Source organism: Oncorhynchus masou, unplaced genomic scaffold, assembly GCF_036934945.1.
Source record: "Oncorhynchus masou masou isolate Uvic2021 unplaced genomic scaffold, UVic_Omas_1.1 unplaced_scaffold_982, whole genome shotgun sequence".
Taxonomy (NCBI): Eukaryota; Metazoa; Chordata; class Actinopteri; order Salmoniformes; family Salmonidae; genus Oncorhynchus; species Oncorhynchus masou.
In genome coordinates this window covers 31,105-103,193 of record NW_027016335.1, presented here as the reverse complement: position 1 = coordinate 103,193, position 72,089 = coordinate 31,105, and the positions used below count along the sequence as shown (strand labels likewise).

General features: G+C 43.3%; 2 protein-coding genes, 1 long non-coding RNA gene and 1 pseudogene across 7 annotated transcripts; all 4 read left to right on the top strand.

Moving 5' to 3' along the window:
* Nucleotides 1–16,758: 16,758 nt before the first annotated feature.
* Nucleotides 16,759–30,658, top strand: LOC135538555 (C-type lectin domain family 4 member F-like). 5 transcript variants are annotated; one of them, XM_064964444.1, is made up of 7 exons: nucleotides 16,771–16,806; nucleotides 18,651–18,726; nucleotides 18,844–18,945; nucleotides 19,032–20,075; nucleotides 22,353–22,492; nucleotides 22,569–22,678; nucleotides 29,974–30,658. In XM_064964444.1, exons 1-7 carry the CDS (start codon nucleotides 16,786–16,788, stop codon nucleotides 30,104–30,106), a joined length of 1,626 nt encoding a protein of 541 aa, XP_064820516.1. In that variant the 5' UTR covers nucleotides 16,771–16,785; the 3' UTR covers nucleotides 30,107–30,658. The 5 variants fall into 5 exon arrangements, with proteins under 5 accessions (XP_064820520.1, XP_064820516.1, XP_064820518.1 ...); XM_064964445.1 differs by lacking the exon at nucleotides 16,771–16,806 and adding an exon at nucleotides 16,822–16,910; XM_064964448.1 differs by lacking the exon at nucleotides 22,569–22,678 and having other exon boundaries at nucleotides 16,759–16,806; nucleotides 29,974–30,073.
* A 7,209-nt stretch (nucleotides 30,659–37,867) lies between these two features.
* On the top strand, nucleotides 37,868–41,946 carry LOC135538557 (CD209 antigen-like; annotated as a pseudogene).
* An 8,121-nt stretch (nucleotides 41,947–50,067) lies between these two features.
* On the top strand, nucleotides 50,068–54,666 carry LOC135538559 (uncharacterized). The gene is made up of 3 exons (XR_010455441.1): nucleotides 50,068–50,262; nucleotides 54,224–54,266; nucleotides 54,450–54,666. It is a non-coding gene; the product is annotated as an uncharacterized LOC135538559 (long non-coding RNA).
* Nucleotides 54,667–55,204: 538 nt separating this feature from the next.
* On the top strand, nucleotides 55,205–71,499 carry LOC135538556 (fibronectin-like). The gene is made up of 6 exons (XM_064964449.1): nucleotides 55,205–55,220; nucleotides 55,334–55,600; nucleotides 59,039–59,308; nucleotides 65,814–66,074; nucleotides 68,177–68,446; nucleotides 70,749–71,499. Exons 2-6 carry the CDS (start codon nucleotides 55,411–55,413, stop codon nucleotides 71,036–71,038), a joined length of 1,281 nt encoding a protein of 426 aa, XP_064820521.1. The 5' UTR covers nucleotides 55,205–55,220; nucleotides 55,334–55,410; the 3' UTR covers nucleotides 71,039–71,499.
* The last annotated feature ends 590 nt before the right edge of the window (nucleotides 71,500–72,089 follow it).

Genomic DNA, 72,089 nt, shown 5'->3' with positions numbered 1-72,089 from the left:
CTAACCTCATGGTAACACCTACCTAACCTCATGGTAACACCTACCTAACCTCATGGTAACACCTACCTAACCTCATGGTAACACCTACCTAACCTCATGGTAACACCTACCTAACCTCATGGTAACACCTATCTAACCTCATGGTAACACCTACCTAACCTCATGGTAACACCTACCTAACCTCATGTTAACACCTACCTAACCTCATGGTAACACCTACCTAACCTCATGGTAACACCTATCTAACCTCATGGTAACACCTACCTAACCTCATGGTAACACCTTCCTAACCTGATGGTAACACCTACCTAACCTCATGGTAACACCTACCTAACCTCATGGTAACACGTACCTAACCTCATGGTAACACCTACCTAACCTCATGGTAACACCTAGGTGTCACACCCTGATCTGTTTCACCTGTCTTTGTGCTTGTCTCCACCCCCCTCCAGGTGTTGCCCAGCATCCTCATTATCCCCAGTGTATTTATACCTGTGTTCTCTGTTGCCAGTTCGTTTTGTTTCGTCAAGCCTAACTGCGGTTTTTCCCCATGCTCTTTTCTGGCTCTAGTTCCTGTTTTCTATCTTTCCCAGGTTGTGACCATTCTGCCTGCCCTGACAAGGAGCAGCATGTTGTTCTGCACCTTTGGGACACTGCTCTACACTCTGCTCTGCTCCACTTTTATGGAATGGTCTGCCTACCCATGTGGGAGACGCAAACTCGGTCTCAACTTTTAAGTCTTTACTGAAGACACATCTCTTCAGTGGATCACATGATTGATTGTAGTCTGGCCCAGTCTGGCCCACGAACCGCCCTTGCTGTCTCTGCCTGGCCGGTTCCCCTCTTTCCACTGTGATTCTCTGCCTCTAACCCTATTACAGGGGCTGAGTCACTGGCTTACTAGGGCTCTTTCATACCGTCCCTAGGATGGGTGCGTCACTTGAGTGGGTTGAGTCACTGATGTGATCTTCCTGTCTGGGTTGGCGCCCCCTTGGGTTGTGCCATGGCGGAGATCTTTGTGGGCTATACTCGGCCTTGTCTCAGGATGGTAAGTTGGTGGTTGAGGATATCCCTCTAGTGGTGTGGGGGCTGTGCTTTGGCAAAGTGGGTGAGGTTATATCCTTCCTGTTTGGCCCTGTCCGGGGGTGTCCTCGGATGGGGCCACAGTGTCTCCTGACCCCTCCTGTCTCAGCCTCCAGTATTTATGCTGCAGTAGTTTATGTGTCGGGGGGTTAGGGTCAGTTTGTTATATCTGGAGTTCTTATTCTGTCCTATCCGGTGTCCTGTGTGAATTTAAGTATGCTCTCTCTAATTTTCTTTTTCTCTCTTTCTCTCTCTCGGAGGACCTGAGCCCTCGGACCATGCCTCAGGACTACCTGACATTATGACTACTTGCTGTCCCCAGTCCACCTGGCCGTGCTGCTGCTCCAGTTTCAACTGTTCTGCATGTGATTATTATTATTTGACCATGCTGGTCATTTATGAACATTTGAGCATCTTGGCCATGTTCTGTTATAATCTCCACCCGGCACAGCCAGAAGAGGACTGGCCACCCCACATAGCCTGGTTCCTCTCTAGGTTTCTTCCTAGGTTTTGGCCTTTCTAGAGAGTTTTTCCTAGCCACCGTGCTTCTACACCTGCATTGCTTGCTGTTTGGGGTTTTAGGCTGGGTTTCTGTACAGCTGATGTACGAAGGGCTATATGAATTTGATTTGACTACTGACCTCTGCCGACCCTTGACCTGTCGTTTGCCTGCCCCCCTGTTTCTGTAATACATTTTTGTTACTTCGAAACTGCATCTGAGTCTTCTCCTGAGGCTTGACAATAGTGCCATTTTGGATTAAACCGATTCCCTATATAGCCCAGCAAACCAAAATTGATTCTGTGATCATTCCCAGAGTATTCGTTAAGTTGCGGCAAATGTTCTCATAAAACAAAAACTGTCACGTCGTGATGATGAGTCGAGAATGTTTGTATAAAACATTCACCTGATGTTGTAAGAACATTCCTAGAAAATGTTGTGTCTGTCCTTTAAAAGGTTCCCAGAATGTTTCATTACGTTGTGGGAACAGTCTAGTGGGAACATTGTGAGGACATCACAAAATATATAGTATGTTCCCAAAACACAAACACTGTCCAGTTGTGAAGATAATTCTATATTCTGTTCCTTTTTAGGGTGCATTCCTAGAACACATCTAGTCAGTTCTTAAAAGGTTCCAATAATGTTTATTTAGGTTGTGGGAACATCGTGGGGATATGACAAAAGATAGGTTCCCAAAACAACTGTCCAGTTGTGCTGAAATCCAGATAATGTTTGTATCAGGGTGCACAAAACATTCCTTTGATGTTGCCAAAACAGCCTTTCTGATTTCTTTAAAGGTTCCCAGAACATTTAATTTGGTTGTGGGAACAGTGTTGGTACATTACAAGAGAATGTAGGTGATACAGAGACAAACAGCATTTTAATTTCATTCATAGGACATTTGAACAGCATTTTATCAAACAATCATAGTATATATTCCATATGTTAACAATCTGCACATGTGGAGTTTGAACCTGCAACGTCTGGTTCATATTTAAGCCAGGTCTTCTATCCTCTGTGGCACAAGGGAAGCTCTTTTACATCTTCCATATGTTTTCAGTTTGTTCTTGGACATTACTAACGAAGGGAAATACTGGTCACTGGGTTATTCACCATCATTTCACCCGTCCTCTTTAAGGCTGCGTACTGCTGGACCATATTTAGATGATGAAGAATAAGCATTTCTGACATTTCTACATCTGGACCAAATAAAGAAACACAGTTGAATAATACGTGGGCTTGAACCACACATGTTCAGCTTTGCTGCCAGACCATTACCCATCTGTACCACTAGGGGACAACAGCTATTGGACTATAGGTTTCTTCACTGTAATTATGTCAATCAGGAAACAGAACACAATTTCTGAATTGATCAAACGTTCCCATCCTCTTCATCAGCTGTGTTCTGGTAACACTGTATTAAATGTTCCCATCCTCTTCATCAGCTGTGTTCTGGTAACACTGTATTAAATGTTCCCACCCTCTTCATTAGCTGTGTTCTTGTAACACTGTATTAAATGTTTCCATCCTCTTCATCAGCTGTGTTCTGGTAACACTGTATTAAATGTTCCCACCCTCTTCATTAGCTGTGTTCTTGTAACACTGTATTAAATGTTCCCACCCTCTTCATTAGCTGTGTTCTTGTAACACTGTATTAAATGTTCCCACCCTCTTCATTAGCTGTGTTCTGGTAACACTGTATTAAATGTTCCCACCCTCTTCATTAGCTGTGTTCTGGTAACACTGTATTAAATGTTCCCACCCTCTTCATTAGCTGTGTTCTGGTAACACTGTATTAAATGTTCCCATCCTCTTCATTAGCTGTGTTCTGATAACACTGTATTAAATGTTCCCACCCTCTTCATTAGCTGTGTTCTGGTAACACTGTATTAAATGTTCCCACCCTCTTCATTAGCTGTGTTCTGATAACACTGTATTAAATGTTCCCATCCTCTTCATTAGCTGTGTTCTGGTAACACTGTATTAAATGTTCCCACCCTCTTCATTAGCTGTGTTCTTGTAACACTGTATTAAATGTTCCCACCCTCTTCATTAGCTGTGTTCTTGTAACACTGTATTAAATGTTCCCACCCTCTTCATTAGCTGTGTTCTGGTAACACTGTATTAAATGTTCCCACCCTCTTCATTAGCTGTGTTCTGATAACACTGTATTAAATGTTCCCACCCTCTTCATTAGCTGTGTTCTGGTAACACTGTATTAAATGTTCCCACCCTCTTCATTAGCTGTGTTCTGGTAACACTGTATTAAATGTTCCCATCCTCTTCATTAGCTGTGTTCTGATAACACTGTATTAAATGTTCCCATCCTCTTCATTAGCTGTGTTCTGGTAACACTGTATTAAATGTTCCCATCCTCTTCATCAGCTGTGTACTGGTAACACTGTATTAAATGTTCCCACCCTCTTCATTAGCTGTGTTCTGATAACACTGTGTTTTATGATTTTCTTTCTTCATCACACATGTTGAATGTCTTATGAAATGTGATTGTAGTTGAGCTTCCTTTCAATAACTTGTATTTTCGGTGTATTACTGCGCTTCTTAAATACAGGCTCAGAACCTTCAAACTAAAATCAGAAATGTTGACAATTTCTCAATTTCAATCAAAACAGAGAAATGCATTCAATGCATTCTGAAACACTATGATACAGAATACATATACAACAATACATTCAGGATCAATTAAATAATATTGTCTTGATTTAAAGGACCAACACAGCCGTTTTTATCTCAATATCAAATCATTAAGGACTTGACTGATTGTTTTCAAGTAAAACGGTCAAGGAAAATCACAATTGCAAAAGGCTAAATCATAACTGTGACAAGTACACAGCACATTTTAATAACTAATTGTCACACTCTGACCATAGAGAGTGTTTTATTTCTCTATTTTGGTTTGGTCAGGGTGTGATTTGGGTTGGCAGTCTATGTTCTATGATTTTCTATTTCTATGTGTTTGGCCGTGTGTGGTTCTCAATCAGAGGCAGCTGTCTATCATCGTCTCTGATTGAGAACCATACTTAGGTACCCTTTTCCCCCACCTGTTTTGCGGGAAGTTAACTTTGTCTTTGTTCAGGGCACATAGCCCAAAGCGTCACGGTTTGGTTTTGTTCTGTTCTTTGTTTTGTCGGCGTCATTTTAAATAAAGAGAGAATGCACCTTGGTCCAGTCCTTCAGCCAGCCGTGACACATTGTGTTCCAAGTCCTGATTGACCATATTAAACTGGAAAACCCTGGCAAGGCCTCTGCTATCCACTGGTGGGTCAGAGTGTTAATGATCTGGCTGCACATCTGAAGATTACAGGTTCATATATTTTAACCATGTTTCTTTCAAAAACAAAGAACTAGAAAAACAGTACAGCTGGACAGCCGCAACCTAACGAATGTTCTGGGAACTTTCACAGAACCAATTTTGGTTTGCTGGGAAAACATTACTGGTACATTGTGTGACTACATTAATGGGAAACCTAATGAGAATGTTTGGGGAATGTTTCTGTGGTGGTTGTTTCAGATGCTGTGCACAACATTTTAGTGAACGTCAGAACATTCCAAGGATATTTCATTTGAAAAATGTTCTAATGTTAGATAAAACACTAACTAAAACTTAAATTGGAATCTTGGCTAATGTTGTGGGAATGTCCCTGGTTTGCTGGGAGTGCACTTGCCCTGGTCAAAAGAAGGGCACTTTGTAGGGAATAGAGCGCCATTTCATCATCTCTCTAGTTTCTGTAACATATTTAGACATATGTAAAACCTACAGAAAGTGATGCATCAGCAGACTCAAGTCAGGGCCCATGTTTATCAAACGTGTCAGTGTAGGAGTGCTGATCTAGGATCAGTGTATCCTTTTTGATCATAATGAATAAGGTCATGTGGACAAGGAGGACTTGATCCCAGGTCAGTGGTGGTTGTGGGCCTTTAGATGTTGACATCTGTGTTTCAAGACTATACTGTGGTGTGGATATAGAAACATACTGTACACTGAACCCAAATGACACACAAACACACAACCTTATCCTGTGGTTGTGTTGTCCTGTATGTTAGAGCATGTTTGCAGAGAGACAGCCTTAGGCATGGTGTTTATGTGTGTGTGTGTGTGTGTGTGTGTGTGTGACAGAGAATGCATGAGATGTATGTGTGATACATGTAAAAGCCTATATATCCATTCTGTGTGACTGCTCAGTGACCATGCATGATAACCATGCTCACCACATCTGGCCCAGAAGCTCTACATCCTGTGCAGGCTTCAGTTCCAGTCCAGCGGAGTAATAACACAACACGAACCCCGTACACTTGGGCTGTCTCTCAGTCACCTACAACTCTGTCCTCTCCTGCACTGATCTGAAAGAAGTGACCAGGTGAAACCTAAGCCAGTCTAAGCTTCCCTTCACTGTCATTTTTTTCAGCTGTGAAGCCAAGCAGTGCAGATGAAGAAGAGGAGACAATTGAGAAATAGCCTCTGGCCACGTTTAGTAGCCAAACGTGGTCGAACGTTGCAGAAATGCCATGAATTAAGCAGACTTGATTACTTATTCTACACATCCGATGGGCAAGTTTTTTTCTACACAGCATATTTCTATCTGAACGTTTCTAAACGTTGCATCCTGCTGAACAGGCCCCTTGGTCTGGTCACATGTCCACAGATGACGGACCAAGACCACCATCTACTGGTCAATTATTGTACTGTTATAACCTTCCTTATAAAAACGAGTTTCTATCAATGATGTGTAATAACGCAAGATGACTAACAGGGAGCACTGTTTTGAAGCGACGGCACAGTCCTATTGGTACTACTCCTCCATTGAAACCCTTACCCTTACCCTTACCCTAACCCTTATCTAATCCTTACCCTTACCCTAACCCTTACCCTAACCCTTACCCTTACCATTACCCTAACCCTAACCATAACCCTTATCTAATCCTTACCAATTTTACGTTTCAACCTCAATGGGTTAGGGAGATCCCAAGGTTCCAGAAGATCACAGAACATTTATTAACGTCTATATTTGTTTTTGACAAGTATATTCTACTACAAAAACCTTAATGTGTCCCTAAAAAAATATATTAAGTGACCTGAACATAAACATCATATTTAAAAAATATATAAAAACATATTCCTTAAAATATATTTTAGAGAGTACTAATGTTACTGTCCCTACTACAACAAAAATACTTAAATACATTATTGAAATAATATAGTTTTAAATTCATTCCTATGGAGGACGGCTCCTTCTGGGGAGTGTCAAATATGGAGGCCGGTGGCTTCAAAGTCTCTCATTGGCCAATACATAGCATCAGCAATCTAGGGTTTATATACATCATTGGTTTCTATCTGTTCAATCTGACCTTTTTTTTCAAACTGTGCTTTGTCAACGTATAACTGACACAATTCAGAGGTGAAACACTGGTGTTACTATAGTATCGGTACATAACACCACTTAGTAGTACAGTATACATACATCTTTAATCAAATTATATATTGTGGAAGGACCACCAGAGGGCAGGCTGGGCTCATGGATAGTAGCCCAACAAGGCATGGGAGACAAGGTAACCAGAGGCAATTAAGCACAGCTGATGGTACTAATGACATACTCTCCTTCCCCTATAAGAGAGAGAATGGAACCAGCAGAGAGGGGACACTATCTCTGGAAGATGGCCACCGAGAGAGAGGAGCTATCCAGGAAGAACCACTAAGACGGTGACAATCCCGTGACTTTTTGTTGTAGTTTAAAGATAATCCTATTGTGTTCCTGTTTCATCTGGAGAAGAAGATGTATGTTTTTCCTTGGAAGATTTTCATTGATTATGTTGGAGTGTTTTTGTTGACCAAATGCCCTCAATAGAGAACTGTGTTCAATCAAGAAAACCTACTCCTGACTCGTTTATTCCACCTTCCCGCTTTAGAGTGACGCCCAATTACTTGGTCCGCTCATAATATCTTAGTTGTACAGTATACATACATCTTTAATCAAATTATATATATACCTTAGTAGTACAGTATACATACATCTTTAATCACATTATGTATGTCTTAGTAGTACAGCATACTCTACATACATCTTTAATCACATGACATATATCTTAGTAATACAGTATACATACATCTTTAATCACGTTATATATATCTTAGTAGTACAACATACATCTTTCATCACATTACATATATCTTAGTAATACAGTGTACATCTATAATCACAGTTTTTATATATATCTTAGTAGTACAGTTTATATACATCTTTAATTCCAACGTTGTAGGATCCCTAGCTGGCCTATAGTAGGGTCCCTAGTTGGCCTATAGTAGGATCCCTAGCTGGCCTATAGTAGGGTCACTAGCTGGTCTATTGTAAGGTCACTAGCTGGCCTATTGTAGGGTCACTAGCTGGCCTATAGTAGGATCCCTAGCTGGCCTATAGTAGGATCCCTAGCTGGCCTATAGTAGGATCCCTAGCTGGCCTATAGTAGGATCCCTAGTTGGCCTATAGTAGGGTCACTAGCTGGCCTATAGTAGGGTCACTAGCTGGTCTATTGTAGGGTCACTAGCTGGCCTATAGTAGGGTCACTAGCTGGTCTACTGTAGGGTCACTAGCTGGCCTATAGTAGGATCCCTAGCTGGCCTATAGTAGGATCCCTAGCTGGCCTATAGTAGGATCCCTAGCTGGCCTATAGTAGGGTCACTAGCTGGTCTATTGTAGGGTCACTAGCTGGCCTATTGTAGGGTCACTAGCTGGCCTATTGTAAGGGTCACTAGCAGGTCTATAGTAGGATCACTAGCTGGCCTATAGTAGGTTCTCTACCCACCAGGGGGTGAGCAGAGTTTCGCACTAATGAAGTGATTTGGATCTCTGGTGGGTGGATTTGTATCTGGCAGGAGGATTTGCATCTTAAAGTGGGCACCGTGCCAGTAGGGTGAGCAAGTCTGCTGTCTCACCATCCAAAACATGTTGGAGAGCCACCTGCCTGCTGAGTCCTTGATGTTAACTGGGTAGCTAGTCTGTTGTAGAGGCACCTGCCTGCTGAGTGCTTGTTGCTATCTGGGTAACTAGCCTGTTGTAGAGCCACCTGCCTGTTCAGTGCTTGTTGCTAACTACGTAGCTAGCCTGTTGTAGAGCCACCTGCCTGTTCAGTGCTTGTTGCTAACTAGGTAGCTATCCTGTTGTAGAGCCACCTGCCTGTTCAGTGCTTGTTGCTAACTGGGTAGGTAGCCTGTTGTAGAGCCACCTGCCTGCTGTGTGCTTGTTGTTAAAAATCTAATTTTATTTGTCACATACACATGGTTAGCAGATGTTCATGCGAGTGTAGCGAAATGCTTGTGCTTGTACATAAAGATATATGAATGAGTGATGGTACAGAGCGGTATAGGCAAGATGCAGTAGATGGTATCGAGTGCAGTATATACATATGAGATGAGTATGTGAACAACGTGGCATAGTTTAAAGTGGCTAGTGATACATGTATTACATAAAGATGCAGTAGATGATATAGAGTACAGTATATACGTATACATATGAGATAAATAATGTAGGGTATGTAAGCATTATATTAAGTAGCATTATTTAAAGTGGCTAGTGATATATTTTACATCAATTCCCATCAATTCCCATTATTAAAGTGGCTGGAGTTGAGTCAGTGGCTGGGGATGCCGTCTGGGCCTGCAGCCTTGCGAGGGTTAACACGTTTAAATGTTTTACTCACCTCGGCTGCAGTGAAGGAGAGTCCGCATGTTTTGGTTTGCGGGCAGCGTCAGTGGCACTGTATTGTCCTCAAAGCGGGCAAAAAAGATATTTAGTCTGCCTGGGAGCAAGGCATCCTGGTCCGTGACTGGGCTGGTTTTCTTTTTGTAATCCCTCATTGACTGTAGACCCTGCCACATACCTCTTGTGTCTGAGCCGTTGAATTGCGATTCTACTTTGTCTCTATACTGACACTTAGCTTGTTTGATTGCCTTGCGGAGGGAATAGCTACACTGTTTGTATTCGGTCATGTTTCCGGTCACCTTGCCCTGATTGAAAGCAGTGGTTCGCGCTTTCAGTTTCACGTGAATGCTGCCATCAATCCACGGTTTCTGATTTGGGAATGTTTTAATCGTTGCTATGGGAACGACATCTTCAACGCACGTTCTAATGAACTCGCTCACCGAATCAGCGTATTCGTCAATGTTGTTGTTTGACGCAATACGAAACATATCCCAGTCCACGTGATGGAAGCAGTCTTGGAGCGTGGAATCAGATTGGTCGGACCAGTGTTGAACAGACCTCAGCGTGGGAGCTTCTTGTTTTAGCTTTTGTCTGTAGGCAGGGAGCAACCAAATGGAGTCGTGGTCAGCTTTTCCGAAAGGAGGGCGGGGCAGGGCCTTATATGCATCGCGGAAGTTAGAATAGCAATGATCCAAGGTTTTACCAGCCCTGGTTGCGCAATCGATATGTTGATACAATTTAGGGAGTCTTGTTTTCAGATTAGCCTTGTTAAAATCCCCAGCTACAATGAATGCAGCCTCAGGATATGTGGATTTGAGTTTGCAAAGAGTCAAATAAAGTTTGTTCAGAGCCATCAATGTGTCTGCTTGGGGGGGAATATATACGGCTGTGATTATAATCGAAGAGAATTCCCTTGGTAGATAATGCGGTCGACATTTGATTGTGAGGAATTCTAAATCAGGTGAACAGAAGGACTTGAGTTCCTGTATGTTGTTGTGACCACACCACATCTGGTTAACCATAAAGCATATGCCCCCGCCCCTCTTCTTACCAGAAAGATGTTTGTTTCTGTCGGCGAGATGCGTGGAGAAACCAGCTGGCTGCACCGACTCCGATAGCGTCTCTCTAGTGAGCCATGTTTCCGTGAAGCAAAGAACGTTACAGTCCCTGATGTCCCTCTGGAATGCTACCCTTGCTCGGATTTCATCAACCTTGTTGTCAAGAGACTGGACATTGGCAAGTAGAATGCTAGGGAGTGGCGCGCGATGTGCCCGTCTCCGGAGCCTGACCAGAAGACCGCTTCGTTTGCCTCTTTTACGACGTTGTTGTTTTGGGTCGCAGGCTGGGATCCATTCCGTTGTCCTGGGTGGAAGGTAGAACACAGGATCCGCTTCGCGAAAGTCATATTCCTGGTCGTACTGATGGTGAGTTGACGCTGATCTTATATTCAGTAGTTCTTCTCGACTGTATGTAATGAAACCTAAGATGACCTGGGGTACTAATGTAAGAAATAACATGTAAAAAAAAACTGCAGAGTTTCCTAGGAACGCGAAGCGAGGCGGCCATCTCTGTCGGCGCCGGAAGTATTAATGAGTAGCTAGCCTGTTGTAGCGGCACCTGCCTGTTCAGTGCTTGTTGATAACTAGGTAGCCTGTTGTAGAGGCACCTGCCTGTTCAGTGCTTGTTGCTATCTGGGTAGCTAGCCTGTTGTAGAGCCACCTGCCTGCAGAGTGCTTGTTGCTATCTGGGTAGCTAGCCTGTGGTAGAGCCACCTGCCTGTTCAGTGCTTGTTGATAACGAGGTAGCTAGCCTGTTGTAGAGCCACCTGCCTGTTCAGTGCTTGTTGATAACTAGGTAGCGAGCCTGTTGTAGAGGCACCTGCCTGCTGAGTGCTTGTTGCTATCTGGGTAGCTAGCCTGTTGTAGAGCCACCTGCCTGTTCAGTGCTTGTTGATAACGAGGTAGCTAGCCTGTTGTAGAGCCACCTGCCTGTTCAGTGCTTGTTGATAACTAGGTAGCGAGCCTGTTGTAGAGGCACCTGCCTGCTGAGTGCTTGTTGCTATCTGGGTAGCTCGCCTGTTGTAGAGCCACCTGCCTGTTCAGTGCTTGTTGATAACGAGGTAGCTAGCCTGTTGTAGAGCCACCTGCCTGTTCAGTGCTTGTTGATAACGAGGTAGCTAGCCTGTTGTAGAGCCACCTGCCTGTTCAGTGCTTGTTGATAACTAGGTAGCGAGCCTGTTGTAGAGCCACCTGCCTGTACAGTGCTTGTTGATAACTAGGTAGCGAGCCTGTTGTAGAGCCACCTGCCTGTTCAGTGCTTGTTGATAATTAGGTAGCGAGCCTTTTGTAGAGCCACCTGCCTGTTCAGTGCTTGTTGATAACTAGGTAGCGAGCCTGTTGTAGAGCCACCTGCCTGTTCAGTGCTTGTTGATAACTAGGTAGCGAGCCTGTTGTAGAGCCACCTGCCTGTTCAGTGCTTGTTGATAACTAGGTAGCTAGCCTGTTGTAGAGGCACCTGCTTGCTGAGTGCTTATTGCTATCTGGGTAGCTAGCCTTTTGTAGAGCCACCTGCCTGTTCAGTGCTTGTTGATAACTAGGTAGCGAGCCTTTTGTAGAGCCACCTGCCTGTTCAGTGCTTGTTGATAACTAGGTAGCGAGCCTGTTGTAGAGCCACCTGCCTGTTCAGTGCTTGTTGATAACTAGGTAGCGAGCCTGTTGTAGAGGCACCTGCCTGTTCAGTGCTTGTTGATAACTAGGTAGCGAGCCTGTTGTAGAGGCACCTGCCTGCTTAGTGCTTGTTGCTATCTGGGTAGCTAGCCTGTTGTAGAGCCACCTGCCTGCTGAGTGCTTGTTGCTATCTGGGTAGCTAGCCTGTTGTAGAGCCACCTGCCTGTTCAGTGCTTGTTGATAACTAGGTAGCTAGCCTGTTGTAGAGCCACCTGCCTGCTGAGTGCTTGTTGCTAACTAGGTAGCTAGCCTGTTGTAGAGCCACCTGCCTGCTGAGTGCTTCTTGCTAACTAGGTAGCGAGCCTGTTGTAGAGGCACCTGCCTGTTCAGTGCTTGTTGATAACTAGGTAGCTAGCCTGTTGTAGAGCCACCTGCCTGCTGAGTGCTTGTTGATAACTAGGTAGCTAGCCTGTTGTAGAGCCACCTGCCTGCTGATTGCTTCTTGCTAACTAGGTAGCTAGCCTGTTGTAGAGCCACCTGCCTGCTGAGTGCTTGTTTGTTAACTGGGAAGCTAGCCTGTTGTAGAGCCACCTGCCTGCTGAGTGCTTCTTGCTAACTAGGTAGCTAGCCTGTTGTAGAGCCACCTGCCTGTGGAGTGCTTGTTGCTAACTAGGTAGTTAGCCTGTTGTAGAGCCACCTGCCTGCTGAGTGCTTGTTTTTAACTGGGTAGCTCGCCTGTTGTAAGGCCTTGTAGGGCCTACTGTAGGTAAACCAAGATCATGTGGTTTACAAGAAACTGTATAGGACTATAAGAAGTCACATGGTACCACCGTGGAGTATTAGGTGGATTCCTTCTCATAACCCTGACACAGCTCCTCCACTTCTCCTTTTCTCACACCAAACTTTCATATTTTCATCTTTCACTTTCCTCTCTTTTCTCTCTGTAGTTTTTGTAACATATTTAGACGTATGTAAAACCTAAAGAAAGTGATGCATCAGCAGACTAAATTCAGGGCCCATGTTAATCAAACGTGTCAGTGTAGGTGTGCTGAGCTAGGATCTGTTTATCATTTTTTATCATAATGAATAAGGTCTTGTGGACAGGGATGAGTTGATCTCAGGTCAGTTTTCCTGAGATGGTTCATCTCTAGATCTGCATTTGCTTTGCATTGAGTCCAGGTTTAGATTCATTTCACCAAAGAAGATTCTCTGCACTGTCATTCACACAGACCACATTATTTCACAAAATATTTACTTGAAAGTACGGTATAGACACATCTTGGTATTGAGTCTTTCAAGTTTTCTAACGTTAGGGGATTTTGGAGTAGCAGCATTTTCAACCATTCATAACCCCAGGATTTGTGCTTGAAAGAGGGGGTTGTGTAACACTTCTGTGCAGCAGTCTGAAAATTAAACTTTCAGTTGGACTTGAGCTTGACTGAACTTTAGTTACATTTCCTTCCTGTTTCCAACCAACCACACATTCTGTTGTTGTCACATGATGTATCTGAACCTATCAGACAGTGGTACATCAGTTCATTATTGTTTGGCCTGTCTTAATAATGCTTTATCATTACTATTGTGTTATCAATCAAATGTATTTATTAAGCCCGTCTTACATCAGCTGATGTCACAAATTGCTGTACAGAAACCCAGCCTAAAACCTCAAACAGCAAGCAACGCAGGTGTAGAAGCACGGCGGCTAGGAAAAACTCCCTAGAAATGCAAGAACCTATAATAGACCAGCTAGGGATCCTACAATGACTAGCTAGGGATCCTATAATAGACCAGCTAGGGATCCTACAATAGACCAGCTAGGGATCCTACAATAGACCAGCTAGGGATCTTACTATAGACCAGCCAGGGATCTAACTATAGGCCAGCTAGGGATCTAACTATAGGCCTGCTAGGGATCTAACTATAGGCCTGCTAGGGATCTAACTATAGACCAGCTAGGGATCTTACTATAGGCCTGCTAGGGATCTAACTATAGGCCTGCTAGGGATCTAACTATAGGCCTGCTAGGGATCTAACTATAGACCAGCTAGGGATCTTACTATAGGCCTGCTAGGGATCTAACTATAGGCCTGCTAGGGATCTAACTATAGACCAGCTAGGGATCTTACTATAGGCCTGCTAGGGATCTTACTATAGGCCTGCTAGGGATCTTACAATAGGCCAGCTAGGGATGTTACTATAGGCCTGCTAGGGATCCTACAATAGGCCAGCTAGGGATCTTACTATAGGCCAGCTAGGGATCTTACTATAGGCCAGCTAGGGATCCTACAATAGACCAGCTAGGGATGTTACTATAGGCCTGCTAGGGATCCTACAATAGACCAGCTAGGGATGTTACTATAGGCCTGCTAGGGATCCTACAATAGGCCAGCTAGGGATCTTACTATAGGCCAGCTAGGGATCTTACTATAGGCCAGCTAGGGATCCTACTATAGGCCAGCTAGGGATCTTACTATAGGCTTGCTAGGGATCTTACTATAGGCCAGCTAGGGATCCTACTATAGACCAGCTAGGGATCTTACTATAGGCCTGCTAGGGATCCTACAATATGCCTGTTAGGGGTCTTACTGTAGGCCTGCTAGGGATCCTACTATAGGTTTTCAAAGGATCCTACTATAGGCCAGCTAGGGATCCTACTATAGGCCTGCTAGGGATCCTACTATAGGCCAGCTAGGGATCTTACTATAGGCCTGCTAGGGATCCTACAATAGGCCTGCTAGGGATCCTACAATAGGCCTGCTAGGGATCCTACTATAGGCCTGCTAGGGATCCTACAATAGGTCTGCTAGGGATCCTACAATAGACCAGCTAGGGATGTTACTATAGGCCTGCTAGGGATCCTACAATAGGCCAGCTAGGGATCCTACTATAGGCCTGCTAGGGATCCTACAATAGGCCAGCTAGGGATCTTACTATAGGCCTGCTAGGGATCCTACTATAGGCCTGCTAGGGATCCTACAATAGACCAGCTAGGGATGTTACTATAGGCCTGCTAGGGATCCTACAATAGGCCAGCTAGGGATCCTACTATAGGCCAGCTAGGGATCCTACAATAGGCCAGCTAGGGATCTTACTATAGGCCAGCTAGGGATCTTACTATAGGCCAGCTAGGGATCCTACTATAGGCCAGCTAGGGATCTTACTATAGGCTTGCTAGGGATCTTACTATAGGCCAGCTAGGGATCCTACTATAGGCCTGCTAGGGATCTTACTATAGGCCAGCTAGGGATCTTACTATAGGCCAGCTAGGGATCTTACTATAGGCTTGCTAGGGATCCTACTATAGGCCAGCTAGGGATCTTACTATAGGCCTGCTAGGGATCTTACTATAGGCCTGCTAGGGATCTTACTATAGGCCTGCTAGGGATCTAACTATAGGCCTGCTAGGGATCCTACTATAGGCCTGCTAGGGATCTTACTATAGGCTTGCTAGAGATCCTACTATAGGCCTGCTAGGGATCTAACTATAGGCCTGCTAGGGATCCTACTATAGGCCTGCTAGGGATCTTACTATAGGCCAGCTAGGGATCCTACTATAGGCTTGTTAGGGATCCTACTATAGGCCAGCTAGGGATCTTACTATAGGCCTGCTAGGGATCTTACTATAGACCAGCTAGGGATCTTACTATAGACCAGCTAGGGATCTTACTATAGACCAGCTAGGGATCTTACTATAGACCAGCTAGGGATCCTACTATAGGCCAGCTAGGGATCTTACTATAGGCTTGCAAGGGATCTTACTATAGGCCAGCTAGGGATCCTACAATAGGCCTGCTAGGGATCTTACTATAGGCCTGCTAGGGATCCTACAATATGCCTGTTAGGGGTCTTACTATAGGCCTGCTAGGGATCCTACTATAGGCCTGCTAGGGATCCTACTATAGGCCTGCTAGGGATCCTACTATAGGCCTGCTAGGGATCCTACTATAGGCCAGCTAGGGATCTTACTATAGGCCTGCTAGGGATCCTACTATAGGCCTGCTAGGGATCTTACTATAGGCCAGCTAGTGATCCTACTATAGGCCTGCTAGGGATCCTACTATAGGCCTGCTAGGGATCTTACTATAGGCCAGCTAGTGATCTTACTATAGGCCTGCTAGGGATCCTACTATAGGCCTGCTAGGGATCCTACTATAGGCCAGCTAGGGATCCTACTATAGGCCTGCTAGGGATCCTACTATAGGCCTGCTAGGGATCCTACTATAGGCCTGCAAAGGATCCTACTATAGGCCTGCTAGGGATCTTACTATAGGCCTGCTTGTTAGTCTATAATAGGCCAGCTGACTGCAGAATGCCAAATCCTTTAAAGTGAAGGGGGATTGTTTAACGTTGCCAGCTAGGCCTGTCATGGACAGTTTGGTGAATCTGTTGTTGACTAAAACCATTCTAGCACCTTCCTCCTGAACAGGGTGCAACAACCAGTGACTGAGTTACTGAAGGTCGGGACTCAAACAGGGTTAGACTGTTCAGAACCCAGTTTGAACACTGAACATTTTTATAAAACGGCAGTTGACAGGGCTTTAAATAAGATATAGACACATTCAGCCTTCCAAGTTTTCTAAGCTTTAGAATGTTGGAGTAGCTGAATATTCAACCATTAATTTGAACCTAGAAGCTTTGACCCCAAAAGCTCATGTGCTTGAGAGAGAGGGGAAATGAAACACTTCCATGCAGCATTCTGTAGCTTGAACTTTCAGTTTGACATGAGCTTCACTTACTGCCTGTTAACCACATGTTACCTTGTATCTGAACCTACCACCTAGTGGTATATTAGTTCATAATTGTTTGGACAAATAATTTAAAGGATATGCTGATGTTGACACGAAAGGTGGGGTCTCTCAGACTATAAAAAACACGTTATTCCAATCTTACATTGATGCTCATTCATTTAACATATTTGTATGCATCTGTTTTCAACTCTCAAAGACTGTGGTAAGATTGTATTTCTCTATTTCACCAGATATGATCATTTTATGAGGTGTGTTTATTGTCTGATTCTTATGTAATATGTTAGTGTCTCTGGGAGACTAAGCAGGCGAACAGTAAACAGGACAAAGTACATATCTACAATACATTCGGAAAGTATTCAGACCCCTTGACTTTTTCCACGTTTTGTTACATTACAGCCTTATTCTGAAATGCATTAAATTGTTTTTTTCCTCTCATCAATCTACACAAAGAAAAACATAATGAAAAAAAAAACGTAAATATTACATTGACGTAAGTATTCAGACCTTTCACTCAGTACTTTGTTGAAGCTCCTATTGCAGCGATTACAGCATTGAGTCTTCTTGGGAATGTTGCTACGAGCTTGGCACACCTGCTCTGATTGGGCAACTCAAGGACATTCAGAGACTTGTCCCGAAGCCACTCCTAAGTTGTCTTGGCTGTGTGCTTAGGGTCATTGTCCTGTTGGAAGGTTCTCAGTGCTCTGTACTTTGCTCCGTTCATCTTTCCCTCGATCCTGACTGATCTCCCAGTCCCTGCTGCTGAAAAACATCCCCATAGTATGATGCTGCCACCACCATGATTCACCGTAGGGATGGTGCCAGGTTTCCTTCAAACTTGACACTTGGCATTCAGGCCAAAGTGTTCAATCTTGCTTTCTTCAGACCAGAGCCTCTTGTTTCTCATTGTCTGAGAGTCCTTTAGGTGCCTCTTGGCAACCTCCAAGTGGGCTGTTATGTGCCTTTTTCTACCATCTGTCTGGCCACTCCACCATAAAGTCCTAATTGGTGTAGTGCTGCAGAGTTGGTTGTCCTTCTGGAAGGTTCTCCCATCTCCACAGAGGAACTCTGTCCGACTGACCATTGGGTTCTTGGTCACCTCCCTGACCAAGGGCCTTCTCCTCCGATTGCTCAGTTTGGCCGGGCGGCCATCTTTAGGAAGAGTCTTGGTGGATCCAAACTATTTCAATTTAAGAATGATGGAGGCCACTGTGTTCTTGGGGACCTTCCTTTTTGGTACCCTTCCCCAGATATGTACCTCGACACAATCCTGTCTCGGAGCTTTACGGACAATTCCTTTGACATCGTGGCTTGGTTTTCACTCTGACATGCAATGTCAACTGTGGGACCTTGTATAGACAGACCTTATAATGGTCTGAATACTTATGCATATAATATATTTCTGTTTTTTAATACATTTGCAAAAAAAATCCCAAAACTTGTTTATACTTGTTATTATTGTGTATTTTTTTCTAGATCGATGAGGATTTAAAGAAAATACAAATCATTATACAATAAGAAATTATGTATTTGTTTTTATTTTTAAAACATTTGCAAAAAAATCAAAAACATGTTTATACTTGTCATTATGGGGTATTTTATGTAGATCGATGAGGATTTTCTTTTATAAAACCATTATACGATTATAGGCAGTAACGTAACAAAATGTGGAAAAAGTCAAGGGGTCTGAATACTTTCTGAATGCACTGTATGTCAAGTACTGAAGTGTGCTTGTTTGAGCTCGACCAACGTGTATGTGTCACTAGTTGGGTAGAGATTGGGACTATCCTACTGTTTCCTTTGTACTGTTTAAGTCAGGTGACCTCAAGTATTTGCCTTGACGACACTTAAGGCACAGTTACAAACCTATACTAGAGCAGAAGTAACAGAGGAAAATATAGCATTTAACTTCTAGAAATGTAAGAGTCAATCTATACAAACACAGGTGGAGAATCCAACAATGCAGACCATGGATATTGATGATGACACGTCTCCCAACAAGCCCAGTGTTACATTTTCAGGTATCAATTCAAGTACAAGCACACAGCCTTTGTACCTTCAAATGCTGGATGATATAAGTATTTTAACATTACCAGAGAGAGTGCAAAGATCTTACATGCTACATCGCTGTGATTCAGCTAATTTTCCATGGTGGAAGAGACCCTCTGGAATTGGTGCAGTGTGTCTCGGGCTGCTGTGTGTTCTCCTATTGACTGGGATCATAGGCCTGTTTGTCTACTGTAAGTTTAGAATGTTTTGACATAAATATTTGTAACCTTCAGTGGTGTAATAGTTAAACATATGTATATAATTTTCCATTTTAAAGATGGTGTCATTGATCATCACTACTCAACAGAGAGAGACCAACAGACCAGTTACAGCCTTCTGACTAAAGAAGGAGATCAGCAACCAACCAGTTATAATAACTTGACTAAAGAGAGAGACCAGCTACAGAGCAGTTACAACAACCTGACTGAAGAGAGAGACGAGCTACAGACCAGTTACAACACCCTGACTAAAGAGAGAGACCAGCTACAGACCAGTTACAACACCCTGACTAAAGAGAGAGACCAGCTACAGACCAGTCACAACACCCTGACTAAAGAGAGAGACCAGCTACAGACCAGTTACAACACCCTGACTAAAAAGAGAGACCAGCTACAGAATAGTCTCGCAACCAAAACTAAGGAGAAAGACCAGTTGCAGAATACTCTCAACACAATAACTCAGGAAAGAGATCAACTGCAGAATAGTCTTAATACAAAAACAAAGGAGAGAAACCAGCTACAGAGTAGCCTAAATACCAGGACCACAGAGAGAGACCAGCTACAGAATAGCCTAAATACCAGGACCACAGAGAGAGACCAGCTACAGAATAGCCTAAATACCAGGACCACAGAGAGAGACCAGCTACAGAATAGCCTAAATACCAGGACCACCGAGAGAGACCAGCTACAGAGTAGCCTAAATACCAGGACCACAGAGAGAGACCAGCTACAGAGTAGCCTAAATACCAGGACCACAGAGAGAGACCAGCTACAGAATAGCCTAAATACCAGGACCACAGAGAGAGACCAGATACAGAATAGTCTAAATACCAGGACCACTGAGAGAGACCAGCTACAGAATAGTCTTAATACCAAAACTAAGGACAGAGACCAGTTGCGGAATACTCTTACCACAATAACTCAGGAGAGAGACCAGTTGCAGAATAGTCTAAATAACAGGACCATGGAGAGAGACCAGTTACAGAATCATCTAAATACAACAACCACTGAAATGGACAAGTTGAAGAAGAGTGTGGAGAATAGAACTATGGAGCGTGACCAGCTACAGAAGCAGAGGGACAGGCTGAACTGTAATATCACAGGTAAGGACAGTCATTTGCAGTAGAGCCCTGTTTTCAATACAACAAAATAAAAACATGTGCACAACTACACAGACAAGATGCCTGAAGAAAACAATCACAATTAACATTTAAAAGATCCGAAATCTATTTTTTTTCATTGTGCAGGGAGCAGCAAACATCCATTCTAATAGTTTTTTGTAAATTGTTCCACATGTAAGGTGCATCACCACTGAAGGGGCATGTTCTGATCTGTGTAGAAACTGTGGGGATCTGAAGTGTAATGTAATACATTGACCCAGTTTTCTAATTAGTAATTCTAGAAGAGACTAGAGATGTCAGATACATTGGAAGTTTTGACTTGTACACCAAGCTGCCTCTACAGAAAGAGGAGACTAGATCCTATAAGATGTTCTGACCTCTCACAAGCTCTCTCATCAAGCTGCCTCTACAGAAACAGGAGCATAGATCCTATGAGATGTTCTGACCTCTCACAAGCTCTCTCATCAAGCTGCCTCTACAGAAACAGGAGCATAGATCCTATGAGCTGTTCTGACCTCTCACAAGCTCTCTCATCAAGCTGCCTCTACAGAAACAGGAGCATAGATCCTATAAGATGTTCTGACCTCTCACAAGCTCTCTCATCAAGCTGCCTCTACAGAAACAGGAGCATAGATCATATGAGCTGTTCTGACCTCTCACAAGCTCTCTCATCAAGCTGCCTCTACAGAAAGAGGAGCATAGATCCTATGAGCTGTTCTGACCTCTCACAAGCTCTCTCATCAAGCTGCCTCTACAGAAACAGGAGCATAGATCCTATAAGATGTTCTGACCTCTCACAAGCTCTCTCATCAAGCTGCCTCTACAGAAACAGGAGCATAGATCATATGAGCTGTTCTGACCTCTCACAAGCTCTCTCATCAAGCTGCCTCTACAGAAACAGGAGCATAGATCCTATGAGCTGTTCTGACCTCTCACAAGCTCTCTCATCAAGCTGCCTCTACAGAAACAGGAGCATAGATCATATGAGCTGTTCTGACCTCTCACAAGACAAGGCTCATGCAAAGCTACTTACTTATTCAATGTGTGAATAAATAATAGTTGCAAAGTTATGTTTAACTTGAAAGTGTCACTGAACAAAAATATAAAGGCAACATGTAAAGTGTTGGTCCCATGTTTCATGAGCTGAAATAAAATATATCAGAAATGTTCCATATGCATGTTCCAAAGCTCAAATGTTGTGCACAGATTTGTTTACGTCTCTGTTAGTGAGCTTATCTCTTTTGCCAAGATAATCCATCGACCTGACAGGTGTGGCATATCAAGAAGCTGATTAAACAGCATGATAATTACACAGGTGCACCTTGTGCTGGGGATAGTAAGAGGCCACTCTAAAATGTGCAGTTCTGTCCACAACACAATGCCGTCTATGACTCAAAGTTTTGAGGAAGCATGCAGTTTGCATGATGACTCCAAGAATGTCGACCCGACCTGTTGTCAGATATTTTTATGTTAATTTCTCTACATTAAGCCTGCTCCAACTTCGTTTTAGAGAATTTGGCATTACGTCCGACCGGCCTCACAACCGCAGACCACGTGTAACCACGCCAGCTCAGGACCTCCACATCTGACTCCTTCACCTGCCACCCGGACAGCTGATGAAACTGGGTTTGCGCAACAAGAATTTCAGTGCAAACTGTCAGAAATCGTCTCAGGAAGCTCATCTGCATGTAGCAAGGATCTGTACACATTTCCTGGAAGATGAAAATGTCCCAGTTCTTCCATGTCCTGAAAAGTCACCAGACATGTCACCCATTGAGCATGTCTGTGATGCTCTGGATTGACATGTACGACAGTGTGTTCCAGTTCCCGCCAATATCCAGCAACTTTGCACAGCCATTGAAGTGGAGTGGGACAACATTCCACAGGCCACAATCAACAGCCTGATCAACTCTATGTGAAGGAGACAAATGATGGTTGTCTGATCCACACCCCAACCTTTTATTTAAGATATCTGTGACCAACAGATGCGTGTCTGTATTCCCAGTCATGTGAAATCCGTACATTAGGGCCTAAAAAATGTATTTCAGTAGACTGATTTCCTTTTATGAACTGTAACTAAGTAAAATCTTTGAAATGCATTCATGTTGCGTTTATAATTTTGTTCAGTGTAAAACCTTCCTAATGAAGGGCAGAATCTCAATCAGCTCATTGGAAGGGTTCATTAACTTTATCTGAGGAATGCTCTTTTGATTTTAAATAACATTCAAGTAACACATATGGTAAATGTGAAACTTCTAGGGTCCTGTCCTGAAGGATGGAGAAGGTTTGGCTGCAGCTGTTACTACCTCTCTACTGAGGAGAAATCCTGGGAGGAGAGTAGACAGGACTGTCTGGAGAGAGGAGCAGATCTGGTGATCATTAACAGTGAAGAGGAACAGGTGAGAGACAGAGCTACTTTATTTATTAGTCCATAATGTATAGTTAACAATGATTTTTCCTGTTCCTCAACAACAGACATTCATCAATGGGTTTGAATCAGTCCTTTTTGCCTGGATTGGTCTGACTGATTCTGTTACTGAGGGGACCTGGAAATGGGTGGACGGCACCCCACTGACCACAGCAAGGTAAGAGACTACTGCTCTATAATAACACTGACCACCCCAAGGTAAGAGAATACTGCTCTAATAACACTGACCACCCCAAGGTAAGAGACTACTGATCTAATGACACTGACCACCCCAAGGTAAGAGACTACTGCTCTAATAACACTGACCACCCCAAGGTAAGAGACTACTGCTCTAATAACACTGACCACCCCAAGGTAAGAGACTACTGATCTAATGACACTGACCACCCCAAGGTAAGAGACTACTGCTCTAATAACACTGACCACCCCAAGGTAAGAGACTACTGCTCTAATAACACTGACCACCCCAAGGTAAGAGACTACTGCTCTAATAACACTGACCACCCCAAGGTAAGAGACTACTGCTCTAATAACACTGACCACCCCAAGGTAAGAGACTACTGCTCTAATAACACTGACCACCCCAAGGTAAGAGACTACTGCTCTAATTACACTGACCACCCCATGGTAAGAGACTACTGCTCTAATTACACTGACCACCCCATGGTAAGAGACTACTGCTCTATAATAACACTGACCACCCCAAGGTAAGAGACTACTGCTCTATAATAACACTGACCACCGCAAGGTAAGAGACTACTGATCTAATGACACTGACCACCCCAAGGTAAGAGACTACTGCTATATAATAACACTGACCACCCCAAGGTAAGAGACTACTGCTCTAATAACACTGACCACCCCAAGGTAAGAGACTACTGCTATATAATAACACTGACCACCCCAAGGTAAGAGACTACTGCTATATAATAACACTGACCACCCCAAGGTAAGAGACTACTGCTCTATAATAACACTGACCACCCCAAGGTAAGAGACTACTGCTCTATAATAACACTGACCACCCCAAGGTAAGAGACTACTTGTCATGTCTTGTTATGTCTGTTCCTGTCCTTTCTCTTCACTGTCTCTCTCTGCTGGTCTTTTTAAGTTACCTTCTCTGTCTCTCATTCTTCAGCTGTTCTACATCTCCCCTAACTAGCTCATTCACTCTTTCACACCTGTTCTCTCTTCCCCCTCTGATTAGGTCTCTATTTCTCTCTCTGTTCCTGCTACTTTCAGTGTCTGATTCTTGTTTGTGTTTTTGATGCCAGAAGCAAGCTGTCGTCGCGTTTGCTTCCACCTTGTCCTATCCTGTCGGAGTCTGCCTGGCAGGTGCATCCTGCATTATACCAACGTTCTTTTGTTCCATTGACTACGTTGGAAGAGGATTTATGCCATTCCTGTTTTTCATTAAAGAACTCTGTTTTCTGTTAAAACCGCTTTTGGGTCTTCACTCAAGTACATAACAGAAGAATCAGACCAAGAATGGACCCAGCGGCTCCGGACCCTTTTCACTCCGCCGTCGAGATCCAGGGAGCGATGCTAGGCAGACACGAGGAGGAATTGTCTGCTGCTCGACATGCCGTTGAGACCCTGGCCGTCCAAGTCTCCGACCTCACAAGACAGGTTCACCAACTCCACCTCGATCCACCGCCCACTTCCAGGGTTTCCGAGTCTCCGGAGCCCAGGATCAACAACCCGCCGTGTTACTCTGGGGAGCCCACTGAGTGCCGCTCATTCCTCACTCAGTGTGATGTGGTGTTCTCTCTCCAGCCCAACACTTACTCCAGGAGCGCAGCCCGCATCGCCTACGTCATTTCTCTCCTTACCGGACGGGCGCGTGAGTGGGGCACGGCAGTCTGGGAGGCGAGGGCTGAGTGTATTAACCAGTATCAAGACTTTAAGGAGGAGATGATACGGGTTTTTGACCGTTCTGTTTTTGGGGAGGAGGCTTCCAGGGCCCTGTCTTCCCTATGTCAGGGGAATCGATCCATAACGGATTATTCTATTGAGTTTCGCACTCTCGCTGCCTCAAGTGACTGGAACGAGCCGGCTTTGCTCGCTCGTTTTCTGGAGGGTCTCCTCGTCGAGGTTAAGGACGAGATCCTCTCCCGGGAGGTTCCTTCCAGTCTGGACTCCTTAATAGCTCTCGCTATTCGCATAGAGCGACGGTTTGATCTTCGTCGCCGAGCTCGTGGAAAGGAGCTCGCGTTCTCCGTTGCTTCCCTCTCCACATCACTGCCACCTGCCGCATCACTGCCACCCTCCTCCGCCGGCTCGGATGCTGAGCCTATGCAGCTGAGGGGTATCCGCATCTCGGCCAAGGAGAAGGAACGGAGAATCACCAATCGCCTCTGTCTCTACTGCGGCTCCGCTGGTCATTTTGTCACCTCATGTCCAGTAAAAGCCAGAGCTCATCAGTAAGAGGAGGGCTACTGGTGAGCGCAACTACTCAGGCCTCTCCTTCTGGATCACGCACTACTTTTCCGGTCCATCTCCGCTGGCCCGGTTCATCTGCTTCCTGCAGTGCCTTGATAGACTCTGGGGCGGAGGGCTGTTTTATGGACGAGACCTGGGCTCGGGAACATGACATTCCTCTCAGACAGTTAGGGAGCCCACGGCCTTGTTCGCTTTAGATGGTAGTTCTCTCCCCAAGATTCAGCGTGAGACGCTGCCTTTAACCCTCACTGTCTCTGGTAATCATAGCGAAACCATTTCTTTTTTAATTTTTCGTTCACCTTTTACACCTGTTGTTTTGGGTCATCCCTGGCTAGTGCGCCATAACCCTTCTATTAATTGGTCTAGTAATACTATCCTATCCTGGAATGTTTCTTGTCATGTGACCTGTTTAATGTCTGCTATCCCTCCTGTTTCCTCTGTCTCTTCTTCACAGGAGGAGCCTGGCGATTTGACAGGGGTGCCGGAGGAGTATCACGATCTGCGCACGGTGTTCAGTCGTTCCAAGGCCACTTCTCTCCCTCCACACCGGTCGTATGACTGTAGTATTGATCTCCTTCCGGGAACTACTCCCCCCGGGGTAGATTATACTCTCTGTCGGCTCCCGAACGTAAGGCTCTCGAGGATTATTTGTCGGTTTCGCTCGACGCCGGTACCATAGTCTCCTCCTCCTCTCCCGCCGGAGCGGGGGTTTTTTTTGTTCAGAAGAAGGACGGGTCCCTGCGCCCATGCGTGGATTATCGAGGGCTGAATGACATAACAGTTAAGAATCGTTATCCGCTTCCTCTTATGTCTTCAGCCTTCGAGATCCTGCAGGGAGCCAGGTTTTTCACCAAATTGGACCTTCGTAACGCCTACCATCTCGTGCGCATCAGGGAGGGGGACGAGTGGAAGACGGCGTTTAACACTCCGTTAGGGCACTTTGAATACCGGGTTCTTCCTTTCGGCCTCGTTAACGCTCCAGCTGTCTTTCAGGCACTAGTTAACGACGTCCTGAGAGACATGCTGAACATTTTTTTTTCGTTTACATGGACGATATCCTGATTTTTTCACCGTCTCTCTCGATTCATGTTCAGCACGTGCGACGCGTCCTCCAGCGCCTTTTGGAGAACTGTCTTTATGTGAAGGCTGAGAAGTGCATTTTTCATGCCGCCTCTGTCCCTTTTCTCGGTTCCGTTATTTCCGCTGAGGGCATTAAGATGGATCCCGCTAAGGTCCAGGCTGTCATTGATTGGCCCGTTCCTAAGTCACGCGTCGAGCTGCAGCGCTTTCTGGGCTTCGCTAATTTCTATCGTCGTTTCATCCGTAATTTCGGTCAGGTGGCAGCTCCCCTCACAGCCCTTACTTCTGTTAAGACGTGCTTTAAGTGGTCCGTTTCCGCCCAGGGAGCTTTTGATCTTCTTAAGAATCGTTTTACATCCGCTCCTATTCTTGTTAAACCTGACATCTCTAGACAGTTTGTTGTTGAGGTTGACGCGTCAGAGGTGGGCGTGGGAGCCATTCTTTCTCAGCGCTCTCTCTCTGACGGCAAGGTCCATCCTTGCGCGTTTTTCTCTCATCGCTTATCGCCGTCAGAACGTAACTATGATGTTGGTAATCGCGAACTGCTCGCCATCCGCTTAGCCCTAGGCGAATGGCGACAGTGGTTGGAGGGGGCGACCGTTCCTTTTGTCGTTTGGACTGACCATAGGAACCTTGAGTACATCCGTTCAGCCAAACGACTTAATGCGCGTCAGGCTCGTTGGGCTTTGTTTTTCGCTCGTTATGAGTTTGTTATTTCTTATCGTCCGGGCTCAAAAACACCAAGCCTGATGCTTTATCTCGTCTCTTCAGTTCTTCTGAGGTCTCCACCGACCCCGAGGGGATTCTCCCTGACGGGCGTGTTGTCGGGTTGACTGTCTGGGGAATTGAGAGGCAGGTAAAGCAAGCACTCGCTCACACTCCGTCGCCGCGAGCTTGTCCTAGGAACCTTCTGTTCGTTCCCGTTCCTACTCGTCCGGCCGTTCTTCAGTGGGCCCACTCTGCCAAGTTAGCCGGCCACCCCGGCGTTCGGGTACGCTCGCTTCCATTCGCCAGCGTTTCTGGTGGCCCACTCGGGAACGTGACGCGTCGATTTGTCGCCGCTTGTTCGGTCTGCGCGCAGACTAAATCTGGGAACTCTCCTCCTGCCGGCCGTCTCAGACCGCTTCCCATTCCCTCTCGACCGTGGTCTCACATCGCTTTAGATTTTATCACCGGACTGCCTTCATCAGCGGGGAAGACAGTTATTCTTACGGTTGTCGATAGATTCTCTAAGGCGGCTCATTTCATTCCTCTCGATAAGCTCCCTTCTGCTAAGGAGACGGCTCAGATCATTATCGAGAATGTTTTCCGAATTCATGGCCTTCCGTCTGACGTCGTTTCCGACAGAGGCCCGCAGTTCACGTCTCAATTTTGGAGGGAGTTTTGCCGTTTGATTGGGGCTTCCGTCAGTCTCTCGTCCGGCTTTCATCCCCAGTCTAACGGTCAAGCCGAACGGGCCAATCAGACTGTTGGTCGCATTTTACGCAGCCTTTCTTTTCGTAACCCTGCGTCTTGGTCAGAACAGCTCCCCTGGGCAGAGTACGCCCACAACTCGCTTCCCTCGTCTGCTACCGGTCTATCCCCTTTTCAGTGTAGCCTCGGGTACCAGCCTCCGCTGTTCTCATCTCAGCTCGCCGAGTCCTGCGTCCCCTCCGCTCAGGCTTTTGTCCAGCGTTGCGAGCGCACCTGGAAGGGGGTCAGGTCGGCACTTTGCCGTAATAGGGCGCAGACTGTGAGGGCCGCTAATAAGCGTAGGACCAAGAGTCCTAGATATTGTTGCGGTCAGAGAGTATGGCTCTCCACTCAGAACCTTCCCCTTAAGACAGCTTCTCGCAAGTTGGCCCCGCGGTTCATTGGTCCGTTCCGTATTTCTCAGGTCATTAATCCTGTCGCAGTGCGACTTCTTCTCCCGCGCTATCTTCGTCGCGTTCACCCGGTCTTCCATGTCTCCTGTGTTAAGCCCGTTCTTCGCGCCCCCGCTCGTCCCTCCCCCCATCCTTGTCGAGGCGCACCCATCTACAGGGTTCGTAAGATTTTGGACATGCGCCCTCGGGCCGTGGTCATCAGTACCTAGTGGATTGGGAGGGGTACGGTCCTGAGGAGAGGAGTTGGGTTCCCTCTCGGGACGTGCTGGACCGTTCGCTGATCGATGATTTCCTCCGTTGCCGCCAGGTTTCCTCCTCGAGTGCGCCAGGAGGCGCTCGGTGAGTGGGGGTACTGTCATGTCTTGTTATGTCTGTTCCTGTCCTTTCTCTTCACTCTGTCTCTCTCTGCTGGTCTTTTTAGGTTACCTTCTCTGTCTCTCATTCCTCAGCTGTTCTACATCTCCTCTAACTAGCTCATTCACCCGTTCCCACCTGTTCTCTCTTCCCCCTCTGATTAGGTCTCTATTTCTCTCTCTGTTCCTGCTACTTTCAGTGTCTGATTCTTGTTTGTGTTTTTGATGCCAGAAGCAAGCTGTCGTCTCGTTTGCTTCCACCTTGTCCTATCCTGTCGGAGTCTGCCTGGCAGGTGCATCCTGCATTATACCAACGTTCTTTTGTTCCATTGACTACGTTGGAAGAGGATTTATGCCATTCCTGTTTTTCATTAAAGAACTCTGTTTTCTGTTAAAACCGCTTTTGGGTCTTCACTCAAGTACATAACACTACTGCTCTATAATAACACTGACCACCGCAAGGTAAGAGACTACTGCTCTATTATAACACTGACCACCCCAAGGTAAGAGACTACTGCTCTATAATAACACTAAGAGACTACTGCTCTACACTGACCACCCCAAGGTAAGAGACTACTGCTCTATAATAACACTGACCACCCCAAGGTAAGAGACTACTGCTCTATAATAACACTGACCACCCCAAGGTAAGACTGACTGACCACCCCAAGGTAAGCTCTGCTTGATCTAATAACACTGACCATAATAACACTGACCACCCCAAGGTAAGAGACTACTGCTCTATAATAACACTGACCACCCCAAGGTAAGAGACTACTACTCTAATAACACTGACCACCCCAAGGTAAGAGACTACTGCTCTATAATAACACTGACCACCCCAAGGTAAGAGACTACTACTCTAATAACACTGACCACCCCAAGGTAAGAGACTACTGCTCTAATAACACTGACCACCCCAAGGTAAGAGACTACTGCTCTAATAACACTGACCTCCCCAAGGTAAGAGACTACTGCTCTAATAACACTGACCACCCCAAGGTAAGAGACTACTGATCTAATAACACTGACCACCCCAAGGTAAGAGACTACTGATCTAATAACACTGACCACCCCAAGGTAAGAGACTACTACTCTAATAACACTGACCTCCCCAAGGTAAGAGACTACTGCTCTAATAACACTGACCACCCCAAGGTAAGAGACTACTGATCTAATAACACTGACCACTCCAAGGTAAGAGACTTCTGATCTAATAACACTGACCACCCCAAGGTAAGAGACTACTACTCTAATAACACTGACCACCCCAAGGTAAGAGACTACTGCTCTAATAACACTGACCACCCCAAGGTAAGAGACTACTGCTCTAATAACACTGACCTCCCCAAGGTAAGAGACTACTGCTCTAATAACACTGACCACCCCAAGGTAAGAGACTACTACTCTAATAACACTGACCACCCCAAGGTAAGAGACTTCTGCTCTAATAACACTGACCACCCCAAGGTAAGAGACTACTACTCTAATAACACTGACCACCCCAAGGTAAGAGACTACTGATCTAATAATAACACTGACCACCCCAAGGTAAGAGACTACTGCTCTAATAACACTGACCACCCCAAGGTAAGAGACTACTGCTCTATTATAACACTGACCACAGTGGAAGGAGTAGGACTGATTATCTGTGTTGTTCATACTCTTTCTGAGAGAATGGTCAGTCTAACTCTGTGTTGTTTCTTCTGCAGGTATTGGACGATTGAACATCCTCTTGGTGGTACATTCCAGAACTGTGCATTCATCCATCACATGTCATCAGGCCATGGACAATGGTGGAGTTTTAATTGTTCCTCTTCAGAACAATGGATCTGTGAGAAATAGGCTTCTCTTAGGTACTTTCTCTGCACTGCTGATTAATGAACTCTACTGTATGTTAATGATGGTCTGAAGACTGGTGTGATTTGATAGAATGGTACTCTGAACTACAGGTCGGAGAGAAACACATGCACACATTCAGACACACCAACATACAGGACCTGAACAAGAGTCTCCCACGAGAGAAACGACACCTTTATTAGACAGAGGAAATTCCCTTTCGGGCCGAGAGCTGACACTGATTTTGAAGTTGCAGGCAGGGCTACCTCATCACATGACTATGAGTAACCAATCATGACCGACTCGTGTCTGCTACACAATCATTTATTCATATGTCAAACAATGATGTGTAGAATATAGATATCATTCAATAGCCACTATCAATCAATTACTGTTAAGTTCTACATTTCTAAATACATTTAAAATGACTGTATATGTTTATTAGTTGTACAGTATGTCTGCTTCTTGTGCTTTTATCATTCCGTACTTAAACAACGTGTACTTCCTGCTTATTCAATAAATAATTTAATCTAGATTAAAGACATTTCTTTGCTAGTACATTTTTGTTCTCTCTAATCTGTTCTATACTTTATCTAATATTAACATGGAGTCTAGAAGAACAAGACTCCTCTGTCTCTTTAGGATAGAGAGTGAATGTTACTGTTTACATTTGAACTCATATCATGTTCACTTCCTGTTTGTGGTGACAACACCAGATTGAAGGGTTGGATCATAACCATCAGTTCTGAAAACAGTGTCTATGGTTTTGTTACTAAACTACCTGGGACTAATCATTGACTACAGTAGGACAGGTGGAATTAAGTCCAGTTATAAGAGAGACGGGGTTTTGAGTGGATGTGATTGACAGAATGCATGAGATTCATCTGAAAGGGTATAAAACATCGAAGGTTGCTGAGGAGGACGGCTCATAATAATGTCTGGAACAGAGCAAATAGAATGGCATCAAACACAAAGAAACCATAGAAACACATAGAAACCATAGAAACCATAGAAACACATAGAAACCATAGAAACCATAGAAACACATAGAAACCATAGAAACACATAGAAACCATAGAAACACATAGAAACCATAGAAACACATAGAAACCATAGAAACACATAGAAACCATATGTTTGATGTATTTGATACCATTCCACTAATTCTGCACCAGTCATTACAAGCCCGTCCTCCACACTTAAGGTTCCACCAATAAACATCCATTCCGTGTGACCATGTATGACCCGCCTAGAGGAGCTACAGCCTGTGCTAATTCAACACTACACTACACAACACTAACCCAATACACCTGGGCTCTTTCTCAGACATCTAAACATCTGTCCACTCCTTCACTGATCTGAAAGAGCTGACCAGGTCAAAGCTAAGCCAATCTAATGAGCTTCCTTCCACCATATTGTTTACACCTGTTTCAGCCAATCAGTACAGAGGTAGGGGAGGAGACAAGCTGAAGACAAGTTAAAGAGCCTCTGGCCACATTCAGAAGCCAAACTTGCATCTATAAATCATATCAATAAAGCGGAATTGATTCCTTATTCTACACGTCAGAGAGGCATGTTTTTTTTACTACATACTATATTTCAGTTCCTAAACGTTGCATCCTGCTGAACGGGACCCTGGTCTGGTCACATGTCCATAGATTACGTATCAAGTCCACCATCTAGTGGTCAATTATTATACTGCTATACATTTCCTCAGACGAGTTTCTAACAAAGATATTCATTACCCCTTGACAACTGACAGGGGCGCTGTTTTGAAGCCTCTGCACATTCATTTTGGTGGTACTCCATTGTAAAGATTTTGGAAGATACAGAAATGCATTTAATAACGTCTACATTCAAATGACAAGTATAGTATATCAGACATCTTAATGTATGTATATTAGACAACTTAATGCATACTTTAAAATTATATTAAATGAAGATTAAAATATATAACAGATGGGTTCATTGTACAACAACAAAATCAATGAGCAACCATGGGGTACAACTGACAGGGTTGGCTTAGATTGTTGACAGCATGTAAACTATATTTCATCTCCAATGTTTGAAAACAAATACATTTGAACAATGAGCAATGAGCCCTTGTCTCAAATACATCATTACTGTTGCTGGTGAGACAGCTAGCAAATATTACCCATATTAACGTGAAATCAGTCAAAACACCTAAAACAAGAAACGGTATCAATAATGATGAAACGAGCCACATACAATTCACCACATGGAAGTTTCTTGTCAATCTTGCTAGCAATTTGGTCATCCAGAATCACAACCACTTACGTTCTCCAGCAAGAACCAAATAATGTAGCTCAAACAGAAGTGGGAACTAACAGAGTTACTGACAACAACCAAACAGAAACAGGTGGGTTTAGGAGGGGTTCTGAAAGACACTCATGGGGGAGTCCACTGGAAGTTGACTAGCAACAACAGGAACCAAGAAGACACCCATCATGAGCACCCACTAAATGTTGCCCAAGAACAGGAAAACAAATGAAAAACCCACACCAAACTGAAGACACCAAACTTGAAAGACAAGAAGCAAACCAATAAGTGGAGCAAAATGAAAACAGGGAAGATCTGATAAAGGAATGTTTTTCTATCAAATAGGGAGCACCAACTAAGGGTGTTTACCCTCCACATCTCTCAACACAACTGGAGCACTGGGCCAGACACTTTTAAATAGCACCTGGGCCAACATGTCATGCTCAAGTACATTTGTCTAAGTTGGCACATATGAGAATAAACCCTGTAAAATAAGTGTATAACAATGTCGCCTTTTTCCTCCGGTGACAAGTGCGCCAAAAATAACATGTTTTCTAGAATCTCTGAGTTACTCAACCGTCCAATAGGAACAGTGGGTATTAGACTTTCTTCATGCTCTTTAGGAAGACTACAGTCTGACTTCTTTTCCGTGGAAGCACACACATTGTTTTAGTGAAGTTGTCAGCTAACCCATCTGTATAAAAACATACCTTAAAATATATTTCAGAGTACTAATGTTACTGTTCCCACTACAACAAAGTAATATCTAAATACATGTCATTTGGTCTTTGAAACATTTAGCTGAAATACTGTTGAATTCCATTCCTATGGAGGACGGCTCCTACTGGGGAGTGGCCAATATGGCGGCCGGTGGCTTCAAAGCCTCTCATTGGCCAATACAAAGCATCAGCAATCCAGGGTTTATATACATCATCGGTTTCTATTTGTTCAATCTGACCTTTTTTTCCAAACTGGAAACAACCCAGCCATCACACAATTACCGTCGATTTTAAATCGAGTGCTTTTAATTTACAGCATTTCCCTCACTCAGACAACCAAACATTTTCAAAGTTTCCCAATTAGAGAGAGGGATGGGGTCAACTTCTTGTGGCGCGCAGTGCTCAATTTCAGAACAGCTGTCTGTCTAAACGCATACAGAACTGTGAAGTGGAGACCCTGATCTATGACGTCATGTATAGCATGTTACTGTACAGCCACAGCATTACAATTTAATTTATCAGTGTCTAAATCTGCCATATTCAACCCCTATATGGATATGAATGTAAAGGGCTACAGACTGGGATTCAATGCAAGACGTGTTTTAGTGTGAAGAACTTTACAGCTGACAATGCACCTTTTAAAGGCATTTTCCCCCTATGTTAGCAGGAACTGCATTCATGGTAAACGCTGTGCATGTCGCTTCAAACCTAAAGGACCAATAGTGTATGATGCTGTAGCCCATGTTTAATTACTGGAGTTGTATTGGAGCTATGTGAGCTGGTCCACCATTCATCAGACCCAGGGAACACACCCCTGTTGTCTAATAAGCTGAGGTTACAATTTCAACATTTACCATCATGGTGTGATGTAACAATTTAACCACAATGTCACGACGTCTGCCGAAGTCGTTGCCTCTCCTTGTTCGGGCGGTGCTCGGCGTTCGACGTCACCGGTCTTCTAGCCATCATTGATCCTTTTTTCATTTTCCATTGGTTTTGTCTTGTCTTCCCACACACCTGTTTTCAATCCCATTCATTAGCTGTTGTGTATTTAACCCTCTGTTTCCCCTCATGTCTTTGTCAGAGATTGTTTTATTGTCAGTGTAGTGTGTTTGTTGTATAGGTGCACATCGGGTCCTCGTACCCATGTTTGTTTATGTACATTTAGTGTTATGGAGCATGTTACGTGAACTTTATTAAAAGACTCCATTTGACTCTCCTGCGCCTGACTTCTCTGCCACCTATTACACCTATGCATGACACACAAACTGATTTAATTGGTATGTTTTTACAGTTATGAACACATTTAAATGACAGGTTTATGTGGACCATGTGTTCATTCTACTTATGAAGCCAGGAAGTGTGTGTGTTTCTGTCTTTACGTCCGTCTGTACTTGTATTGAACCCTGGAAATATAACACCAACACCATCCATTTCTCTGGGCTTGTCAGAATACCTGTCATCATCAATATCCCTGGTCTTCATTGCTCTAGTTATTTGCTTTCAACCCCACGGGCAGGTGTTTTAATCACCCCCTGCTCAGTCCCCAGAACCACTAACACATTACATAACAAGCAGACATAAAATGATCATATCATGTGAAATGAAGAAAATTAATCTTATCAAGGTCTTTGAGAGTTGAAAATGTTAAGACAAGCAACACAATTGAAGTGATGGAGCATTATTAAGACAGGCCAAACAATAATGAACTGATGTACCACTGTCTGATAGGTCACCGGGGGCAAACTACCTGCCCTCCAGGACACCTACACCACCCGATGTTACAGGAAGGCCATAAAGATCATCAAGGACATCTACCACCCGAGCCACTGCCTGTTCACCCCGCTATCATCCAGAAGGCGAGGTCAGTACAGGTGCATCAAAGCTGGGACCGAGAGACTGAAAAACAGCTTCTATCTCAAGGCCATCAGACTGTTAAACAGCCACCACTAACATTGAGTGGCTGCTGCCAACACACTGACTCAACTCCAGCCACTTTAATAATGGGAATTGACGGAAATGTTGTAAATATATCACTAGCCACTTTAAACAATGCTACCTTATATAATGTTACTTACCCTACATTATTCATCTCATATGCATACCTATATACTGTACTCTATATCATCGACTGCATCCTTATGTAATACATGTATCACTAGCCACTTTAACTATGCCACTTTGTTTACATACTCATCTCACATGTATATACTGTACTCGATACCATCTACTGTATCTTGCCTATGCTGCTCTGTACCATCACTCACTCATATATCCTTATGTACATATTCTTTATCCCCTTACACTGTGTATAAGACAGTAGATTAGGAATTGTTAGTTAGATTACTTGTTGGTTATTACTGCATTGTCGGAACTAGAAGCACAAGCATTTCGCTACACTCGCATTAACATCTGCTAACCATGTGTATGTGACAAATAAAATTTGATTTGATTTGATTTGATTCAGATACATCATGTGACAACAACAGAATGTGTGGTTGATTGGAAACAGGCAGGAAGTGTAACTAAAGTTCACAGTCAAGCTAAAGTCCAACTGAAAGTTCAAGTTGCAGACTGCTGCACAGAAGTGTTTCTCAACCCCCTGTTTCAAGCACAAAATCTGGGGTTATGAATGGTCAAATATTCTGTTCCTCCAGAAGCCTCCATATCAAAATGTGTCTATACCTTACTTTCAAAGATATGTTTTGTGAATTAATATGTTCTGTGTGACTAACAATGCAGGGAATCTTCTGCAGTAAAATAAACCCAATGGACTCGATGCAAAGAAAATGCAGATCTAGAGATCCACCATCTCAGGAAAACTGACCTGGGATCAAGTCCTCCTGTCCACATGACTGTATTCATTATGATCAAAAGGTTAAACAGATCCTAGATCAGCACTCCTACACTGACACGTTTGATAAACATGGGCCCTGACTTGAGTCTGCTGATGCAGCACTTTCTGTAGGTTTTACATATGTCTAAATATGTTACAGAAACTACAGAGGAAAGTGAAAGATGAAAGTTTGGTGTGAGAAAATGAGAAGTGGAGGAGCTGTGTCAGGGTTATGATAAGGAATCCACCTAACACTCCACGGTGGTACCATGTGACTTCTTAAAGTCCTATACAGTTTCTTGTAAACCACATGATCTTGGTTGACCTACAGTAGGCCCTACAAGGCCTTACATCAGGCGAGCTACCCAATTTAAAACAAGCACTCAGCAGGCAGGTGGCTCTACAACAGGCTAGCTACCTAGTTAGCAACAAGCACTCCACAGGCAGGTGGCTCTCCAACAGGCTAGCTACCCAGTTAGCAACAAGCACTCCACAGGCAGGTGGCTCACCAACAGGCTAGCTACCCAGTTAGCAACAAGCACTCAGCAGGCAGGTGGCTCTACAACAGGCTAGCTACCCAGTTAACAACAAGCACTCCACAGGCAGGTGGCTCTTCAACAGGCTAGCTACCCAGTTAGCAACAAGCACTCCACAGGCAGGTGGCTCTCCAACAGGCTAGCTACCCAGTTAGCAACAAGCACTCCACAGGCAGGTGGCTCTCCAACAGGCTAGCTACCCAGTTAGCAACAAGCACTCCACAGGCAGGTGGCTCTCCAACAGGCTAGCTACCCAGTTAGCAACAAGCACTCCACAGACAGGTGGCTCTCCAACAGGCTAGCTACCCAGTTAGCAACAAGCACTCAGCAGGCAGGTGGCTCTCCAACAGGCTAGCTACCCAGTTAGCAACAAGCACTCCACAGGCAGGTGGCTCTCCAACAGGCTAGCTACCCAGTTAGCAACAAGCACTCCACAGACAGGTGGCTCTACAACAGGCTAGCTACCCAGTTAACAACAAGCACTCCACAGGCAGGTGGCTCTCCAACAGGCTAGCTACCCAGTTAGCAACAAGCACTCAGCAGGCAGGTGGCTCTCCAACAGGCTAGCTACCCAGTTAGCAACAAGCACTCAGCAGGCAGGTGGCTCTACAACAGGCTAGCTACCCAGTTAACAACAAGCACTCCACAGGCAGGTGGCTCTCCAACAGGCTAGCTACCCAGTTAGCAACAAGCACTCCACAGGCAGGTGGCTCTCCAACAGGCTAGCTACCCAGTTAGCAACAAGCACTCCACAGGCAGGTGGCTCTCCAACAGGCTAGCTACCCAGTTAGCAACAAGCACTTCACGGGCAGGTGGCTCTCCAAAATGAATTGAGCAGTGAGACAGCAGACTTGCTCGCCTGCTTTCAGATACAAATCAACCCACCAGATACAAATCAACCCACCAGAGACGTAAATTACGCAAATGAGAAAGTCTAAATTAACCCTAACAACCATAGAATAGGCTACCAAGTTGCTGTAAATTAAGCAATCAACCCTACAATTAGTTAAATAAGGTAGAGACACATTTTGATATTCAGCCTTCCAAGTTTTCTAAGCTTTAGAATGTTGCAGTAGCTGAACATTCAACCATTCATTTGAACCTACAGTATACCTTTGACCCCTATAGCTCATGTGCTTGAGAGAGAGGGGAAATGAAACACTTCCATGCAGCATTCTGTAGCTTGAACTTTCAGTTTGACATGAGCTTCACTTACTGCCTGTTAACCACATGTTACCTTGTATCTGAACCTACCACCTAGTGGTATATTAGTTCATAATTGTTTGGACAAATAATTTAAAGGATATGCTGATGTTGACAGGAAAGGTGGGGTCATTCAGACTATAAAAAACATGTGGCCACGTTACTCCAATCTTACATTTCATCCTCACTCAGTACATCTCGTTAAGTTCGTCTTAACAAACCAATATAACATATTTGGATGTATCCGTTTTCAACTCTCAAAGACTGTGGTAAGATCTATTTTCCATATGACACCAGATATGATCATTTTATGAGGTGTGTTTATTGTCTGATTCTTATGTAATATGTTAGTGTCTCTGGGAGACTAAACAGGTGAACTGAAACTGGGTCAAAGCACATAACTACAATACATTCTAACATTCTAACTAACTACATATCTCTGTCAAATACTGAAGTGTGCTTGATTTAGCTTGACCACGGTGCATGTGTTGCTAGTTTGCACTTTGGACTATCCTAATGTTTCCTTTGTACTGGGCAAGCAAAGGCAAAACTCACTTCAAGTATTCTTGGGTCGGCAGGGTACCCTAGTGGTTAGAGCGTTGGACTAGTGACCGAAAGGTTGCAAGTTCGAATCCCGAGCTGACAAGGTACAAATCTGTCGTTCTGCCCCTGAACAGGCAGTTAACCCACTGTTCCTACGTCATTGAAAATAAGAATTTGCTCTTAACTGACTTGCCAAGTAAAATAAACAATAAAAAATACAGAAGATGCAGATAAAAACCTACACTAGAGCTGAAGTAACAGGAAAATATAGCATTTAACTTCCAGAAATGACAATCTATACAAACACAGGTGGAGAATCCAACAATGCAGACCATGGATATTGATGATGACACGTCTCCCAACAAGCCCAGTGTTTCATTTTCATGTATCAATTCAAGTACAAACACACAGCTTTTGTTCCTTACAATCCTGGATAATATAAATATTTGAACATTACCAGAGAGAGTTCAACAACCTTACATGATCATTCCCTGTGATTCAGATAATTTTCAGTGGTGGAAGAGACCTTCTGGACTTGCTGCAGTGTGTCTCGGGCTGCTGTGTGTTCTTCTATTGGCTGGGATCATAGGCCTGTTTGTCTACTGTAAGTTTATAATGTTTCAACAGAAACATTTGTAAGCTTCAATGGTGTGATGGCTACCCATATTTGAGTAATTGAGCAACTTTTCCATTTTACAGATGGAGTCATTGATCATCACTACTCAACAGAGAGAGACCAACAGACCAGTTACAGCCTTCTTACTAAAGAAGGAGATCAGCAACCCAACAGCTATCATAACTTGACTAAAGAGGGACAACAGCTAGAGACCAGTTACAACACCCTGACTAAAGACAGAGACCAGCTACAGACCAGTTACAACACCCTGACTAAAGACAGAGACCAGCTACAGACCAGTTACAACAACCTGACTAAAGAAAGAGACCAGCGACAGACCATTTTCAACACCCTGACTAAAGAGAGAGACCAGCTACAGAGCAGTTACAACACCCTGACTAAAGAGAGAGACCAGCTACAGAATAGTCTCACCACGAGGACCAAAGACAGGGACCAGCAGCAAAATAGTCTTAAAGTCATGACTGCTGAAAGGGATCAATTAAAAATAATCTTAACTCACGGACAAACGAGAGAGACCAGTTGCAGAATAGTCTAAATACCAGGACCACTGAGAGAGACCAGCTACAGAATAGTCTAAATACCAGGACCGCTGAGAGAGACCAGCTACAGAATAGCCTAAATACAGCTACAGAATAGTCTAAATACCACAACCACTGAGAGAGACCAGTTTAAAACGAGGCTTAGGTTCTATGGTGAGTGCAATCTTTCATTTCCTTATTTTAGAAGTATAATTTTATTTCATACTTTTAAATGCCTGCAGTTCTGTTGTGTTAATCTCAGAGAAACCCTGTCTGGATGGATGGTGGAAGTTTGGCACCAGCTGTTATTATGTCTCCTCCACGATGAACACAGCTGGGGCCGGTCAGAAGGAGTGCAGAACAATGGGAGGAGAGTTGGTTATTATAAACAGCAGAGAAGAACAGGTAATAGATAATACATTATTAATACTACAATACTACTGTTTCATTATTATTATTAACTCTCATTCGTTTTCAACATGTTTAATTCTGTGTGGTTAGAGGGTTAATTCTGTGTGGTTACAGGGTTAATTCTGTGTGGTTACAGGGTTAATTCTGTGTGGTTAGAGGGTTAATTCTGTGTGGTTACAGGGTTAATTCTGTGTGGTTACAGGGTTAATTCTGTGTGGTTTACAGGGTTACTTCTGTGTGGTTAGAGGGTTAATTCTGTGTGGTTAGAGGGTTAATTCTGTGTGGTTACAGGGTTAATTCTGTGTGGTTACAGGGTTAATTCTGTGTGGTTACAGGGTTACTTCTGTGTGGTTACAGGGTTACTTCTGTGTGGTTACAGGGTTACTTCTGTGTGGTTACAGGGTTAATTCTGTGTGGTTACAGGGTTAATTCTGTGTGGTTACAGGGTTAATTCTGTGTGGTTACAGGGTTAATTCTGTGTGGTTACAGGGTTAATTCTGTGTGGTTACAGGGTTTTTCTGTCACGACTTCTTGCCTCTCCTTGTTCGGGCGGTGCTCCGCGTTCGACGTCACCGGTCTTCTAGCCATTATTGATCCTTTTTTCATTTTCATTGGTTTTGTCTTGTCTTCCCACACACCTGTTTTCAATCCCATTCATTACCTGTTGTGTATTTAACCCTCTGTTTCCCCTCATGTCTTTGTCAGAGATTGTTTTATTGTCAGTGTAGTGTGATTGTTGTATAGGTGCGCGTCGGGTCTTTGTACCCATGTTTGTTTGTTATGTACACTTAGCGTTATGGAGCATACTCTGTGGACTTTATTAAAAGACTCCATTTTACACTCCATTTGACTCCCCTGCGCTGACTTCCCTGCCACCTATACACATATGCATGACAATTTCTGTGTGGTTACAGGGTTAATTCTGTGTGGTTACAGGGTTAATTCTGTGTGGCTACAGGGTGAAACCGAAACAATTCAAATGGTTAGGGGTTATGGTTAAGGGTTAAGGTTAGTGTCTATGGTTAGTGGTTAAGGTTAGAGCTATGGGTTGGGAAAGATTAAAAGTAAAATGATTAAACACAACACACTCTGTTTCCATCAAGTACTCCCCAGCTTCCTAGATCATTGGGAACTGCCTTATTGCAGTCGTCAGAGCAGAGTGCTTGGTCTGTGTGGTCTGAGCACGTTTCCCCTCGGGCATCATGAGTTTGCACCAGTGTTCTGCAACAGTTTTGTATTTTTTTGTGAGTTCTGAGGAAGGAATATATAGAAGTACTCAGGACCTTTTCAAACATCCTAAATCACCTTGTATTTCTAGTGACCAGAACGACTCCATTATACTACTACTGCTATGAGACTACTACTACTATTATGTATAACATGTAAAAGTGTTTCTCTGCTGTGGAGATGAAATTATGGCCATTGTTTTTTTTATCCACAATTCTATTCTAGATATTTATCCATGGATTTAAGAAGAATGTCTGGATTGGTACATATAAAAAAGACAGAATCTGGCAGTGGGTTGACAGCACACCATTTAAACCTACGTGAGTGAACAGGTTCTGGAGGACTTTTACACCATTGTTTCTATAAAGGACTTTTTACAGTCTGATAATCTCATCCTCAGGCAGCTCTCTCTCTCCATCTCTGTAGAATGGTAACAACTGAGCCTGTGGACTAGTATTGGATGATTTTCAACTCTGAATCTCTGTGGTTTATAGGTATTGGATGACAGGGGAACCTAATACCTTGAATGACGAGGCGGCTTGTGTTGAGATCTCACAGACGGCATCAGACCCATTGAAGAGTTGGAAGGATGGACCGTGTATTCCAAAACACTGGGTGTGTGAAAAACCGTTCACACCGTAGTCTAATTATAGTAACTAAGGTAACCCCATATCTTATGGAGTTGTTCTAAGTCAAACGACACCGCTGGTTCTGCTCACACTGCCCTACCCTGTGCTCTGACCTCTTTCTCCCCTCTCTCTCCAGATGAAATCTCGCTTCTTGTGACGGCCGGCCGCCCAACAACCTGCCCGCTTGACCCTATCCCCTCCTCTCTTCTCCAGACCATTTCCGGGGACCTTCTCCCTTACCTCACCTCGCTCATCAACTCATCCCTGACCGCTGGCTACGTCCCTTCCGTCTTCAAGAGAGCGAGAGTTGCACCCCTTCTGAAAAAACCTACACTCGATCCCTCCGATGTCAACAACTACAGACCAGTATCCCTTCTTTCTTTTCTCTCCAAAACTCTTGAACGTGCCGTCCTTGGCCAGCTCTCCCACTATCTCTCTCAGAATGACCTTCTTGATCCAAATCAGTCAGGTTTCAAGACTAGTCATTCAACTGAGACTGCTCTTCTCTGTATCACGGAGGCGCTCCGCACTGCTAAAGCTAACTCTCTCTCCTCTGCTCTCATCCTTCTAGACCTATCGGCTGCCTTGACACTGTGAACCATCAGATCCTCCTCTCCACCCTCTCCGAGTTGGGCATCTCCAGTGCGGCCCACGCTTGGATTGCGTCCTACCTGACAGGTCGCTCCTACCAGGTGGCGTGGCGAGAATCTGTCTCCTCGCCACGCGCTCTCACCACTGGTGTCCCCCAGGGCTCTGTTCTAGGCCCTCTCCTATTCTCGCTATACACCAAGTCACTTGGCTCTGTCATAACCTCACATGGTCTCTCCTATCATTGCTATGCAGACGACACACAATTAATCTTCTCCTTTCCCCCTTCTGATGACCAGGTGGCGAATCGCATCTCTGCATGTCTGGCAGACATATCAGTGTGGATGACGGATCACCACCTCAAGCTGAACCTCGGCAAGACGGAGCTGCTCTTCCTCCCGGGGAAGGACTGCCCGTTCCATGACCTCGCCATCACGGTTGACAACTCCGTTGTGTCGTCCTCCCAGAGCGCTAAGAACCTTGGCGTGATCCTGGACAACACCCTGTCGTTCTCAACCAACATCATGGCGGTGGCCCGTTCCTGTAGGTTCATGCTCTACAACATCCGCAGAGTACGACCCTGCCTCACACAGGAAGCGGCGCAGGTCCTAATCCAGGCACTTGTCATCTCCCGTCTGGATTACTGCAACTCGCTGTTGGCTGGGCTCCCTGCCTGTGCCATTAAACCCCTACAACTCATCCAGAACGCCGCAGCCCGTCTGGTGTTCAACCTTCCCAAGTTCTCTCACGTCACCCCGCTCCTCCGCTCTCTCCACTGGCTTCCAGTTGAAGCTCGCATCCGCTACAAGACCATGGTGCTTGCCTACGGAGCTGTGAGGGGAACGGCACCGCAGTACCTCCAGGCTCTGATCAGGCCCTACACCCAAGCAAGGGCACTGCGTTCATCCACCTCTGGCCTGCTCGCCTCCCTACCATTGAGGAAGTACAGTTCCCGCTCAGCCCAGTCAAAACTGTTCGCTGCTCTGGCCCCCCAATGGTGGAACAAACTCCCTCACGACGCCAGGACAGCGGAGTCAATCACCACCTTCCGGAGACACCTGAAACCCCACCTCTTCAAGGAATACCTAGGATAAGATAAGTAATCCTTCTCACCCCCCCCTTAATGATTTAGATGCACTATTGTAAAGTGGCTGTTCCACTGGATGTCAGAAGGTGAATTCACCAATTTGTAAGTCGCTCTGGATAAGAGCGTCTGCTAAATGACTTAAATGTAATGTAATGTAAATGTTCTGGTTTTACCTGTTATTCTTAAGCTGTTTTTGTTTCTATGTGGAACTAACTACATTAAAAGATGTATTCCTGTCTTTAAAGAGACCAGAGCAATGTGGAGTCTACCGTTCATCACCAGGGGAGTGGAACTGTGGTCTCGTAGGCTCTAACTGTGGTTTACATTTGTACCTATATGGTGTACATATACCAATTTAACAAGATACTGTTTCATTGAAGTTTTTACAGTTATCAATACATTTGAAATGCAGCAGTGTTCTATGCTTGCTTCCATATGTTCCATATGTTGCATGTGTTCATTCTACTGATTAAATACATCTTTATACTGTGATCCAGGTATGTCATCTGCTTGTCAAGTATACTGTATTATTAAGTGTTATAATATACAAATAGTAACTCCAGTGTTTTCCTTCTAAATATAACTGACAAAGCACAGTAAAAATACTTTAGTTAATAGATAGAAAATAGTCCTTATCATAAAAGTTCTAGCAATACCAGAGTGGACACTAGATGGGTTGTGTCATCCATGGACATGTGACAAGAGCCTGTATTCACAGAGAGTCCCAGAGTAAGAGTGCTGATCAAGGATCAGTTTTGTCTTTGACCTCTCTCTGTTAATGTTCTTATGTTTACTTAGCTTACCCAGTACAATGGAACCAATAGGATAGTCCCAAAAGTGCAAACTCTGCCCAACTAGCTAGACAACACTCCTGTTGGATAAAATATTCACATTTAGAACATCTGTGCAGTATTCTGGGACATGAACTTTCAGATGACTGTGAACTTTAGTTACTCATAGTGTCTGTTTCCAACCACCCACACATTTTCTGAATAAGCCCACATTAACCACCTTACCGTATATCTGAACCTATTGTCCTGTGGTATATTAGTTCAGAATTGTTTGTCTAAATAAGATAATATTACATCCTGCGTAGGCTACTGACCCACAAGGACACTTTACTCCATATTACACCCAGTGTAGGATACTGACCCACAAGGATGACCCACAAGGACACTTTACTCCATATTACACCCAGTGTAGGATACTGACCCACAAGGACACTTTACTCCAATATTACACCCAGTGTAGGATACTGACCCACAAGGACACTTTACTCCAATATTACACCCAGTGTAGGATACTGACCCACAAGGACACTACTCCATATTACACCCAGTGTAGGCTACTGACCCACAAGGACACTTTACTCCATACTACACCCAGTGTAGGATACTGACCCACAAGGACACTTTACTCCAATATTACACCCAGTGTAGGATACTGACCCACAAGGACACTTTACTCCATATTACACCCAGTGTAGTCTACTGACCCACAAGGACACTTTACTCCAATATTACACCCAGTGTAGGCTACTGACCCACAAGGACACTTTACTCCAATATTACACCCAGTGTAGGATACTGACCCACAAGGACACTTTACTCCAATATTACACCCAGTGTAGGCTACTGACCCACAAGGACACTTTACTCCAATATTACACCCAGTGTAGGCTACTGACCCACAAGGACACTTTACTCCAATATTACACCCAGTGTAGGATACTGACCCACAAGGACACTTTACTCCAATATTACATTTTGTTATGTTCCTTTTAACAGCACACCAATATAAAAATGTATGCTTTTTTCCAACTCTAATAGACTGGTAAGATTTCTCAAATTCACCAGATATTATAATTGTATGCATTGTTTGATTATGTTGTAATGTGTTAGTGGTTCTGGGGTACTGAGCAGGTGGAACCACAACTGTCCCAAAGTTCAGTACATAGCTATGTCAAATACTGTGCTTTATTGGGGGGGGGGGATATGTACAGGACAATTGGTTTTTAGAGATATTTTAGTCAATAAGAGCAATGTGTTCCTAGTTGCGCAGAGTTTGCACTTTTGGGACTATCCCATTGGTTTCTTAGTACTGGTTAAGCTAAGTCAAAGGGGAAGGTTTAGCTAAAAGGGTTAAGGTTAGGGTCAGGGGAAGAGTTAACCATTTTAGCTAAGGTCAGGGTTAGGTGAAGGGTTAGCTAAAATGGTTAAGGTTAGGGTTAGGTGAAGGGTTAGCTAAAATGGTTAAGGTCAGGGTTAGGTGAAGGGTTAGCTAAAATGGTTAAGGTTAGGGTTAGGTGAAGGGTTAGCTAAAATGGTTAAGGTTACAGTTAGGGTTAGGTGAAGGGTTAGCTAACAGGGTTAAGGATAGGGTCAGGGTTAGTTAAAAGGGTTAAGGTTGGGGGAAGGGTTAGCTAAAATGTTTTGTGAAGGGTTAGCTAAAAAGGTTAAGGTTAGGGTAAGGTGAAGGGTTAGCTAAATGGTTAAGGTTAGGGTTAGGTGAAGGGTTAGCTAAAATGGTTAAGGTTACAGTTAGGGTTAGGGGAAAGGTCAGCTAAAATGGTTAAGGTTACAGTTAGGGTTAGGTGAAGGGTTAGCTAAAACGTTTAAGTTTAGGGTCAGTGGAAGGGTTAGCTAAAAGAGTTAATGTTCGGGTCAGGGGAAGGGTTAGCTAACATGCTAAGTAGTTGCAAAGTAGATAAAATATAGTAAGTAGTTGAAAAGTTGCTAATTAGCAAAAATGCTAATGTTGTCCATGATGAAAATGCTGAAGTTGTCCAAATCCAATCCTTTGGGTTGCTAGATGTTTGCCTCCCTATCCACACTGACCAACCACCCTATTTTAGTTTATGCCTTAAAAGTAACCATCTATATTACGTAACCATACCAAACATAACATATCCTACTAAATGGAGTGTCTCGGATTTACATAGAGAATGATACAAAATGGTCTGAGACCAGGCTGTGGGGCAGAGACATTTCCAAGGAAGTCCCGACGTCACCGATGCTAGGAGAGGTGTAATGACTACTTGAATTGACAAAATGTATATTATTGTGTGAATTAAATTGTTGTGTTTGTTTTTTTCCAAGAGCTTTTAAAGAGCTGCACTTTGGATATTTATCACATTGTATGTTTTCTGGGTGATGTATTTTTAAAGTGACTGGATTGTATGTTGGGTTGACTGGTTATCAGGAACATCCCTGTTGGGTGTGTGTTCCTGTCTCCTGTGTGTCAGAAACTTCTGGGAAGACTTTCCACTAGATGTTGGAACATTGCAGCAGGGATTTGCTTCCATTCAGCTACAGGATCATTTGTGATGTCGGTCACTGATGTTGGGCGATTAGGCCTGGCCCGCAGTTGGCGTTCCAATTCATTCCAAAGGTGTTTGATGGGGTTGAGGTCAGAGCTCTGTGCAGGCCAGTAATTTCTTCCACACCAATCTCGACAAAACATTTCTGAATGGACCTCACTTTGTGCATGGGGGCATTGTCATGCTCAAACAGCAAAGAAAATGGTTCCTCCTCCACCAAACTTTACAGTTGGCACTATGCATTGAGGCAGGTAGCGTTCTCCTGACATCATCTGAAGGCCCATGCCAAATATTTTCCTCCTCCTCAGAAGGAAGAGGCATTGTCGTGCCCACTTCACGACTGTTGGTGTGTGTGGACCACGACAATCCCTTAGTGATGTGAACTTGAAGCTCTCGACCTGTTCCCTTACAGCCCTGATGATGTTGATGGGGGCATGCTCGGCCCTCCGTTTCCTGTAGTCCAAGATCAGCTCCCTTGTCTTGCTGACGTTGAGGGAGAAATTGTTGAATATTCCTCAATTCCATTATTTTACTTTTAGATTGGTATGTATTGTGTGTATAGTTGTGAATTGTTAGATACTACTGCACTGTTGGAGCCAGAAACAAGTATTTCGCTACACCCCCAATAACATCTGCTAAAAATGTGTATGTGACCACTAAATTTGATTTGGATTTGATGTGTTGTCCACACAGCCAGGTCTCTGACCTCCTCCCTGTTTTATCATAGTCTGTGATCAGGCATACCACCATCATGTCGTCTGCAAACTGCAAACTTAATGATAGTGTTGGAGTTGTTCACGGCCGCACAGTCATGGGTGAACAGGGAGTTCAGGAGAGAACTAAGCACGCACCCCTGAGGGGCCCCCGTGTTGAGGATCAGCATGGCGGATGCGCAGTTGCCTACCCACACCACCTGGGGTGGCCCGCCAGGAAGGCCAGGATCCTGTTGCAGAGGGAGGTGTTTTATCCCAGGGTCCTTAGCTTAGTGATGGGCTTTGAGTGCACTATGGTGTTGAACACTGAGATGTAGTCAATGAATAGCATTCTCACGTTGCCTTGGTGTTCTTGGGCACAGGGAATAATGTGGTCTGTTTGAAACGTGGGTATTACAGACTGGGTCAGGGTCGAGGTTGAAAATGTCAGCGAAGACATTTGCCATGTGTTCAGTGCATGTCCTGGTAATCCGTCTGGCCCTGCGGCCTTGTGGATCTTAGCCTGTATAAAAGTCTTACTCACACTGTCTACAAAGACCTTGAACACAGTCTCCCGGAACAGCTAGTGCTCGCTTGCATGGATCAGTGTTACTAGACTCGATGCGAGCATAGACAGAATTTAGCTGATCTGGTGGGCTCGCATCACTGGACAGCTCGTGGCTGGGTTTCCCTTTGTAATCCGTGATAGTTTGCAAGCCCTGAAGTTGGAGATTTCCGAGTTCCCAGATATTTTGAACGCGCCATTAGGGGATCTGTTCTCCACCACCCACAACCTTCCTGGGTACATTTCTACATTGTCTTTAAAAAGATGAATAGAAATGTCCCAAGAAAGTGCTGCTCAATGACATCAAGCTGTAATAGCTCCAAAGGGAGCTGTTATTGGATTAGATATGGCAATTTATGAGATCAGATATGGTACACTGCAGGCCCAGACGGCATCCCCAGCCGCGTCCTCAGAGCATTCGCAGACCAACTGCCTGCTGTGTTTACGGACATATTCAAGCAATCCTTATCCCAGTTCTCTGTTCCCACATGCTTCAAGAGGGCCACCATTGTTCCTGTTCCCAAGAAAGCTAAGGTAACTGAGCTAAACGACTCACTTCCGTCATCATGAAGTGCTTTGAAAGACAAGTCAAGGATCATATCACCTCTATTGAGTCAGGGGTGTGAATATGTATGTCAATTTGATAGTTCTGTACGTTCAATGCATTTGCAAACATTTCTAAAAACATATTATCACTTTGTCATTATGGTGTATTGTGTGTAGTTTAGTGAGATCATTTTTTAAATTCATTTTGAATTCAGGTTGTAATTCAACACAATGTGGAATAAGGGCTATGAATCCTATCTGAAGGCACTGTACATTCAACTGTGTTTGGTATTATAGCACTGCAATCACTGAGCTGTTTGAATATACAGATTATTGCTGCAAGAACTGATTCATATAAGCATAATGACACAACTATTCAAAATGGGAGAGAAAAGTGGATTGATTCTTTGTTCAAAATCTTAGCATTCTTTTATTGTAGAAAAGTGCATGCAACCTATTTCGATTAATCTGTTAAACATTAAAGAAACAAAGATGTACACAATTTATAATTGAATACTTTTTAAAATAACAATTGTTTAAAGGACTATAAATGAAAAACAAAAAATAAATACAACTCTTGAACATTATTTCTAATTGTGGTGAATGATCCCAAATAAACTACAATAAGTCTGAATAAATAGAGAGGAAATGGAAAGAAGGGGATGGAGGAAGAAAGAGAGGTGTAGAAAGAGAGATGAAAGAGAAAGGTGTAGAAAGAGAGTGTGAGAAGAGGTGTAGAAAGTGAAAGAGAGAGGGGAGAAAGGTGTAGAAGAGAGAGGTGTAGAAAGAGATGAAAGAGTGTAGAAAGAGAGATGAAAAGAGAGATGAAAGAGAAAGGTGTAGAAAGAGAGGTGTAGAGAGAGAGGTGTAGAAAGAGAGATGAAAGAGAGAGGGAGAAAGGTGTAGAAAGAGAGGTGTAGAGAGAGAGGTGTAGAAAGAGAGATGAAAGAGAGAGGGAGAAAGGTGTAGAAAGAGAGGTGTAGAGAGAGAGGTGTAGAAAGAGAGATGAAAGAGAGAGGGAGAAAGGTGTAGAAAGAGAGAGGAGAGAAAGGTGAAAGAGAGAGGGAGAAAGGTGTAGAAAGAGAGGTGTAGAGAGAGAGGTGTAGAAAGAGAGAGGGAGAGAGGTGTAGAAAGAGAGATGAAAGAGAGAGGGAGAAAGGTGTAGAAAGAGAGGTGTAGAAAGAGAGATGAAAGAGAGAGGAGAAAGGTGTAGAAGTTGTAGAGGTGTAGAGAGAGAAAGAGTGTAGAAAGAGAGGTGTAGAGAGAGAGGTGTAGAAAGAGAGAGGGAGAGAGGTGGAAAGGTGTAAGAGAGGTGTAGAGAGAGAAAGGTGTAGAAAGAGAGAGGTTGTAGAAAGAAAATAAGTTCTGTCACTTAATCTCTGTGACCACACTCTTTATTTCATAAAAGCATTGAATATAATGAATATTTTATTGGGTCTCCGTACCGCATTGAAATCAAACCTGAGCTTCTTCACTCTTATCATGTCTGCTTTCTGAAAACGTTTTAGGACCATCAGCTCCACAAATACCTCTGCTTCCACCTGGAGGAACAACGGAGTGATTACAACTGTCACAGGAATGACAAAAAAAACAAGGAAGAATACTGTATGCTTTCTGGTCTGTTTGTTTGTTTGTATGTTTGTATGTTAACAGCATTTAACCAAGAGCTGAAGACATTTCAACTTTATCAAATATTGTCATGTATAATAAATATTTTAAATAGTGTTTAACTGAAATAGTAAGTGAAAGTAGTAGTGAAACTGAAAGTAAATTCGACAACTGTTTTATGTTGCTTCACACGAGACAGCTCAACAGCAGGAGAAATGGTACGTTAATATTTGTATTATATAAGTCAGGTGTCAGATCTTTTGGCGTCACTTCTTATTTATCCAAACGAAACGTGAAGATAATAAGGCCGATGTTCAACTTCTTGCTAATAAATGGCAGGTAAAAATATAGAATACCAAACTAGGCCCAGTATGGCGAGGGGCGCACAAAGAAGTCTACGAAACGTGTTCTCTTTTACACAACGATCGAGTGTATTCAGTGTATTTCTTCCACACTTTGAAAGGAGGTCATGTCATTGATTGCGCTATAAGCAGAATTGAGTTCCGTTACATTTGTTCGGTGTATACCCATACTTGCTTTTAATTAGTAGGCATTTTAGGATGGGCGAAAATAGGGACTTTTATATTATGTGAAATTTGGAAAATAATGTACAATTTCAAAAAGTGAGTACTTTAAATGCCAGGATATTAAACTAATTTCTTCCGTGCTAGTTTTCGACCAAGAGAATCTTCTTTACACACTCAGGTATTTACTTACTGGATTCATTTCTACTAAACAGTACGTTCTATATAGTATGTAGATTTCAGACATGGCCTATGACTTCCGGTAGCAGCTGCTCCCAGTCGACCCAGACAAAACGTATGCGTAAAAACGGTAAAAATGCAGACAATTTTGGGGTTGAAGATGGGACCATGGAGATAGATAGATGACTCAACTTTGTATCTATGCCATTTAACATCTGAAATCATGGGCAGCGCCATGAGTGCATCTCCATTTTAAAGTAGTACATTTTATTCTTCAGCCAGTGAAGTTGGAAGTCCCACCCAGTTGACTACATTAATACGATGAAATCCCTCAGACGCGCTGCTCATTTATGATATAGGTCTTTGGCCACTAGAGGCCTCTATTATTCTCTATGGTTGGGGCAGGTTGGAACATTTGGGCTCGTAAGGTACAACTTTGACGTCAATTATACATAAACTGTATCCAATCTAGCCATGTCCAGGTTCGGGCGGATAGGTGTCCAGCCTAGGCCTGGGTCATTACTACAACGCAGTGCGTTTTCTGTCTCCGGGAAATATCACTTTTCATTTAGTTTCAAATGTGGATTCCAAAATTCTTTAAATATAAGGTCCTTAAAATGATGGGAATATGTCCCACTCATATCTGAATGTCCCACTGTATGTCCCACTCATATCTGAATGTCCCACTGTATGTCCCACTCATATCTGTATGTCCCACTCATATCTGAATGCCCCACTATATGTTATTTGTGTCCCACTGAATGTCCCAATGATCTGATGTCCCACTCATTCTGAATGTCCCACTGTATGTCCCACTCATATCTGTATGTTCCACTGTATGTCACAACATATCTGTATGTCCCACTGTATCCCACTCAAATGTCCCACTGTATGTAAAATACAAGAATGTCCCACTGCAGTCCCACTCATACATTTCCCAACAGTCCCACTCATATCTGTATGTCCCACTCATATCTGAATGTCCATCTTATGTCCCACTCATATCTGTATGTTCCATTATGTCCCATCATATCTGTATGTCCCACAGGAAACCCATATATCTGAATGTACACTTATGTACCACTCTTATCTTGTCCCACTGTATGTCCCACTCATATCTGTATGTCCTACTTATGTCCCACTCATATCTGTATGTCCCAATATCTGAATGTCCCACTTTGTCCCACTCATATCTGTATGTTCCATTATTATTATTGTGTTCTGTATGTCCCACTGTATGTCCCACTCATGTGTGTCCCTGATATCCACTTTCCACCCTGTATGTCCCACTTTGTCCCACTGTAAATCTCCATTTAATGTCCCACTGAATGTCCCACTCATATCTGTATGTCCCAAGATGTCACCACATATCTGAATGTCCTACTTTTCCCACTCATATCTGAATGTCCCACTGTATGTACCACTCAAATGTATGTCCCACTCAATCTGTATTATCATATCTTATGTCCCATGTTTCCCCACTCATATCTGAATGTCCCACTGTATGTCCCACTCATATCTATGTCCCACTGTATGTCCCACTCATATCTGTATGTCCCACTCATATCTGTATGTCCTAGTCATATCTGTATGTCCCACTGTATGTCCCACTGTATGTCCCACTCATATCTGAATGTCCCACTGTATGTCCCACTCATATCTGAATGCCCCACTGTATGTCCCACTCATATCTGAATGTCCCACTGTATGTCCCACTCATATCTGAATGTCCCACTGTATGTCCCACTCATATCTGAATGTCCCACTGTATGTCCCACTCATATCTGTATGTTCCACTGTATGTCCCACTCATATCTGTATGTCTGTATGTCCCACTGTATGTACCACTCATATCTGAATGTCCCACTGAATATCCCACTGTATGTCCCACTCATATCTGTATGTCCCACTCATATCTGTATGTCCCACTCATATCTGTATGTCCCACTGTATGTCCCACTGTATGTCCCACTCATATCTGTATGTCCCACTGTATGTCCCACTCATATCTGAATGTCCCACTGTATGTCCCACTCATATCTGTATGTCCCACTGTATGTCCCACTCATATCTGTATGTCCCACTCATATCTGTATGTTCCACTGTATGTCCCACTCATATCTGTATGTCCCACTGTATGTCCCACTCATATCTGAATGTCCCACTGTATGTACCACTCATATCTGAATGTCCCACTGTATGTCCCACTCATATCTGAATGTCCCACTGTATGGCCCACTCATATCTGTATGTCCCACTCATATCTGTAAGTTCCACTCATACATGTCTACCCTGTTAGGTTAAATAGAGAAATATCACTGAATTTCTAAATGTTAAAAGATGTTTGATAGAGAAGTTCAACTCCTGTTCAAGTGTCCTCCACTGTACGAGCTCAAACTTGCTCAGTCATACATGTCCTTTTTCTGATAGAATACTACAAAATATATTATAATGTTTTCCTCGAAAAGTTATGAGGTCCAAAAGGCAGCACATTGTAGGAATGACCTGCCTCACACAATTTCCTCAAAGATGACCGACATGAAACAGACAACGAAATAACCTAATTACATAATGACTATCATTTATTTATATAATCTTTGGCTACCATTACAAGATAGCCTAGGTTACCATTACAAGACAGGTAGCTACTGTTTTATCTTGTTTCGTTACTAAGGGTTGTACAGTTCTGAGGATGATTAAAAGTTAGGTACCATATCAACAGAACTATTGTTGCAATGGGTGAAGACAGCGTCAGTGTTTTATCCAAACATTATTTTTTTTAGAATACAATGAAACCTGCAATTGTGCTTGTTTCCTGGCACACTCTCCTTCACCGTTGCAAAACATTCAGGAGAACTTTAGCGCCCGTATAAGTGGGAATGCTGTGAAAGAATATACAGGTATCTGACCAAATAATGTATCTTAACAAGGAGCCATGAGTCAGAACAGCTTCAATACACCTTGCCATACATTCTACAAGTGTCTGGAACTCTATTGGAGGGATGCAACACCTTTCTTCCAAGTGAAATTCCATCATTTGGTGTTTTGTTGATTGTGGTGTAAAACGCTGCCTCAGGCTCGGCTCCAGAGTCTCCTATAAGTGTTACATTGGTTTGAGATCTGGAGACAGACACACCCTTTAAAGCCCTTATGCTCCTTTGAGAGCCCTCTTTCAGAGTCACTGAGATCTCTTCTAGCCCTGTTAGCCAAAATAATGGGCAACTGGACATAGTTATACATGACCCAATGCATGATGGGATGTTTTAATGGCTTAATTAACTCAGGAACCACACCTGTGTGTATATACTTTGTATCCCTCATTTACTCCAGTGTTTCCATTGTTTTGTAGGTTACCAGTATGTCAAAAGCAGTTGATGTATCTTGACTTTTAAATATCTGTTGTACATTTAGCAAAATAACCATTTCTATGTTGTTATAGAAATGACTCATTCTTATTTTGTTCTCACACTTTAAGAGTTGTGATGGCGACCAGCACACAATGCAGTCCTCAGATGATGGTAGGTATGGAAACACAGAATAAACTGACCCAAACTATATTATTTAATTTAAATCTACATTTAAGAGGATACATTTACTAAGATATAAATTGTTGTCCCTTTACTGCTGGGATGAATAATACACCTGTTTATGTAATTGTATTGTCAATAAAGTCTAGTTTTCTCTCATTATTCCTTCACCAGTGCTGCCCCCTCCTGGTGACATCCAGGTCCTGTTGCTGACATTAGATTCTGTGTCTCTGAGCTGGAGTTCTCCTCAGGGGCTGATAGGACCACAGACATTCAGAGTGACCTGGGGGTGTGACAGTGAAACAAGCTCAACAAGAGTGAAAGATGTGTATCATCTTAAAATAAGCAGTCTCAAACCTGGTGAAAAGTACCAGTTCAACATGGCTACAGAGGGAGATGGAGATGGAATCCCTATCCACAGACAAAGCAGATGGGTCTCAGCATCCCTATCCACAGGTACAGTAGGTCTCAGCATCCCTATCCACAGGTACAGTAGGTCTCAGCATCCCTATCCACAGGTACAGTAGGTCTCAGCATCCCTATCCACAGGTACAGTAGGTCTCAGCATCCCTATCCACAGGTACAGTAGGTCTCAGCATCCCTATCCACAGGTACAGTAGGTCTCAGCATCCCTATCCACAGGTACAGTAGGTCTCAGCATCCCTAATTACAGGTACAGTAGGTCTCAGCATCCCTATCCACAGGTACAGTAGGTCTCAGCATCCCTATCCACAGGTACAGTAGGTCTCAGCATCTCTATCCACAGGTACTGTAGGCCTCAGCATCCCTATCCACAGGTACAATAGGTCCCAGCATCCCTATCCACAGGTACAGTAGGTCTCAGCATCCCTATCCACAGGTACTGTAGCATCTCTATCCACAGGTACAGTAGGTCTCAGCATCCCTATCCACAGGTACAATAGGTCCCAGCATCCCTATCCACAGGTACAGTAGGTGTTTTTATCCAGACTACATCAGTCAATCATTACTAGAGACATTTTTGGACTGTCAAAAACAGCACATCCTCTATTCTAAACCAATCTTGGTTTTTGTTCCAGTGGTCACACCCAGAGATTTAAAGATCGACCATTTGGAAGAGACCTCCTTCACTCTCCACTGGTCCAAGGCTGAAGGGATGGAGAAAGTCCCACAGCACTTCTTCATATCCAACTGCATCCCAGGAACAGACCCCCTCACAGCCATTACTGACGACTGCCACAAAACCTTCTCAAACCTGCATCCTGGCACCGAGTACACTGTTAGTGTTGCAACTGTGCTGAGCAATGGGGAACAGAGTGAACCTGTCTCTACAACAGTCTGCACTAGTAAGAGATCTTCCCTCAATCTACAGTAACATCATCTATTTACCAGTAACTAGAGAGCTTTTTTACTTTACAAATAACATTTTTGTTTTGTTGTTAGTGATCTGTTTTTTTTTTGGTGTGTGTGTTTTTTCTCCCATATCTAAAGCTCTGGCTTTATTCTACTTTTCCACCCTTAAGGCTATAAACATTTTATTAAATGTTTAAGTGATATATATTTTTGAAAATGAGGTGAACTAAAATGTTAAGGTAGAAATAGGGCTGTTGCGGCATATTGCATGTACAGTAACAGACAGTTGCATGACCTTTCAACATCATCAAATCAGAACCATGGACAGTGTAGTGACTTTAAATAACAGTCCTCAGATTAATGTTAAACTAATCAATGAACTTTGTTTCATTGTTACCCAATAAAATGAATCATGTAACACTTAACTCAGTAGGATTTGGGGCACCACGAGAGAGGTTCTTTAAAGAGTTACCATCTCCCGAATTAAACTCTTCAAGGTCTTTACCTATCACATCTATAAACAGTCAACTTATGAATCATGACCTCGTATCATATCACCATTCGTATACTCGTTGCATCTGCAAAAACCTGAGCCTTACTTATGTTTCAGAACTACGGAAATTGGTTTAATTATTTATTTAGATGCTAATTAAATGAGAACACAGGTGAAAACACACCCACTGTACAGGTTATTGACTGGAGACATAATGCGATGAAAACAGGTCCCTAGCGGAATTACAACTTTGATCAATAGTTGTTTAGTGATCCAAACATTTCTGAAACATTACTTTGGGGGGCTTCCCCTGTGATTTTACCCACACACAGCTACTGAAATCAAAACAGATTTGACGTATTATACTGAAAAAAATATAAACACAACATTTTATATAATTTTACTGAGTTAAAGTATAAGGAAATCTGTCAATTGAAATAAATTCATTAGGCCCTTATCTATGCATTTCACAATGGGAGCCAGGCCCAGCCAATCAGAATGAGTTTTCCCCTGCAAAAGGGCTTTATTACAGACAGAAATACTCCTCAGTTTCATCAGCTCTCCGGGTGGCTGGTCTCAGACAATCCCGCAGGTGAAGAAGACAGATGTGGAGGCACTGGTCTAACGTTGCACGCGGTCTGTGATTGTGAGGCCGGTTGGAAGTACTGCAAAAATCTCTAAAACGATGTTGGAAGCGGCTTATGGATGAAATATGAACATTCAATTATTTGTCAACATCTCTGGTAGACATTCCTGCAGTCAGTATGCTAATTGCACAATCCCTCAAAATTCATCCTTGGCATTGTGTTGTGACAAAACTGCACATTTTATAGTGGCCCAATATTTCCCCCAGCACCTGTGTAATGATCATGCTGTTTAATACCTCGCCTGTCAGGTGGATGGATTATCTTGGCAAAGGAGAAATACTCACTGACAGGGATGCAAACAAATTTGAGAGAAATTAGCTTTTTGTGCAAATGGAACATTTCTAGGATATTTTATTCCAACGAATGAAACATGGGACCAACCCTTTACATGTTGCTTTTATACTTTTGTTCAGTATTGTAAAGGCAAGATTCAATTGAGAATAGTCTGATGGGTGAAAATATGATCACTTGATGAGAGAACAGTGTGTGCAGCCTGAAGCTTTTTTGCTTGCACTCGGTCCCTATAGTCCTATCATGCAGCCCATATATGTTTTGATTTCTAACACATTCTAAGGGTTTCTATAATTCAAAACTAAAGTTACCAAATAACTTTGAATCTTGCATATAGGACCTGTTTCAAATGATCACTTTTACGCTCAACATAGACACTTCGTATGCGCACCAGCTCTGGATTGGGAAAAATATCCTCTCTATTTTAATCATCTAAGTTCAATTATATTCTTCCTAATATAAATGTATATAATATAAAATAATCGCACAGGACTTAAGCATATCTTGTCTGCTAAATGAGCAAGCCTACAGTCTATGGCATGGCACATTGCCAGATAACGTACAGTAGGTCAAATTTTCTGTTCTTCATATCATAATGTTTCTTTAGTCCTCCTAACATAAATCATTGATTATTGTGATGGTGTATATTCAATTGACTTAAAAAAATATAGATATTGCAAAGCTATGCATCATATCCCAGGCGTTTATTTGCATAAATCCCTGGACACAACAGGCAATTATCAGAGCCAGGCTTCTATTTGAGCCAGGTGTCTATTTCCTTTATGTACACAGCTTTTGCTCATTTGCATAGTTAATTGTTTAATTCCAGGATTCACTTCCAGCATTGTAATACATTTATTCATTTCCTATTCTAAATGAGTTATCATTTACACGTCACATTTATTTGTTCTTAGTCTTCCTCTATTTCGATTCTAAAAAATACTTATTTTGACAGAATAATCTTGACAGAATAATCTTGACAGAATAATTTTGACTGCATTTTCAGCAGTTCTTATTTGCACCACTAGAGGGCGATCAGCCGATTTCTTGGAGTCTGTACTCCCGAAGCTCTTCACTTTTTGTGCTTGCCAGTTCGCGGTTGTCAGCTGTTAGCAGCCAATGGCTAGCAGTTTCTTTCTGGCTATAAACATGGATGATTGCCATAATGATTGCATGACAATAACCAGCTGACGAAATGTCATGACCTCCACATCCCTAGCTAGAACATCTTAAAATACTACAGCAATCTTAGTGAAACACCTAGCAGCCTAATCAAGAGATGTTGTACTGCTGGGGAGGCTGAAAGAGGCCTAGTTCAGCTATTATCTGAGAGGAAGTTATGTATGTCTTCATCAAAAGCTTGAGGACTTTCTTTTTTTTTTACAAGTTTTACATTTTTCTGATTATACAATTTTTGAGAAATGTTAAGTGGGACATCTATTAAACATTTAATTACATTTGAGTGCACAAACATTTTGCCCTCAGAACAGCCTCAATCTGTTGGATCATACACTCTACAAGGTGTTGAAAGCATTCCACAGGGATGCTGGCCCATGTTGACTCCAATGTTTCCTACAGTTGTGTCAAGTTGGCTGGATGTTCTTTGGGTGGTGGAACATTCTTGATACACACTTGAAACTTAGCAGCGTTGCAGTTCTTGACCCAAACTTATGCTCCTGGCACCTACCATACCCTGTTTAAAGGCACTTAAATATTTCTGTCTTGCTCATTCACCCTCTGAATGGCACACATAATATACGTCTCAATTGTCTCAAGGCTTAAAAATCCTTCTTTAACCTGTCTCCTCCCCCTTCATCTACACTGATTAAAGTATATTTAACGAGTGACATCAAAAAGGATCATAGCTTTCATCTGGATTCACCTGGTCTGTGATAGAAAGTCTGTCATGGAAAGAGCAGGTATCCTTAATGTTTTGTACGCTCAGTGTATATCTGGAGTTAAACTGTAACCCTGACAATAATGTGTTTATTTTCCCTTAGTACTTCCTGCTCCAGACCAGCTGACTGTTGACTCAGTGGACACCACATCAGCTGCTGTTAGCTGGAGCCAGCCACCAGGATTGGACCAAACCCAACATCATTACCAGATCTCCTACTGCTGTCCAGGGACAAAACCACACATCACTACCACATCTTCACCCAGCATCAGTCTCTCTGACCTGAAACCTGCTACTGAATACTCTGTCACTGTCTGCACTGTGCTGGAAAATGGAAAGCAAAGTCAACTGGTGTTAACAACCTTCACCACAGGTAACTACCCTACTTAAGTATTAGTTCTGGTTATTAAAATGACTATATGTGATTTCCCCAGATCTCAAAATGCAGTTTGGTAGTGAAATCAATAAAAGTTGTCTATGCGGTACATTCTTAAAGTTTCAGACCACCTGGCTTTTTCCACATTTTGTTGCATTCCAGCTTTATTCTAAAATGGATTTAGAATATTTTGCTTGTCAATCCACAAACAATACCCCATAATGGCAAAGCAAAAAATGGTTATGAGAATTTGTTGCAAATTTATTACAAATAAAAAAACAGATATCTTATTTACATAAGTATTCAGACTCTTCGCTATGAGACTTGAAATTGAGCTTAGGTGCATCCTATTTCCATTGGTCCTCCGTGATAAGTTTCTACAACTTGACTGTAGTGCACCTGTGGTAAATTCAATTGATTGGACATGATTTGGAAAGGCACACACCTGTTTATATAAGGTCCCACAGGTGACAGAGCATGTCAGAGCAAAAACCACGCCATTTGGTGGAAGGAATTGTCCATAGAGCTCGGAAACAGGAATGTGTTGAGGCACAGATCTGGGGAAGGTTAACAAAAAACGTCTGCAGCATTGAAGGTCTCCAAGAACACAGTGGCTTCCATCATTCTTAAATGGAAGAAGTTTGGAACCACCAAAACTCTTCCTAGAGCTGGCCAAAACTGAGCAATCAGGGGAGAAGGGCCTTAGTCAGGTAAGTGACCGAGAAACCGATGGTCACTCTGACAGAGCTCCAGTAGAACCTTCCAGAAGGACAATCAGCCCTGCATCACTCCACCAATCAGGCCTTTATGTTAGATTGTCCAGACGGAAGCTGTTACTCAGTAAAAGGCTAATGAAAGCCCATTTGGAGTTTGCCAAGAGCCACCTAAAGGACTCTCAGACCATGAGAAACAAGATTCTCTGGTCTGATGACGCCAAGATTGAACTCTTTGGCCTGAATGTGAATCATCACATCTGTAGGAAACCTGGCACCATCCCTACGGTGAAGCATGTTGGTGGCAGCATCATGCTGTGGGGATGTTTTTCAGAGGCAGGGACTGGGAGACTAGTCATGATCGAGGAAGAGATTAACGGAGCAAAGTTTTTTTTTTCACCTTTATTTAACCAGGTAGGCAAGTTGAGAGCAAGTTGTCATTTACAATTGCGACCTGGCCAAGATAAAGCAAAGCAGTTCGACACATACAAAAACACAGAGTTACACATGGAGTAAACAATTAACAAGTCAATAAACAACAACTCACAAACAAAACATTTTTATTTCATTTTTCTCCCCCCTTTATTTAACCAGGTGGGCAAGTTGAGAACAAGTTCTCATTTACAATTGCGACCAGAACAAGATAAAGCAAAGCAGTTCGACACAAACAACAACACAGAGTTACACATGGAGTAAAACAAACATACAGTCAATAATACAGTGTAAACAAGTCTATGTACGATGTGAGCAAATGATGTGAGATAAGGGAGGTAAAGGCAAAAAAAAGGCCATGGTTGCAATATAGCAAGTAAAACACTGGAATGGTAGATTTGCAATGGAAGAATGTGCAAAGTAGAAATACAAATAATGGGGTGCAAAGGAGCAAAATAAATAAATAAATTAAATACAGTAGGGAAAGAGGTAGTTGTTTGGGCTAAATTATAGGTGGGCTATGTACAGGTGCAGTAATCTGTGAGCTGCTCTGACAGTTGGTGCTTAAAGCTAGTGAGGGAGATAAGTGTTGCCAGTTTCAGAGATTTTTGTAGTTCGTTCCAGTCATTGGCAGCAGAGAACTGGAAGGAGACGCGGCCAAATAAATAATTGGTTTTGGGGGTGACTAGAGAGATATTCCTGCTGGAGACGTGTGCTTCAGGTGGGAGATGCTATGGTGACCAGCGAGCTGAGATAAGGGGGTACTTTACCTAGCAGGGTCTTGTAGATGACATGGAGCCAGTGGGTTTGGCGACGAGTATGAAGCGAGGGCCAGCCAACGAGTGCGTACAGGTCACAATGGTGGGTAGTATATGGGGCTTTGATGAAAAAATGGATTGCACTGTGATAGACTGCATCCAATGTGTTGAGTAGGGTATTGGAGGCTATTTTGTAAATGACATCGCCAAAGTCGAGGATTAGTAGGATGGTCAGTTTTACAAGGGTATGTTTGGCAGCATGATTGAAGGATGCTTTGTTGCGAAATAGGAAGCCAATTCTAGATTTAACTTTGGATTGGAGATGTTTGATATGGAAGGAGAGTTTACAGTCTAACCAGACACCTAAGTATTTGTAGTTGTCCACGTATTCTAAGTCAGAGCCGTCCAGAGTAGTGATGTTGGACAGGCGGGCAGGTGCAGGTTGCGATCGGTTGAAAAGCATGCATTTAGTACAGAAAGATCCTTGATGAAAACCTGCCGCAGAGCGCTCAGGACCTCAGACTGGGTGGAAGGTTCACCTTCCAACAGGACAATGACCCTAAGCACACAGCCAAGACAATTCAGGATTGCCTTCGGGACAAGACTGTGAATGTCCTTGAGTGGCCCAGCCAGGGCCCGAACTTGAACCCGATCAAACATCTCTGGAAAGACCTGATAATATCTGTGCTTTGACGCCCCCATCCAACCTGACACAGCTTGAGAAGATCGAAAAAGAATGGGATTAACTTCCCAAATACAGGTATGCCAAGCTTGTAGCGTCATACCCAAGAAGACTCACGGATGTAATCGCTTCCAAAGCTGCTTCAACAAAGTAATGAGTAAAGGGTCTGAGTATTAATGTAAATGTGATGTTTCAGTTGTTTTTTAAATCAAATTTGCAATACATAAAAAAATACAAATGTTTTGTCATTATGGAGTATTGTGTGTAGATTGACAAGGGGGAAAAATGATTTAAAACATTTTAGAAAAAGGCTGTAACATCACAGAGTGTGGAAAATTTAAGGGGTCTTAATACTTTGTGAAAACAATAATATCAGAGTTCACGCTTTCACGCTTTCGAATAGCCCCCACGATATGCAACTTTTCAGGGAAGTTAGGGACCAATATACACAGGCAGCTAGGAAAGAAAAGGCTAGCTTTTTCAAACAGAAATTGCATCTTGTAGCACAAACTCCAAAAAGTTCTGGGACAGTGTAAAGTCCATGGAGAATAAGAGCACCTCCTCCCAGCTGCCCATGTCGTAGAAAATCGGATCAAATTCAACGCATTACAGAACTTGTGAAGTCAATTCGGCTTTTTAATACAAGAGTATAGCAAGCCGGGATGGTCCGCGGAACACGCTCCACTTTCCAGAGCCCCGGCTCCAGTATTTATCCACCTATCTCATATCGGTCCACCCCATATGCAGATATACATATTTCCCTGATTCTTTGTTTATCATTATCTTTTTAGTTCAGGCTTCCTACTTGCTTCCGCCCACTAACACCCACATCTGCTTTCCGTTAGATTATCATAATGGCAAGACCCTTGCTTTGACCTAAAACTAATATACGTCCCTCTAACCTATGACCTATGCTTTGACCCTGTAATTAGCTCTATGTGTTCTTTTGTATGTGTGTCTTTATCTCGGATCAGCAGACTGTGTGTTTCCTCTAGTTTTTGGTGTGTCCAGCCGTCTTGGCGCCTACATGTCTCCTTCTCTTAATGTGATCTGTTTTTAGTGTTCCGCTATCCTAGTCTTATGTCGCCATCTCTTCATGTGGTTGTCTAGAATCTGTAGACTATGTGTCTCCATCCTTAGTGTTTCCAGCTGTCTTGGCACCTCCATGTCTCCTTCTCTTCATGTGGTCTGTTTAGTGTTCAACTATTCTATACATCTATGGCCTCCTCTGGTCTCCTCTCCTATACAATAGACAATGTATTTTACCAGAATGGCAAATGCACTCTATAAGTGTATCTCTTTCTTGTGTTACTATATTTATGCTCCTCCATATATGTCTATCTCCCAAAACCACTGCTCTGAGGCTAGGAAACAATGTCACCACCGATATATATGAGATGATTGAGAATTTCAATAAGCATTTTTTTACAGCTGGCCATGCTTTCCACCTGGCTACCCCAACCTCGGTCAACAACTCTGCACCCCCCATAACAATTGCCCAAGCCTCCCCAGCTTCTTCTTCACCTAAATCCAGATAGCTGATGTTCTGTAAGAGCTGCAATATCTGGACCCCTACAAATCAGCTGGGCTAGACAATCTGGACCCTCTCTTTCTAAAATTATCCACCGCAATTGTTGCAACCCCTTTTACTAGCCTGTTCAACCTCTCTTTCGTATCGTCTGATATCCCCAAAGATTGGAAAGTTGCAGCGACCATCTCCCTCTTCAAAAGGAGAGACACCCTAGACCCAAACTGTTACAGACCTATATCTATCCTACCCTGCCTCTCTAATGTCTTCGAAAGCCAAGTTAACAAAGCATTTCGAATCCCACCGTACCTTCTCTGCGATTACATTTTGGTTTCCGAGCTGGTCATGGGTGCACCTCAGCCACGCTCAAGGTCCTAAATGACATCATAACCGCCATCGATAACAGACAATACTGTGCTACCGTATTCATCGACCTGGCCAAGGCTTTCGACTGTCAATCACTGCATTCTTATCGGCAGACTCAATAGCCTTGGCTTCTCAAATGACTGTCTCGACTGGTTCACCAACTACTTCTCAGATAGAGTTCAGTGTGTCAAATCAGAAGGCCTCTGGCAGTCTCTATGGGAGTGCCACAGGGTTCAATTCTCGGGCCGACTATTTTCTCTGTATACATCAATGATGTCGCTCTTGCTGCTGGTGATTCTCTGATTCACCTCTACGCAGACAACACCATTCTGTATACTTCTGGCCCTTCTTTGGAAACTGTGTTAACTAACCTCCAGATGAGCTTCAGTGCCATACAACTCTCCTTCCGTGGCCTCCAACTGCTCTTAAATGCAAGTCAAACTAAATGCATGCTCTTCAACCGATCATTGCCCGCACCTGCCGCCCATCCAGCATCACCTGTCTGGACGGTTCTGACTTAGAATATGTGGATAACTACAAATACCAAGGTGTCAGGCTAGACTGTAAACTCTCCTTCCAGACCCATATTAAGCATCTCCAATCCAAAATTAAATCTAGAACCGGCCTCCTATTTCGCAACAAAGCATCCTTCACTCATCTTCATGCTGCCAAACATACCCTCGTAAAACTGACCATCCTACCGATCCTCGACTTCGGCAATGTCATCTACAAAAGCCTCCAACACTCTACTCAGCAAATCGGATGCAGTCTATCACAGTGCAATCCATTTTGTCACCAAAGCCCCATATAGATGACCTGGAGCCAGTGGGTTTGCGCAATCGTTGGCTGAGCCCTCGCCAACGAGTCACCAAACCCACTGGCTACAGGTTATCTATAAGTATTTTCTAGGTAATGCCCCACCTTATCTCAGCACACTGGTCACCATAGCAGCACTCACCCGTAACACGCGTTCCAACAGGTATATTTCACTGGTCACCCCCAAAGCCAATTCCTCATTTGGTCACCTTTCCTTCCAGTTCTCGGCTGCCAATGACTGGAGCAAACTGCAAAAGTCACTGAAGCTGGAGACTCATATCTCCCTCACTAATTTAAGCACCAGCTGTCAGAGCAGCTCTCATATCATTGCACCTGTACATAGCCCATCTGTAAATAGCCCACCCAACTACCGCATCCCCATACTGTATTTTTCCCTCCTTTGCACCCCAGTATCTCTACTTGCACCCCGGTATCTCTACTTGCACCCCAGTATCTCTACTTGCACCCCGTATCTCTACTTGCACCCCGGTATCTCTACTTGCACCCCGGTATCTCTACTTGCACCCCAGTATCTCTACTTGCACCCCAGTATCTCTACTTGCACCCCAGTATCTCTACTTGCACATCCATCTTTTGCACATCTATCACTCCAGTGTTTAATTGCTAAATTGTAATTATTTTGCCACTATGGCCAATTTATTGCCTTACCTCCCTAATCTTACCTCATTTGCACACACTGTATATACATTTGTATATTTTGTAATTGACTGTACGTTTGTTAATTCCATGTGTAACGCTGGGCTGTGGTTTGTGTCGCACTGCTTTGCTTTATCTTGGCCAGGTCGCAGTTGTATATGAGAACTTGTTCTCAACTGGCCTACCTGGATAAATAAAGGTTAAATAAATAAATAAATAAATATATATTATTCCATTCCTGTGAGTCTTTATGTCAAGGAGTTGATCTGCTTCTGCTTGCTTTAACTTTATCAGTAGTACAGTATTAAACACTTGTTATTGTGGAGATATAATGACACCATTCTTTTCATTTATATTTATTAATGAATTTAACAGAAACTCTAATTGTTTTTTTACATTACATATCTGACCTCTGTTCTGACCTCTGCTTTAGCTTATTTTTTACCATATTAAAAGGATTGCAAGCTTATTTTTGAAGTACTATTCTACTTTTCCTTCTGTAGTTTCTAGAGATAAACAATAGCCCTGACCAAAGTTTATTTCCCCTTAGTACCCACTGCTCCTGGCCAGCTGACTGTTGACACCACATCAGCTGCTTTTAGCTGGAGTCAGCCACCAGGATTGGACCAAACCCAACATCATTACCAGATCTCCTACCGCTGTCCAGGGACAGAACCCCACTACACTACCACATCTTCACACAGCATCACTCTCTCTGACCTGAAACCTGCTACTGAATACTCAGTCACTGTCTGCACTGTGCTGGAAAATGGAAAGAAAAGTCAACTGGTGTCAACAACCCTCAACACAAGTAAAGAAGTACCCTACTTAAGTATTCTGTTTCGTGTCAAAGCTGATTAAACTTGAACTAGTTATTGAAATTACTATGAACAAATGATAATGGATGTATCAATATGGGATGTAAAGGTCCAGTATCTTCCCTGATGAGAAATATATGATGGTTAATTCCCCAGATCTCATCATGCAGTTTGGTGCTGAAATTTAAAAAAAATGTATAGTATCTGAATTCTTGCTTGCTTCTCATTATGTCAAGGAGTTCATCTGCCTCTGATTGCTTCTACTTTTCAGTAGTACAGTGTTAAACACTTGTTATTGTGAAGAGGATTTTAATTACACCATTATTTTATTTTATATTTAAAGACATTGGAGTGGCGACAACAATGTAGCAGCAGCGGACCACCGTTGATACAGTGCCTTGCGAAAGTATTCGGCCCCCTTGAACTTTGCGACCTTTGCCACATTTCAGGCTTCAAACATAAAGATATAAAACTGTATTTTTTTGAAGAATCAACAACAAGTGGGACACAATCATGAAGTGGAACGACATTTATTGGATATGTCAAACTTTTTAGCAAATCAAAAACTGAAAAATTGGGCGTGCAAAATTATTCAGCCCCCTTAAGTTAATACTTTGTAGCGCCACCTTTTGCTATGATTACAGCTGTAAGTCGCTTGGGGTATGTCTCTATCAGTTTTGCACATCGAGAGACTGACATTTTTTCCCATTCCTCCTTGCAAAACAGCTCAAGCTCAGTGAGGTTGGATGGAGAGCATTTGTGAACAGCAGTTTTCAGTTCTTTCCACAGATTGTGGATTGGATTCAGGTCTGGTCTTTGACTTGGCCATTCTAACACCTGGATATATTTATTTTTGAACAATTCCATTGTAGATTTTGCTTTATGTTTTGGATCATTGTCTTGTTGGAAGACAAATCTCCGTCCCAATCTCAGGTCTTTTGCAGACTCCATCAGGTTTTCTTCCAGAATGGTCCTGTATTTGGCTCCATCCATCTTCCCATCAATTTTAACCATCTTCCCTGTCCCTGCTGAAGAAAAGCAGGCCCAAACAATGATGCTGCCACCACCATGTTTGACAGTGGGGATGGTGTGACCAGGGTGATGAGCTGTGTTGCTTTTACGCCAAACATAACGTTTTGCATTGTTGCCAAAAAGTTCAATTTTGGTTTCATCTGACCAGAGCACCTTCTTCCACATGTTTGGTGTGTCTCCCAGGTGGCTTGTGGCAAACTTTAAACGACACTTTTTATGGATATCTTTAAGAAATTGCTTTCTTCTTGCCACTCTTCCATAAAGGCCAGATTTGTGCAATATACGACTGATTGTTGTCCTATGGACAGAGTCTCCCACCTCAGCTGTAGATCTCTGCAGTTCATCCAGAGTGATCATGGGCCTCTTGGCTGCATCTCAGATCAGTCTTCTCCTTGTATGAGCTGAAAGTTTAGAGGGACGGCCAGGTCTTGGTAGATTTGCAGTGGTCTGATTCTCCTTCCATTTCAATATTATTGCTTGCACAGTGCTCCTTGGGATGTTTAAAGCTTGGGAAATATTTTTGTATCCAAATCCGGCTTTAAACTTCTTCACAACAGTATCTCGGACCTGCCTGGTGTGTTCCTTGTTCTTCATGATGCTCTCTGCGCTTTTAACGGACCTCTGAGACTATCACAGTGCAGGTGCATTTATACGGAGACTTCATTACACACAGGTGGATTGTATTTATCATCATTAGTCATTTAGGTCAACATTGGATCATTCAGAGATCCTCACTGAACGTCTGGAGAGAGTTTGCTGCACTGAAAGTAAAGGGGCTGAATAATTTTGCACGCCCAATTTTCAGTTTTTGATTTGTTAAAAAAGTTTGAAATATCCAATAAATGTCATTCCACTTCATGATTGTGTCCCACTTGTTGTTGATTCTTCACAAAAAATACAGTTTTATATCTTTATTTTTGAAGCCTGAAATGTGGCAAAATGTTGCAACGTTCAAGGGGCCGAATACTTTTGTAGGGGCACTGTAAATGGATACAGCAGAAACCCTAAATCCAACCTCTGTGTGACTTCTATTTTTAGCTTATTTCTTATTTATATTTCTTAGTACTTCCTGCTCCAGACCAGCTGACTGTTGACTCAGTGGACACCACATCAGCTGCTGTTAGCTGGAACCAGCCACCAGGATTGGACCAAACCCAACATCATTACCAGATCTCCTACCACTGTCCAGGGACAGAACCACACATCACTACCACATCTTCACCCAGAATCACTCTCTCTGACCTGCAATGTGGTACTCAGTACTCTGTCACTGTCTGCACTGTGCTGGAAAATGGAAAGCAAAGTCGACTGGTGTCAACAACCCTCACAACAAGTAAGGAAGTACTCTACTTAAGTATTGTGCCTGGTGTCACATTTTAACTAGATATCAAAAAGACAAATGTAAATTAACAAATCATAACTATGTGTCTGTTCCCAAAAGACAAATAGTCATCACTCCCAGAAAAGGGAACTAACAAAGATAATCACTTCAACAACCAAACACAGAAAGGGTTTCAAAGGGGTTCTGATAGACACCATGGGGGTTCCCACTGAAAGATGGCAAAGCCACTAGTAAGGGGATCTAATGACACCATGGGGGTTCCCACTGAAAGATGGCAAAGCCACTAGTAACGGGTTCTAAAGACACCATGGGGGTTCCCACTGAAAGATGGCAAAGCCACTAGTAAGGGGATCTAATGACACCATGGGGGTTCCCACTGAAAGATGGCAAAGCCACTAGTAACGGGTTCTAAAGACACCATGGGGGTTCCCACTGAAAGATGGCAAAGCCACTAGTAAGGGGATCTAAAGACACCATGGGGGTTCCCACTGAAAGATGGCAAAGCCACTAGTAAGGGGATCTAAAGACACCGTGCGGGTTCCCATTGAAAGATGGCAAAGCCACTAGTAAGGGGATCTAAAGACACCATGGGGTTCCCACTGAAAGATGGCAAAGCCACTAGTAAGGGGTTCTAAAGACACCATGGGGGTTCCCACTGAAAGATGGCAAAGCCACTAGTAAGGGGTTCTAAATACACCATGGGGGTTCCCACTGAAAGATGGCAAAGCCACTAGTAAGGGGATCTAAAAGACACCATGGGGGTTCCCACTGAAAGATGGCAAAGCCACTAGTAAGGGATCTAAAAAAGACACCCACCATGGATGCCCACTATGGTTTGTCTCAGATAAGCAAACACCAACTTAGGATCTGAAGTTAAAAGGGATATGGAGCTAAATAAACAGGAGTTTCTGGCTAAATGCCGTGGCCACCCTAACATGAGGTGGGAGGTATCCCAATATCTCTCCATCTGATGCACTGAACCAGCAGCTCTTAAATACCAGCAGGGCCATATTTTGGCCACATGATGGCAGCGGTGTATTTTAAAAGTTTTGTACTGATCCAATGAACCATTGCATTTATGTTAAAAACGTTGTATCAAGACTGCCCAAATGTGCCTCATTTGTTTATTAATAACTTTTCATGTTCAAAATTGTGCACTCTCCTCAAACAATAGCATGGTATTCTTTCACTGTAATAGCTGCTGTAATTTGGACAGTGCAGTTAGATTAACAATAATTTAAGCTTTCTGCCAATATCAGATATGTCTACGTTCTGGGAAATTTTCTTGTGACTTACAACCTCATGCTAATCGCATTGGCCTATGTTAGCTCAACCGTCCCATGGAAGGGACACCGATCCCAAATCAGTTTTAAATACCAGCAGGACCATCGGGTCTTAAATACCAGCAGGGCCAGCAGCTCTTAAATACCAGCAGGGCCAGCAGCTCTTAAATTCCAGCAGGGCCAGCAGCTCTTAAATACCAGCAGGACCAGCAGCTCTTAAATACCATATGTACCAGCAGCTCTTAAATACCAGCAGGGCCAGCAGCTCTTAAATACCAACAGGACCAGCAGCTCTTAAATACCAGCAGGACCATCGGCTCTTAAATACCAGCAGGGCCAGCAGCTCTTAAATACCAACAGGACCGCCAGCTCTTAAATACCAGCAGGACCAGCACAGTTGTAACACATACTGACTAACGAGGTGACTCCAATCAGAGCACCCAGCCTAGTCAACCTCTAAATGGATAGAGAAACTGAAACTCGTAACAGAACCGAAATCCGTAACAGTCAGCATGTGATGTAAAGGTCCAGTATCTTCCCTGATGAGAAATATATGATGGTGAATTCCCCAGATCTCATCATGCAGTTTGGTGCTGAAATCATTAAACGTTGAATTCAGGCTGTCTTCCATTCATGTGAGTCATTATGTCATGGAGTTGATCTGCCTCCGATTGTTATAACTTTATCAGTAGTACAATGTTAAACACGTGTTATTGTGGAGAGGATTTCGAATTACAACATTTTCATTTATATTTATTTATCTTTGGTGTGGCAACAATCTGGCAGCAGGACAGCACTGTTACTAAATGAATATAGCAAAAACCCTTCATTTGTGTAACTTTACAAATTCAACTGCTGTTGTGTGACGTCTGTTTTTAACTTGTTTCTTCCCATATCTAAAGGAATTGCAAGCTGGCCTTTTCTACTTCATTACAACTATTCTACTTTCCCTCCTGTCGTATATTTCTGGAGTTAAACTGTAGCCCTGACAATAATCATTTTTCTCTTAGTACTTCCTGCTCCAGACCAGCTGACTGTTGACTCAGTGGACACCACATCAGCTGCTGTTAGCTGGAGCCAGCCACCAGGATTGGACCAAACCCAACATCATTACCAGATCTCCTATCGCTGTCCAGGAACAAAACCACACATCACTACCACATCTTCACACAGCATCAGTCTCTCTGACCTGCAATGTGGTACTCAGTACTCTGTCACTGTCTGTACTGTGCTGGAAAATGGAAAGCAAAGTCAACTGGTGTCAACAACCCTCACCACAAGTAAGGAATTACCCTACTAAAGTGTTATGTTTGGTGTCAAAGTTTATAAGATTTTAACTAGATATCAGAATAACCTCCTACATATGCGATTACATCACCTGGTTTAAACGTCTCTAGAGACTATATCACTCTCATCATTACTCAATGCCTAGGTTTACCTCCAATGTAATCACATCCCACCTTACCTTTGTCTGTACATTATGCCTTGAATCTATGCTATCGTGCCCAGAAACCTGCTCCTTTTACTCTTTGTTTACGAATGTGCTAGACGGCCAGTTCTTATAGCATTTAACCGTACCTTATCCTACTCCTCCTTTGCTCCTCTGGTGATGTAGAGGTCAATCCAGAACCTGCAGTGCCTAGCTCCACTCCCACTCCCCAGGTGCTCTCATTTGTTAACTTCTGCAACCGTAAAAGCCTTGGTTTCATGCATGTTAACATTAGAAGCCTACTCCCTACGTTTGTTTTACTCACTGCTTTAGCACACTCTGCCAACTCGGATGTCTTAGCCATGTTTGAATCCTGGCTTAGAGAATCCACCAAAAAACCTGAAATTTTCATCCCTAACTATAACATTTTCTGCCAAGATAGAACTGCCAAAAGGTGGCGGTGTTGCAATCTACTACAAAGATAACCTACAGAGTTCTGTCTTACTATCCAGGTCTGTACCCAAACAATGCGAGCTTCTACTTCTAAAATTCACCTTTCCAGAAACAAGTCTCTCACCGTTGCCACTTACTATAGAACTCCCTCTGCCCCCAGCTGTGCCCTTGACACCATATGTGAATTGATTCCCTCCCCATCTATCTTCTGAGCTCATGCTGCTAGCTGACCTAAACTGGGACATGCTTAACACCCCGGCCATCCCACAATCTAAGCTTGATGCCGTCAATCTCCCACACAATTTATCAATGAACCTACCAGGTGCAACCCCAAATCTGTAAACATGGGCACCCTCATAGATATCATTCTAACTAACTCACCCTCCAAATATACCTCTGCTGTTTTCAACCAAGATCTCAGCGATCACTGCCTCATTGCCTGCATCCGTAATGGGTCTGAGATCAACCA

Excerpts from the sequence above, each read along its gene's own strand:
- LOC135538555 (XM_064964444.1), top strand. The coding sequence starts at position 16,786 with ATGCTGATGTTGACACGAAAG. Across the intron at positions 16,807-18,650 it reads TGCTGATGTTGACACGAAAG|GTGGAGAATCCAACAATGCA; the intron begins GTGGGGTCTCTC and ends ATACAAACACAG. Across the intron at positions 18,946-19,031 it reads CATAGGCCTGTTTGTCTACT|ATGGTGTCATTGATCATCAC; the intron begins GTAAGTTTAGAA and ends TCCATTTTAAAG.
- LOC135538556 (XM_064964449.1), top strand. The coding sequence starts at position 55,411 with ATGGAGAAAGTCCCACAGCACTTCTTCATATCCAACTGCATCCCAGGA. Across the intron at positions 59,309-65,813 it reads GTTAACAACCTTCACCACAG|TACCCACTGCTCCTGGCCAG; the intron begins GTAACTACCCTA and ends ATTTCCCCTTAG. Across the intron at positions 68,447-70,748 it reads GTCAACAACCCTCACAACAA|TACTTCCTGCTCCAGACCAG; the intron begins GTAAGGAAGTAC and ends TTTTTCTCTTAG.